At 45.5% G+C, this 71,345-nt stretch overlaps 3 protein-coding genes across 4 annotated transcripts in view; all 3 read right to left on the reverse strand.

Annotated features, from left to right (window-relative positions):
* The window catches only part of UBE2I (ubiquitin conjugating enzyme E2 I), a 10,869-nt gene extending 10,592 nt beyond the window's left edge, over positions 1–277 (reverse strand). The window contains exon 1 of the mRNA XM_061599170.1: positions 73–277. The gene's annotated coding sequence lies outside the window, so the exon portion shown is untranslated. The remainder of the gene's footprint in view (positions 1–72) is intronic.
* Positions 278–4,293: 4,016 nt separating this feature from the next.
* Positions 4,294–23,844, reverse strand: KCTD5 (potassium channel tetramerization domain containing 5). The gene is made up of 6 exons (XM_061599169.1): positions 23,230–23,844; positions 18,429–18,537; positions 17,747–17,838; positions 17,281–17,376; positions 12,095–12,220; positions 4,294–6,691 (listed from the first exon to the last, which is right to left on the reverse strand). The coding sequence occupies exons 1-6, from the start codon at positions 23,557–23,559 to the stop codon at positions 6,662–6,664; spliced, it is 783 nt and encodes a 260-aa protein (XP_061455153.1). The 5' UTR covers positions 23,560–23,844; the 3' UTR covers positions 4,294–6,661.
* A 5,152-nt stretch (positions 23,845–28,996) lies between these two features.
* PDPK1 (3-phosphoinositide dependent protein kinase 1) lies at positions 28,997–56,569 on the reverse strand. Of its 2 annotated transcripts, none has more exons than XM_061599165.1 (14): positions 56,270–56,569; positions 50,813–51,067; positions 47,414–47,456; positions 47,073–47,210; positions 46,283–46,427; positions 44,678–44,775; positions 44,126–44,201; positions 43,255–43,323; positions 42,633–42,729; positions 35,917–36,090; positions 33,768–33,991; positions 32,176–32,233; positions 30,761–30,913; positions 28,997–30,291 (listed from the first exon to the last, which is right to left on the reverse strand). In XM_061599165.1, the coding sequence occupies exons 1-14, from the start codon at positions 56,291–56,293 to the stop codon at positions 30,184–30,186; spliced, it is 1,662 nt and encodes a 553-aa protein (XP_061455149.1). In that variant the 5' UTR covers positions 56,294–56,569; the 3' UTR covers positions 28,997–30,183. The 2 variants fall into 2 exon arrangements, with proteins under 2 accessions (XP_061455149.1, XP_061455150.1); XM_061599166.1 differs by lacking the exon at positions 56,270–56,569 and adding an exon at positions 55,575–55,683.
* Between the last annotated feature and the right edge of the window lie 14,776 nt (positions 56,570–71,345).

A 71,345-nucleotide genomic window follows, 5' to 3' on the forward strand; every position in this document is an offset into this window, starting at 1 on the left:
TGTGGGGGGATCTTACCAGCGCCCCCTCCCCCTCCCCCTCGGCTCCCGCCAGAGGCCCCCCTCCCCCCTCACCGAGTAGCGGCCGCAGCAGCAGCTCCCGCGCGTGTCCCGGATTCAGGCGGCGGCGGCTAATGACCCGGATGTTCCCCGCTCGCCTCCCCCCCCTTTGTCTCAAGCCAGGCCTTTCCCTCGCAGGAAGCGGAGCGCATCGGCACGGAGCGTCCCTCGGCGCTACCCGTCCGCGTAACAGCGCCTGCGCACTGCGTGCGTTCTTCAGCGCCACTGCCCGCCCCGAGATGCAGGCTCCGCCCATGGGTGGAGCGAATTCGCAGCCAATCCGCAGGGCTGGGCGGTCACGAGGCCTGGTTGCCATAACGACCGGAGCCGCTCTGGGATCCAGGATGTAGCCCAGCGGCCCCTCGTATGGAAACCCCGCCCCTCCCAGCCGGCCGCCGCCACACGTGGAGCAGAAAAGGCACGCTCTGCACCTGTTCAGAGGTACTGCCAACTGTCTTCGAGGCAGCCGCAGGGGGAAGGGGAGGGGGAAGCGCGGCGGGTCCAGGGGGCAGGACCCGAGGGGGAGGGGAAAGACTGGGCGAAACCAGCGGATTCCGCGTAAACAGAGCGCACGCCGTCCTCGAAAGGAAGACCCCGACAGCGCCTTCATTTGAATGGAAGCGTTTATTTCGTGCAATTTACAAGAAGCTAGGGTCACGAAACGTTTAAAAAAAATCCACACATTTTAGTAATATATTTGTTCCAAAACTGACGGATACGCACATCCCTCTGAAAAGAAAATAGAGAACCCTACAAAGGAATTCTCCAGGAAACCTTTTCCATTTTGTTCTGTTCACAGCCATAGCAGAGGTACACCGGGCATGTCAGATTCCAAACTGCTGTAATGAGAACACTTCAAAGATAATGAACTGGCACAAAAAAAACTATTATTGCTAATCCAATTTCTGGGAAATGAGACTGCAAGCCCTCTTGGACACATCACATAACAAGTATTGATGCAATTTCCCCCCAGGAAAGTAAACTAGGGGGGGGCAGGGAGAGCCTAGTTTCAAATTAGTCTCAAGTTATCAACATCTTTACTCTCCCAGTGCATGCCTGCCTGCCTGGGGAAAATGCTCACACGCTGAGCCTATTTCAGCATAGGGAAAAGCCTGCTGGATCAGACCAAAAGCCAACCAGATGCCCTCCCCTGGGGAGTCCATAGGCAGGGCATGAGGGCAACAGCCTTACATTCTAAGGCTTAGTGTATGTGAGCGTGGATCAGTCATCCCAACTAGTACCAATGATTCCAGGTTTGTATTTGAAAAGTTTAAAAAACAAACAAGCCATGCATTAGATGTTCAGATTTGCCTGTTCTTCAGGTGGATGGAAATTCTAGTCCTTGGTAAGCACAGTGAAAACTCCACCTTTAATAAACTTAGCCCAAAAGCAATGATGAATTATCTATTTGGAAAGATAGATAACACCCATTTATACAAATATGCCAGTTAGTCTTTAAATCCTGGCATGTTCAGACATGCATTTTGGGCTACATCTGCTACTGTAGCTTTTTCCTTGTCACTAGGCCTCACTGAAATGGAAGCAATTTTTCATTAACTTGCATTGAAGCTCTGGGGAAAGGCTAGCCCTTCATATTTCTACTGTGCCACAAGTAAATCCAGGTAGCCCTTTCTCATACTTAGAGCAAGTTGTCACATAAACCAAGGCACCCATGTTTCCCTACATAAATGCACAGAGATGGAATCTGTCTTACCACCACCTTAAACCTGCCCTAAAGCAGAATCCAGAGATGCTCAAGATAGTGGGATAGCGGAGTAGAACTGAAAAAAGGACCACTTCAGGGCTTGTTTCAAATCCATTTTCTGTTTGCAGCAGGAGAAGTAGCCCAGATGAAAATTTTCAGGCTCCAGCCCTCTTCACCATCACATATACAGCTGTGAAAAATATGTTTAGTTAAGCAACAGTTCTAAAACCAGAATTCAAATGAATGAAGACTAAATTGGGATCCAAAGTATTCCAGGTTAAGTCTCCTTTGTGTGTTCAGACTGATCCTGTCCCAGAAGGCAGGGCCCGTAAAATATTCTGGATCTGCCCTCTACCAGCAGGATTAGCCCATCTTCCTGGAGCCATGGTAGCAATCTGCTTTTCTCTGTTGCGCTGAGAAAAGACAAGTAGAGAAGCACAGAACAGGAAACAAAACAGGAAACTGGGATGTTCATTGCTCTGCACTCACTTCATCCAAGGCCTCAGGGAAAGATAATCTGTACAGGGCTTCACCAGACACAGAAGCGCTTCACATCTGTAGCCACCCAGCACCAGCAGCCCACAACTCTGGGGCTGTAACAGCCACCTTGCTGCATCATAAAAAGCTTCTTCCTGGGAGAAGGTGCACAAATTAGGCTTCCTCAGGTAGTATCCAAGATGAGCTGGCCTGAGAGCAGGGAGCAGGGCAATTCCCTTGGCCCAGAATCTGTGCAGTGATTGTGGATCTCATAGGCAGGAGGCCTGCTAACCATACGCACTTAGTCCAGCAGCCACATAACCACCTCTCAGGGGAGTTCTGGTTCCTGATTCCTGCATGTGTTAAGCTACAACAGCCAAACCTTTGAGGCAGAGCACAGCTCTGCTTGCTCAGCCACAAATGGAGAACCTCTTCCCCTCTAGATGCTGTTGATCTCCATCCAACTCCCATCAGCCCTCTCTAGTATGATGGAATCTGTGATCAGGGTCCCCCTCCCAGGTTCCCCAGCCCTGACAAAGGTGATGGTGGGATGTCACTCACCAGGGATTCACCACTCCACACTTAAAGCCATCTATTCCAGGCAATACCATTGCCATTGAACTCAGTTTCTGCTCCAGTTCAAATAACACAGGCCCAGTTTAAGAGTTACTCACATGCTAATCACTCATGGTTTCAAGCAAGAGTGAGCTCTCACCTATTGCCCTGATGCCACATCAGCTCTCCCCCCTGAAGGGAGTTGAGTGTGGCCCCTACACACGAGTAGTAATTGGGCACGGTTCTCATCTTGTGGAACACTATGCCTGAGCATAGTTTGATTCTAGCCCTATCAATGTATGAGTTCAATCGCTTCAGAGACCAGCACGCTAACAGAAAGAAACCTGCAAGGAAGGGAACAGAGGCAGCTGCCACTCCTGGGGTATGAGAATGCATGGTAGACAACACTCACTATTTGTAGATGACAACTCCAAAAGTGAGAACAGAGGTCTCTTTCTTTTACAAGGAGACTGCAGTAATCAGCTGGATCCCTCCCTCTCATAACTAAAGCAATTTCCCCCATTCATTCTACCCACCTTTTAGTAAAATATGCTAGACTCCAAGGAATTAGTGGCATCATCTGGGTGTCAGGAGAGCAGTCCAGGAGTTCCACAGACAATAACTATATATGTGCCTCCAAGTCTGAGATAGGGCACGTCTCCTCCAGAGGGAATGGAACAGCTCATTCCAGTGGGGGTGGGTGGGGGTGGAGGAAGACAGAGAGAGATAGGGAGGACCTCCATGTATCCTCCTTGGACATTTGCAAGGCAATCACCTGAAGCATCCCTTTCCTTTGCTGTCAGGTAGAGCCCCTGTGCCTTAAAAGCCCATGCTCTCTCCAGGTGGTAAGTGGTTCAGTACAGCCCAGGCACTGAGGATCTTCAAGACCCTTCTTTACAAAAGAAACACTTGCCTTTTTTAAAAGAAAAAAAAGGCGTAATCACACTTCATTGCAAAAACTGAGTAAAATGAAGACAGAACACAGGCCAAATTACAGCTGAAAAGTGCAATAGGTTGCAGGTGTCCATTTTTGTATTTCAGAGTCCAGAGAAAGTACTGAGGTTTCCAGGGCAATATCAACATTTACTTTTTTAAGTTCCTGAAATATATCCAGTTCTCCAAGAAAAAACATGTAATTTGCATCAGCACATAGACCACCAACACAATAAAGTGAGGGAACGAGGGCAGGGCTGGGAAGTGGCAATTAGCTGAAAGGCACACATCCTTATGGAATGCAAGCAAAGAAGTTCAAGGCATCTGGCTAAACCTCTGCTTACCTTCCTCTACATGTGGAGCTATAGATTTGTTCATTTTTCTGTACAACCCATATTTTATATCAATTAAACCTACATTTTGCAGTGCAAATTTATATACTTTCCCTAACTGAAACAACTTACTTTGCTTCTAGGTTTCAGAAACATTTCATCAAATGCTGCCTACGTTGCTCATCTTGAGGGCAAGAAACTGGCTTTTTTTAAAACCAATAATGGAAGCTGAAGTTCTCAACATGCTAAGCTTTATGCCAGAGATGACAATTCTCAATTGTGAAGAATACAAAAAGATTCCACATTTACCAGGATAAATCCTAGACTATATTTTAAATTTCATGATATAAATTCAAAGAGTGACACTGCATCACTATTTAACACGCTAAAACTTTTTTTAAGTTCAGTAAGAAGCCAAACCAAAATCAATGCAGAGATAAAATCTTGCCTGCAGCTAAAATCCTCGCTCTGACTTGTGCAGACTGCAGCCCCTTCCAGCATGTCTCCTGACACTTCGTGTCTTTCCAGTCAGGGGCGAAAAGGGGCCAGTTTGAAAATTCCCCTCCGCCAAAAAGACATGCTATAGAAAGGGGACAATGGCAACGAGGTGGGTATTCCCACCCCCAAGGCTGCAAACACATTAACTTGCAGCTTGATGGACTGAGTGGCTGCTTCCAGACTCCATCTCCTCACTCACCACATTTTGCTGCTCCCTCCTCCCTAGCTTGCAATTTGTGAGAATTTAATGTTTTGCTACTTACAGCAAAATATTCAAAGGTATCGGCATCACTTTTTAGTAAAGGGTGTTATGGGATGGAAGCCTGTCAAGTCAAACATTCAAATTGCCTTGGCAGAATGCTTCACATTAAAAGCAGGACCTGAAGGAGACAAGGGCCCGCTTAGCCAATTCAACAGCAATCTTTGCAAAAATTGTGTGTGTGTACGTGTGTGTAAAAAAACACACACACAGAGAGAGAGAGAGAGAGAGAGAGATTTCTCTCTACATAAACAAAATGCTATTTCTTAGGGAATACACTGGCATTAACTTTAAGGTAATCAAACACAGATGCCTAAAAAAGTATAAAAGTAGAAAGAATTCACCCTTCAGAAGAATTACATTTTAGTAAATTCATTTCAAATCTAACATCTTAAAAAAGACAAACATATTACTCAATGTTAAAGAGGGCCTTGCAACTTTCTGTGCAGACCGGTCTAACTGGCAAACTACAAAACAAGGGATGGTAAAGGCAGTTCCCCACTTACTGATCTATTGGGCAAAAAAGATTTGTCAAAAACAAGATCAATAATGCAGGCAGACAAGATATGCTCAGGATTGTGAGGACTCCACACATCTGAATGGAAAAGAAAGTGGTATATACAGATAACTTCTGTGAGTTGCTTAATGAAACAGGTTATAATATAGGTAGAGTGTTAAAGAACCTCAGACAAACCTGAGCTCCTCTCTGTGCTCTATGAAGCAGAGCGATTTGAAGTATATACCAACTTCAACCTATTTTCAAAAGACATGCTAATGGTTTCATTTAAACAAAGTGCACTAAAAAGCTCCAGTTGTGTTTCTTCACATATACCACAAGCCTCTCTTAATGAAACCACAAGTGTTTTTGACAGTGCTTGCCAAACATCAGAAAGAACTGCATAGATAAGAGAATGTAGAAATGACTGTAAACATCTGTTAAAGAATCACAAGAATTCCTACTTTCAACTGCGCACACTCTTGATGCTTTTGAGCACAGAAACTCTCATTCCCAACCATCAAGATCAAGCAGCCATTAAGACTCAACCCCCAGGTCTCCCTTCAGCACTCTTCATGTCCACGAGGGGTAAGGGCAGCAATACTTGCAGGCATTTCTAATAACAAAAAAATGCAACTTTGGTGTGTGTTTTTCTGTTTGTGTTTGAATGTGAGAGCACGCAGGGCAAGATATTTGCCATTTTTAAAAAACTGGGTCTTCAGTCCTAAAGTGTAGCTAAAACTGGAGGTTAACATTTGCAGAAGCAAGTTATCCAGAGGGGAAGGCATAGGCAGAAAGACTTCTTCCCAAGAAGAGAATACCCTTTGAGGACTGAACCAAGCAGGGGGAGGAGAGGGAAGAGATGCACGTCCCCTCTTAGCTCTTGCATTAGAGCCCCAAGGAATGCAGAACAGCAGTCAACCAAAGCTGCTTGAGGATGGCTGCCCACGTATGGGCTGTAATTTATACATAGCACCAAGTATGTTGACTTTCAACTGCCTACAATGATTAAACCCCAAATCATTTCTTGACAATCAGCAAAGCATCATCTAGACAGCACTGAAAAGAGTGCTACATTTCTTTGGCAGGAAAGCACAGAGTGATGTTGAATCTTCTTTCCATGGAATTAAGAACAGCACAACCAGGCACCAGAGCCAGTACAATCCATCTCCCTCCCTGCAGGACACAACAGGCATCTGCAAGCAGCCTGCTCCAGCAGCTGCACCACCTTAAGGGTTCAAAATCCAGAACAGAAATTATCTGAACAAGCAACATCCTCTTATTGGTGCCAAGACTCTTCATGTGGTAATTCAAAGGAAAACTCTTCAGCATTCAATACTGGGGCACAGTTACATCCTTGAACCTCGCTCCTGCAGGATCTGAAAGCAAACAAAAAATTGTGAGGAAGTATGCACGCCAAAATTCTCCAGCAAGGCTTGCATCACCCAGGACTTTCTTGGAAGCAAAACCTTAATGCAGGAAAACAAATTGGTTCTGTTCATCTGATACCAGAAGCCTTCTCTGGCATTTAATGGTGAACTAGCCAGAGTCAGTTGCTACTAAAACATAGGAAGTTAGTAAGGGAACTTGCCACAGAGATACTAGTTTGGCGCAGAGACTCACTAGACAGACCTGACCCACCCATTGCTACAAAGCTAGCTGGGCTTGCAAGCCAGGCCATGGGGGTCCAGCTCCCAGAGGCAAACTTATCAGCACACACAGAGTTAGCAGAGAACAGAAAGGGATTCAATGCCGGTTTCTGTGACCAATAGCTTGTTTTGATGAACATTTTCTCATAGCATTTACTAGTATGACGTTTGTAATCTGAAAGTAGAGATACACATTCCTGGCAGCTACTGGAAATCTCCCCCCCCCCCCCCGGTGCAAAAAAAGAATTCATTCAAGCGTACAACACCTGCTTTGCTCCAGTTTTGACACTTCTTTTAATGCTTATTTTATTGTTGTATGTTTTGTCCTTTGTAAATAACCTGATTATTTCACAGAAAGGACTAGGGAAGAAATGCTAAAAAGACACAACAGGCAGCCTGTTCCATCACTGGCTCTGAGGGGCTAGCTTCTATTAAGAGACAGACTTTGATAGAAATCAGAGCGTGCTGTGCTGTGCATGCCAAATTCCAGACTTGTATATTTTGGGGCCCATTTCAAGGGGAGATGTATAAGTGTCCTGTTTCCAAACTACTAGCAATCAGGAGGTCTTGAGCTGTGAACGTGCTAATTTTCATATTCTAGCTGAAGTGCACCTTGTCCATCTTTTCAAGAGAAATACATATATACATCCCATATTCAGCCGTCTCATCAGAGTGTCTTAGTTTGTTTATATGCCAAATTTCAGAGCTGATTTACAGCACTGTGTAACATAATGGGCAAAAATGTATAAAACATTTTCAGACAATCAAAAGGAGGTCTGTCTACCAAGTTTTCAGCTATTGGATTCTAGCTAGTGAAAGTATCCTGGCTTTAGATTTTTCTAGTAATTGAGTGTCTTGGCCTAGAGGGCCAGCAAATTTATTATGGCATAAATTTTCATGTACTTTAGTTCACTTCATCAGACGCAAGAGCTGTATTTTTTAATAAACATTTGTCAAGTCAACAAACAAACTGCTACATGAGCAAGCTGTTTCATCTCAGCCACCTGAAATTGATTGTAATTTCCAGCCCAGGAAAGCAAAGTTAATGAACTTAAGAGTGGTCAGATATGCCACTAGCAGAATTGAGTCAATGAGGAATGAGAAGACAAGGCTCTCACAGGGGAGCTACACAGGCATTTCTTCAGCACCGCTTCTTCCTCAGGTGCATGCTCCTCCTTCTCCCTGCTCCAGGGGGCCTTTCCTCCTGCTCCAAAGAACTCTCAAGCCTCAGGTTCACTCTTGCCCCTCAACAGGTGTCGTGGCTTGGAAAGCCATTAAGCCGAGAAGGGCAAAGAGACCAGGGCGAAACCGTCCTCCCTCTGGTGCCTTCTTTCAGCCACTGCTCTGCAAGAGGAGCTTTCTCGGAGAACTGCCTCCTCTTCCTCCAATGATCTATCATAGCAACACTTGCAGACATTTTGTCCACAGCATGCTCCACAGTTCAACAACGTCTGGAGGACTACAGGTTGCCCACACCTGTTCTAGGAAAACACAGCATCACATCCCATTCTCATGCTCTTGTTGCCTTTGCTGCTGGTCCTCCTGGTGCCACAATTTCACCATCAGCCACCTTCTCCCACTACTTGGCAAAACGCAGGGCATAAATCTAACCCCCAAACTCTTTCTGTCAGTGGTGTGTTATGATTGTGGAAAATCGTGGTGCACTCAAATGCTGAGCAAGTGGCCAAGGCTTTGCATCTCTACAGAAAGCACACAAGAGTTGAGTTAATAATGAACTGTACTCTTAGCTCTCTCTAATAGGCACATGTGCAGTGCTAACTCAAATGTTCCATCCCAGAAATACAATTCAGAACTCTCTGCCTATAACAGCCAGATTTGCCAAATCATCTGAGGCATACTGAGGCTTAATTCATTGTTCTTCAACTGATGGACAGAGCTTGGAAAAGTTACTTTTTTGAACTACAACTCCCATCAGCCCCAGCCAGTAACTTCCAAGCTCTGTGTGATGGGTCATGCCTAGATCTCAAGTGGGTCAGAGAAATAGCACCACCAATTTACTCTTTTTTCTTTAGGATTTTTAGGACAAGAAGCAAAACAGATGTGGGAGAGGGAGGTGAGAGAGGTTGTGCATACAGCTAGGGTCCCCAGTGTGGGATCCCTGAGTATCATGGTGCCCTAGGCACACCCTTTGTACCTGCCAAATGATGTGTTTGGAGTAAAACAAACCACAGTCCTCAGTATGAACAAAAAGCTAAGCCAGGGGTTGTATTTGCTTCTCCCTAGCGCAAGCAGGGAGGAGCAAAGTGAGTAAAACCATCTCACGGACGGTAAGCCACAGCTTATGCTTTACCATGATGTACAAATGTAGGCACAGGCTTCTGGTTGTGAAGAACCTTTTATACTGTTGTGATTAATCTGGCAGGGTGATACATGACTGGCTCCACCTTCCACGTGTCTGAGCTTCCTTCCCCTTAGGTTTGCAGCGCCACGTCAGGTGATCCTGCTTTATCTGTAGGTGCCTTGTGCAGAAAGTCACCAGGTGCCACGGAAGCCTCTGGGAAACCCCTCCACGTTAGGCAGGATGGCAGCCAACAGAAGCACGAATAGTGGATAGCAGAAACAATAGCCAGTGGAAGCATGTGCCCAAAAATTAGAGAGGCATGGCAATAATTTAATGTCTCTTGGCTATGGAAATATTTACCCCTGTCCAAGTGTTGTGTGAATGATGCTTTATTGTACGGGATATGACAACTGACTACAGTAGGGCTTTTCTTCTTTTCCAACTCCTAAGGTTGTTAGCAAATTATAGAAATCTCATCTGATTAATCTTAAGAGTTTTAATTGATTAGCTAGGTTAGATTTGCATAGCCCCTCTGGAGACAGACAGGAGGGGAAAAACATATTTTGTTTGCCAATTTTAGACCAGGTTGGTGGTGGGTGGGAGCCTGTGGCTTTCTGTATGATGCTGGACTCCAGCCCTATCAGCTTCAGCCAGTATGGCCAATGCTTAGGGATGCCAAGAGTTGGTAGTCCATCAACATCTGGAAGGTTGCAGGATCTCTGTCCCTGCTTTAGGTGATGCACCCATGTGCTTCACATTGCATTTTGGTGTGAGAGAAAAAGCCTCTTCTAAGTAACACAGACTTTGGCAAGCAGGCAATAAAGAATACTAAAAAAAGAAATTGAGGAGCACATTGCTAAAAGCATAAAGACCAACAACAACAATACATTTAAATACATTAGTAGCAGGAGACCAGCTAGGGAGGCGGGTAGACTCTTGGATTATAAGGGAATCAAAGATATGCTAGAGGAGGATAAGGAGATTGCAGAGAAGCTGAATGAATTCTTTGCATCTCCCCAGTGGAATATATAGGGCAGATCCCAGTGTGTGAACTAACTTTCATAGGAAGAGACCCTAAGGAACTGAGGCAAATAGTGGTGACAAGAGATGGTGAGTGATCAGGAATGAGACTTTGGGGCCATAGAATCATAGAATAGTACAGTTGGGCCTATAAGGCCCTTGAGTGCAACCCCCTGCTCAATGCAGTAATATTTAGAAAACTTAAGAACATGCATAAGTGTAATCTCTCTTTAAAATGTCTTCAATTTATATCCCATAATTTATATATGGGAGAACTTTTGGATTTACTCTCTGGACACATTGGCATCTCATGACCTGAACCTGGAGGACAGTACCACCACTACTTAGCTTCTGCAAATGAAGCCCCTCTGAGCATTCCATCCTCAAAGCTCTATAACTGCCACCTTGGTAACAGCATTTGTATGTTAGCAGCTGATGAAGGCGGAAGCTGAAACGTTTTGTTAATACAATAAAAACCTCTGTTTTGTTAATCACAATTACATATATACACACGTAATTGTTTATATATATATAATTATACACACCCCAAACTCCACAGAGATATGTCTCCCGTCCACTCACCCCTGCTGGCCCACTTACCAACTGCCTCCTTCCTCCCATGTGTTAAACTGTGTCTTGGTTTGCTAGTGGCTGTTCTGCAGGGTGTGTTTCAAAAACCATCCATGCCTGCAAGGACCTTTGCATTCCACTTTGCCAGAGGTCTGGCCGAACTATGTCTGGGCATGAGTACAAACACAACAGCCTGGCCTTCCTCCTGTCCACTGGCGTTTGCCCTGCATCTGTACTAATTCACCAAACTCCAACACAGCATCCTCCTCAACGAGCACAAACCCCAGCCTTGTCACTTCTCTCCAGAATGAAAATGCCACACAATTCAAGAGTGCCACATGCACACAACCACACCGTGGCTTCTAACAGCACCCCCTGCAAGTCTGCCAGAATGCTATGGAGGTTTTCATTAAATCAACATGCATCTTGAAACTAAGATCTTTCTGAGCATTGTTGAAACCTCAGGCATACACCCTTTGCTCTTTCAGAAGGGACAGCAGAAGGCAGAGAGTGAGGTATGAGGTTACACAGAAACTGCATGTTTGCTTTCGGGCTGCCTGACACACTGTTCACCAGCTTCTTAGACAACAGCAGATCTTGAGACACTGACAAATGTCACCACCAGCTTCATGAAGAAATGTGCAAAGCACGTTGGTATCTAACTTCTGCCCGTGGCTTGATTCAATGCCATCTCCAGCCCACTCTGGCTGATTGTTAAATGCCTGCCATTTTGTTAATTAATAGATTAGCGATTACTTCAGGGGGGATCTTCATACAGTTCACCACCAATTAAAGGGATAGTAACCTAGAAGCCTAAAAGGGCTTATGATGTCAACGGTGTTTTACTGTCCACCTACAGCAGATGTGATGCGACAGCCACTCAATGAGTCACCAAGACCAGGCCAGGCATGGCTTCGTTCACACACACACACACACACACACACACACACACACACACACACCTGCCACTTTCTTAGGGCACAACAGGATTTACTTCCAAAAACTAATTTCCAAGCCCAAAATAGCCAGAAAGCCTGTGATGGGCTTAGAGGCACTCCGTCAGAACTACTTATGTAGAGAAAATGTCAGGGGATGATGGACTCTTCCACAACTGATCAAGCTGTGCACCGGGGGGGGGGGGGGCGGGGGCCGACGTTTGTCTGCAGACACCCATAGCAGGGTCAGCAAAGGATCAACAAGCAAGAAAGCTGCTTTCTTAGCAGCAGCTGAAGATGACTCACCTTGGCCTTCTCGCTGGGCTCACTGGCTGTGCCATAAGGGGTGTTGTGCAGCTCCTTGGAAACAACACACAAAAATTCAGCCTGGTCTTCATTCCCATAGTTATAGGAAGATCCAATGCTAACGAGCTGGAAGGAGGAGAGAGGAGAGATGTAATATTTCTGGAAATTTTGAAGCCATGAAAAAAACAGGTTTTTTTCTGTTTTTTTCAGAAATAAATTGAATTTTCAGAAAAAATGAAAAATGGAATATTAGCACTTTTTACAGACTGAAAGTCACTTTGTTACTTCAGGAACATCAAATGTAATTATGTACAAGTTGGTTTGGCATAAAATCACCACATTTATTATATTAAAAGTACATTTTATTCAAACAATTATTACAAATTTATTTTTTTTTAATTTTACTTTTTTTGTAACAAATGGATCTACAAGATCCTGAATTGTAAGGAACCTCTTTCGTTTTGCCAGTTTATGAGAGGCAAAAAACAATTTAAAAAAAACCAGAAGAAATCATCAACATTAATAACAAAGAAAATTATTTATGTCTCCGCTAGTCCTCCACAGTGTCAAGCAGACATAAAGCATCCATCCCCATAAAAAGAACTGAGAAGAAGGGGGGGACTAAGATTCAATGAAACATTTTATTCATCTTGCTAAAGTAAAACATTCCATAATCCATTTTTTCTTCGTTTTCTTCATTTTTTAAAAAGTTTTGTGATTTTTCAGAGGGGAAAAACAAAAAAGGCTTTGGGAAAAAACAGAAAACCTCAATTTTTTCTGAATTTTCCCAGTTTTTTTCTGGACCTTCATATCTTTAGGAGACAGGAGATGGTGACTGTTCTCCTTGGGCTATGAGGGGCCTCAAAGCCTCTGTAGAGCCAAAGCTCTAATGGCCAACATCCTGGTCAAAGTAGAGTTCTTCCTGTTCCCACAAGGTGCATCTGTAACATAGGGAAAGATAAGAGCTTCCATTGCTACTACCTCCAATTCAAACTCAGGCCAGAAGGTGGCGCTGAACTTCTGTGCACATAGGAGGCTTCAGCATTCCACATAAGAGCTCCGGTGTGAAAAGTGCCATTACGCCCTGATGGCATAAACGTGCGGGTGCAAAACTCCTAGAACTCTGCAAATCTGCTAGTAACGCTGCACAGGAGGAAGGCAGGGTGTCTGCTGCCATAAATACTGGATGCACAATAGACGGCCTGTGGGAAAGGTTGTGGGAAATCCACACACTCTCCTTTGCTCCTGTTGCAAGGACAGTTCTGATATTTGCTTAGATTCAGACCCAGAGATTGTGCTCAGTTCCTTTTTCTGATAAATACCTGCCACATCTCCATCACATGAGATTCTGCCCCCACAGCCAACTACGGTGTTTGCCTATACTTATGGCAGGATTTGCCTGCTGTTAGAGTGTGTTGAAGAAGCTGAGAGCAATGCCGTCAGGAGTCTAGACCAAGAGGCTAGACTCCTAGCAGGGGCACCCAAGGCGGAATGGTCAAAGCTGAAACACCAGACTAAGATGCATCCAAACTCAGAGGAAGGCAATGGAAAACCACCTCTGAATATCTCTTACCACGAAAACCCTATGAACAGAATATCCAAAATGCAACACGAGATAGTGCTGGAAGATGAGACCCCCAGGTCAGAAGGCACTCACCGAGCTACTGGGGAAGAACAAAGGACAAGTACGAGTAGCACTGTGACTAATGACGCAGCTGGGTCAAAGCCGAAAGGAAGCCCAGAGACTGATGCGCACAGATGCGAAAGGAGAGTCCGGAGTTGTACGACACACACAATAGGAACATGGAATGTGAGAAGCATGAACCAGGGAAAGTTAGAAATTGTCAAGCAAGAAATGGAACGCATCAACATCACAATACTTGGTGTGAGCGAACTAAAATGGACGGGAATGGGACATTTCCAATCAGGCAACTACAAAATATTTTATGCAGGAAATGAGAAATTAAGAAGAAATGGGGTTGCTTTAATAGTGAGAAGCGATGTAGCAAGAGCAATTAGGAGCTACAACGCAAGGTCTGAGCGAGTGATATCAATGAGATTAAATGGGAAACCTATCAACATAACCATCATCCATGTCTATGCTCCAATGGCAAATGCAGAAGAAGAGGAATTGGAGAGATTTTATGCAGAAGTACAGGAAGAAATTGATCACACACCAAAACAAGATGTGCTGATAATCATGGGGGATTGGAATGCAAAAGTAGGGAACAGAGAAGAAAGGAATTGTGGGGAAATGGGGCCTAGGAGACAGAAACGAAGCAGGAGAAAGACTTATTGAATTCTGTGAAGCCACTAATTTGTTTCTTGCGAACACATTTTTTGAACAACCGAAAAGACGACTATACACGTGGACATCACCAAATGGTCAATATAGGAATCAAATTGATTATATAATTGGTAGCAGAAGATGGAGAAGTTCCATACTTTCTGCAAAAACAAGACCAGGAGCAGACTGTGGTACAGATAATGAACTGGTCGTATCGAAAATCAGAGTAAAGCTAAAGAAGACCAATAAAGCAATCATAACGCCAAAATACAATTTAAATAAAATCCCAGAAGCATATAAAGATCAAATAAGGAACCAGTTTGAGGCTTTAAATTTAGCTGACAGAGAACCAGAAGAACTATGGAGTGAAGCAAGAGACGTGATCAGAGAAGAATGCAAAAAGACAATACCTCTAGTTAAAAAGAGAGAAAGACCCCAATGGATGACTGAAGAAACTCTTCAAATGGTTAAAGAAGAAGAAAAGCAAAAGGAGATAGAAACACTGTCAGAACCCTAAATGCAACAATACAGCAACTAGTATGTAGGGACAAAGAGAACTATTACAATAGTTACTGTATAGAAATAGAAGAGGACAACAAAAAGGGAAGAACAAGAGCCCTATTTCAAAAGATTAGAGAAACGAAAGGGAAATTTAAACCACGAGTAGGGATGTTGAATAATCAACAGGGGAACACACTGACTGACCGAGATGAAATAAAAGGAAGATGGAAGGAATACACTGAAGACCTCTATAAAAAAGATGCAAGGATGACAGATTCATTCACAGAGGAATCATATGATGAAGAACCAGAAATTTTAGAATGTGAGGTGAAAGCTGCTCTTAAAATACTTGGAAGAAACAAATCACCAGGAACAGATGGCATACCAATAGAGTTGGTACAAGCTACTGAGACTGAATCAGTCCAAATTTTGACTAAAATCTGTCAAGAAATATGGAAAACTAAACAATGGCCCACAGACTGGAAGCGTTCCATATACATCCCAATTCCAAAGAAAGGGGATCCTAGGGAATGCAGTAATTATCAAACTATTGCCTTAATATCCCATGCAAGTAAAGTAATGCTCAAGATTCTACAACAAAGGCTCTTGCCATATATGGAGCGAGAAATGCCAGACGTCCAAGCTGGATTTAGAAAGGGAAGAGGTACCAGAGATCATATCGCAAACATATGTTGGATAATGGAACGGACTACGGAATTTCATAAGAAAATCACCCTGTGCTTTATAGATTACAGCAAAGCCTTTGACTGTGTAGATCAGGAAAAACTATGGAATGCTTTAAAAGAAATGGGGGTGCCACAGCATCTGACTGTCCTGATGCGCAACCTATACTCTGCACAAGAGGCTACTGTAAGGACAGAATATTGAGAAACCAATTTGTTCCCCGTCGGAAAGGGTGTGAGACAGGGGTGTATTTTATCACCCTATTTATTTAATCTATACGCAGAACATATCATACGGAAAGCAGGATTGGACCAAGAAGAAGGTGATGTGAAAATTGGAGGGAGAAATATCAATAATTTAAGATATGCAGACGATACCATACTAGTAGCAGAAACCAGTAATGATTTGAAACGAATGCTGATGAAAGTTAAAGAGGAAAGCACAAAAGCAGGACTACAGCTGAACGTCAAAAAGACTAAAGTAATGACAACAGAAGATTTATGCAACTTTAAAGTTGACAATGAGGACATTGAACTTGTCAAGGATTATCAATATCTTGGCACAATCATTAACCAAAATGGAGACAATAGTCAAGAAATCAGAAGAAGGCTAGGACTGGGGAGAGCAGCTGTGAGAGAACTAGAAAAGGTCCTCAAATGTAAAGATGTATCATTGAACACTAAAGTCAGGATCATTCAGACCATGGTATTCCCGATCTCTATGTATGGATGTGAAAGTTGGACAGTGAAAAAAGCTGGTAAGAGAAAAATCAACGCATTTGAAATGTGGTGTTGGAGAAGAGCTTTGCAGATACCATGGACTGCAAAAAAGACAAATAATTGGGTGTTAGAACAAATGAAACCAGAACTATCACTAGAAGCTAAAATGATGAAACTGAGGTTATCATACTTTGGACACATAATGAGAAGACATGATTCATTAGAAAAGACAATAATGCTTGGAAAAACAGAAGGAAGTAGAAAAAGAGGAAGGCCAAAGAAGAGATGGATTAATTCCATAAAGGAAGCCACAGACCTGAACTTACAAGATCTGAACAGGGTGGTTCATGACAGATGCTCTTGGAGGTCACTGATTCATAGGGTCGCCATAAGTCGTAGTCGACTTGGAGGCACATAACAACAGAGCATTTTGATGGACATAATCACTGCAGCTTAAAGCCTCGTTATGGGAACTGCTAATTTTCTGTCTGGACCAGCACCCAAACAGCTAACAGTGTTCTTATCGCACCCTGAGCAATCCCAGATGACTGTGCTGCAATTTGCCCAAGAACTCTCAACACAGGAAGTGGAACATAGGGATCTTTGCCTAGGAAGGGCTGTGTGAAATGAAGCACTAGACACCTGCTGCATGATATTCCACAGGAATGCCCAGAAGAAGCCAGGAGCTGGCCTAACACAAAGGTCTGGAAGACCCTGGCTCAAGTGTCACCTCAGGCACAAACTCAGTGGCTTCCCTAAGACCATCCAGTATTTGGGCCTCAGCAGCCTCAATTAAATTGGTCTTCCTTATAGAGTCACCGTAAGGACCATCCAAATTTCACACATGAGACACCTTGAACAATTAAGAAAACTGCTACAGAAGTACTAGTTAATCATAGGATTTCCTGAGTGCCCTAACCACTCCAGGGCCCGGGCCCACAACACCCACAAAGATAGCTGTGCCTCAGCCGGAGCAGTGCACTCTACTCTCTTACCTGCTCAAATTTCCAGCCATCAGACATGGTGGAGACCATTTGGGTCAACTCCTCTTCCTGGCACTGCAGCACCCTATAAACGTGCTTGACTGGCACCTTGGGTGGAAAACAGAGACAGGTCACCAACACCGCTGGCTTTGGCCATCATGCCTTCCCCTGGCCCACAGAGCCTCAAGACACAAAAAAGGCTCCTTCCCTCAGCCACGGAGGCCTGGCCTGCCATCAGCAACATCCTGCTGCGGCCCGCACCTTGACCAAAGTGACAATCACATGCAGAAACATTTCTCTCACAGAAAGAAATAACGCTTCTAAAACTGGAAGGGGAAGGCACGCCGCTCTCCTCCACCAGTAGCCACTTCATAATTTCCCCAGTTTGAGCACCAAACACAGCCACACATTCTGAAATAAAGCCAAGGCAAAATGCTCACCTCAAAAGCAAATCACAAATTTAAGAAGTAGGCCCTACCTGTGAGATCTTGCTGTCTCTTTCTCTTATCTTGTCCTTTACCAGTTTTATTAAGGATGTGATGTTGTAGAATTCAGCTTCTTCAAGCACACCTGACAAGAGGGGAAAACAAGGTCGCAAGAGGAGGACTCTCAAAACTCCAGCCATTTGTGAGAAACTCTGTGTCACCAGCAATGACCCACCCACCCACCCCCATGAGGTGCTGCCCAGAGTACTTGTGCTTTGTCTCTTGCTCTCCCCACTGAAGAACTGCCCTGGAACTAGTCCAGTTGGCAAGGAGGCCAGACAAGGTCTTTGCTCCAGGCCCAAAGTTGGAAAAGAAGGGGAGGGCAGAGGGCTCCTTGTGCCAATGGGGATAGAGTGCTTAGGATGAGATGTACCAGCCAACTATGACCACTGTGCAAGACTACCAAAGACAGTGACTTCACATCAGCCATTCACAGCCAGGACCTGGTTTCTAAAGAATCATTCTCAAGGCTCAAGATCTGAAGGCTATCGCAAGTTACAGAACTATGCCAACAACTAGCCTAGCTCCAACAGACTGCCTCTACTTCTGAAGCAATGGAAGATATGAAAAACCAATTCAAAATGTCTACCCAAACCAATTTCTCACAGCAATTATTATATTGAGCCCAGAGCTGCAAGTAAACATTAGAACAGTTTTCTGAAACAGCAAACATACCTTCCTCTGCGAGGTCTTTATTGATAACCAGCTTCCCATGTCGGAGATAGTTCAACACTGGTCCAAAGTAGGTTGGATCTCGGTCTATCAAGTAGGCACCTGTTTCATCCTAATTAAAAATATGTTATTCAGTCATTTTAGCATGTGTTTTTAAATTGTTTTAAATGTTTAAATTGTTTTAAATTGTTTTTAAAATATGTGTTTTAAATTTGTATGTGTGTTTTTAGGTACTGTAAACCGCCGAGAGCGCTTCGGCTATGGGGCGGTATAGAAATACAATAAATAAATAAATTGTACTGCCACAGGTTCCCAGAGGAATTGGTGCAATGTCTCTTGGAGAGAGCCCTCTCCTAACCCTGACAGTTCAAAAGTGGGCAGCTTTATTTCTGCCTTCATCCATACAATGTCAGAACCAGCTACCACCATCTCTTCAGTGAGCAACAGCAATGTGGGATGGAATATTTTCCAAAGTGGAAAATTTTCCAATGCTTTATTTTTCTGTGCGTAGCCTGATCTGCATAGGAGCATTTCTAAATTCAATTTTTTCCGGAAAACGCAGATCATTGGTGAGTAATCAAAGCTTCATACTAACAGAGTTCCTTCAGTTCAAAGATCTTCTTTGAAACAGTGAGACTGCTCGGCCAGTTTCTAATCAACTCTCCCAAAGGATTTTGAAAATTAATAATCTGGCTAAAAGGACAAATATTAATGGTGGTAAGAAAAACCGAATAACATTCCTCTAAATGAGATCTATCAGTTTTATTTCACCAGTTTTATTTCTACCCAGGAGGAGGGAGAAGACCCAGTAGCAAGCCATCACTTCTTATCAGAAAACAAGCTCGAACAGGCTCTATCTAAGCTTGTACTACTCAGCTTCCTCAAAGACTGTCATGCTTGTGGCTAGATATAGCCAAGCAATGGAAAGACTCGGGAGAGATCGCTCTATAACTTTGGTACCAAAAATTGTGGAATGTAGTTTTATAACATATCAGTGTCAATTATTTAAAGAACAAATCAAGCCAGACAAATTGTTTTCCGCTTGGCAGTACTTATATCAACAGCAGCAACTCAACAGTGAGACTCCCCCACAATTGACTCATGAGGAAATATGGCAAGACACTGGGGAGATAAATGATTGCTTTGGAATATCCTGAATTAATCTCTATTTCAACTATGTTCCAGACTATGATCTGAAGGCACATAAGGCCAGCGCCCTGTTGAAGCTAAGCAGGGTCAATGCCTGGATGGGAGACCGCCTGGGAACCATATGAAAGCCGCCTTGGGTTTCATGAAAAGAAAGGCGGGGTATAAATGTAATAAATAAATAATAATAAGCAAGCTGATTTATTTTAGGGTATGACTACCATTTATGAAAGTAGCAACAGTAGTTCTGTTTTATTTATTCCAATAAATGTTACAAAAGATAAGAAAGAACCAGCACCAGCACACAACATGATCAGGCAGGTTCAGACTTGTCCTCTGAAGCAATACACGAGGAAGAAAAGGGCAGGGAGGGGCAGCTCAACTGAGCTGGAAGGAGCAGGCATTAGCTACGGGCCAACCAAAAGGAGCAGTTTCACCACTGCCACTACACACTTGACAATTAACTAAGTGGCTTGCAACACCTTAGAGAGAGTATGTTTTCAAGGAGTAGCATCTACCTCACTAGATGTATTACATTACTTCCACATGAGTGTAGGGAAATGCATGTGTAAATAGTGAGGTCATATGGAAATGAAAAAAATTGTCACACATTACATTAAAGCTTAAATTCAAGTTTCACACTGAAATCTCCCTTTGATGTTTACTCAGAGGGGGCCACTTTCAGGTCAGCCACAGAGTCCAAACAGACTGAAATGTTTTCCAACTGATTTCTGAATGTTGCCCTTTCCAAAATCAGATCTGTGTCTAATTTATCATTTGGAAAGAAACTGTTAGCTGGCATTGCTGGAAGATAGTAGCATATCTCACCCTAGAATGTTGTGACTGAAATTATTAGAACTTCTAACAGTATTGCCTGAGGAGATATGAGAACATATGGGGAGATATGGCTTTGTTGGAGAGTTTTGTCTCTCTGCTTACATGTCTGCTGGGTGGCTGAATAACCTTCACAATTCTGTACCTTTACAATAACCTTTACAATTCTGTTGCCACTGGCTTGAATCAAGATAATAGTTTTCCTGCTAGTGCTAACTTGGCAATACCAGGAAGTTTGTATTATCAATTGCTGCTGTTGTGAATGGTCATTAGGCTTATTTTGCATATATTTAAGCAGTTAACATAGTGGTCAGAGATTGTATGCTTTCCATGTCATTTCCATCTGAACTCACTACTTCATTACACCCATGTGGACCTTCAGTCCAGAATAACACTTATCACATCTGATGAAGTGGACTCAAGTACATGAAAGTTTATGCCATAATTAATTTTTTTAATTTTAAGTTGCCACATGACCCTTTATTGTCTTTGTCGGAATTCTCTATTGAGATGCGTAGCAGAGTTGCGTAGCGCTGCAGAACTGAGAGTATTGAGCGAGCTTAGTGTGTGCGTGCGTGTGTGTGTGTGTGAATCTTTGCTAAGATTCTACCTTCCCTGCAAATTAGTCAGACAGAGACTTTAAGCTTTAAAATAAGAAACAACTACTTTATTCTGGAAGCACATGCTTGATAGGAAAGAGTTCTATATCTAGCTAACTAGCTATGCTGGAGCAACGAGCACTGGTTCCAGTACTCGCCCTCATCCTGGTTGAGAGGAGAGACAAAGAGAAGATGTCTGCTCCCCTCTCGAGAGAAAGAGAACACAGAGAAAGGCGGGAAGGAACTGGGATCAAACATCCTGTTGCTTATCAGTCTAGAAGCAAGGGAAGGGACGGCAGGATCAAAGGGATAGGTATAGCCTCAACCAGCAAGAGTCGAACCTCATACATTCCAACAGTTTTTGCTGCAAGGGACTGACATAGCTACTCCACTAGAAAATCTAAACAGTATTGTTAAACTCAGAGTATAATCCCGCTCATACAAAGTTTCAAAGCTTCATAAAGCAGTTTTCAAATACAAAGCCAGCAATAACATTTACTGAATGCAGTAGATTTTTAACTCTGGGTGACAATAAGTGGACAGCACAAGCGAGAAGTCATGTTAGGTAATGGTGTGTGAACCACCTCTTATCCACAAGTAATTAACAAACTCTTTGACTCTAAATATTTCTGCTAATGTGATACCTGGAAATAGAAATAGTTCTACACACAGCACCAAAATTACTTTTCATATCACAGGAAGTTTGCCTTTTTAGAATGGTTGAAAGAGTCATTGTAGTTTTAACTTCTATTTCAACAATATACTTTCTGATGTATCTGCCAAACTACCAGGCCTTTTTCTAATTGTGGACTCGTTAACAGATACAGGTGTGTGCACATCCTTCCCAATAGTTTACAGCTATTTTTTTTCCCTGTGCAAGCACAGACAACAACTTGTTTGCTTTGAGCAATCCTGGAATTAGGCACCTTAGGAGCAAGGCACAGCACCCTCCAGGCAGGAAAGCATGGCAGGGAGATACACCTACTCCCTCATGCATTGAGAGAAAAAGAAATGATGAGTGGCAGCAGCCACAACCCCGGCTATATTTCTTGGAAATAATACCTTCTGGCTTCTGGTAGCTGGCTTTTGGCTTCTGGTACCTGAGCTCCCTCTTAGCTACAAGGTACCACATCTTTAAAAGAGAAGGGATCAATGTCTTCTTAATCATTACTTCCAAAGGCTGAGTGGCTTTAAGGAATGCTTTTCAATTTTACCAGAAAATAGAGCTCAACAGGCATTCCCTGAGAAAATCTATTGCTCAGATGTGCTGGGGAAGCAGGAAACATGCTACAAGACTCTAGCAGTCATCTCAAGTAGCTAATCCAAGGATAGCCAATGCGGTGTCAGATGTTGGACTACAACTCCCATCTCCCCTGATTATTGGCTATGCTAGCTGAGGCGGATGGGAGTTAAGAGTCTGGCAACATCTCGAGAGCACAAAGTTAGCTACCTGGAGCTAGTCTATTGGGAGCAGTTTTCATCTACCAATCCAGCCAGAAGGGAAAAAATAGCTTTCCCCCAGAAAAAAGGTACCTGTCTGCTGTGAGGAACCATTTTAATAGCTCCACAGATATTGAAGAGGGGAGTAGTCAGAGCCTGGGGATGACCAGAGCCCAAATATGCCAAGAGTCTAGAGCAGCTTTTGCCAACCTGATGCCCTCCAGATGTTGCTGGGCTCCAACTCCCATCAGCCTCAACTGGCATAACAACCCAGACAGAACAGAGCAGGCTTTTATAACAAATGGGGGGAGAAGGGTTGCCTCAGGTGCCCCCACTTCAGGCAGCCAGATGCCTAGGGCTGGCCCCAATGTCTCCTTTCAAACTCCTCGATGCCCCCTGCACAAGCGAGTGTAGATCCCCCCCATGAACTTTCGACGCAATCCTCCACACACTTACTCGAAAGAAAGTCCCAATACGTTTAGTAAATACAAAGTATCCGTGCTTTAAAAAGCTGCAGCTTTTGTTTTCAAGTAGCCATCTATTTTGGTGCGGAACAAAGACACACACCGATAAAAACCAGCCCTTGGCGTCAGAGACTTGGCGCGGCAACCTGCAGATGTTCGAGGTGGGGGTCAGCCTGGGGCCGTCTCCCCTTTCCTCCACCCCACCGGCTCCAGGAAGCCCAGAGGAAGGCCGCTCTTTAGCTGCCGCCCGAGGGGCTCGGCGTTCGGGGCGGAACCGGGACGGGAGAGGGCAGGGCCGGGCGGCGTCTCCGCCCCACTCACCTTGTCGGAGTCGAGGTCCGGGTCGGCCTGGCAGAGGCGAAAGAGAAAGCTTTTGGGGTCCCTGCAGAGCGTCTGCCGGGTGGTGAGGAAGCAGGTGCCGCCCACGTTCAGCCGGACCCATTTCCCGGGGACGCCGCCACCGCCCGCGGAGGGAGGGGCCGGGGGAACGAGGGAGCCCCCGCAGGACGACGAGGACGACGGCGAGGAGAAGGAGGACGAGGAGGAGGAACTTGAGTTGCTGCAGCGGCGGCAGGAGGCGGAGGGAGCCCCAACCGGGCCGACCCCGCCCGCCGGCGCCACCGGTAGCTCACAGGAGCTCTCCGCCGCCATCCTGGCTGCGCGCCGGAAGGTCCGTCCCAAAAAGCATCCCTTCCGGCCCACGAACGCAGCTCTCGCAGCCAGGGGGCATGTGCAGCTGCTCAGCCCCGCCCCCTGGAAGTGAGGGCGAGAGAGGGGAGAAGAAGAGTGGTCTTATCTGCGTGCTTCCGCTTCGTGCTGAGTCCTCCTCGCGGCGGGAGCACCCGCTCGGGGCTGGGCGGGGCCGCCGAGTTCTCTCGGGAAAAGCTCCGGAGAAAGCGGGGGCCCCCGCTCATCACGAGGCGCCGACCTGCCCCGTGCGGCAGGCCCGGAGGGACAAGGAGGCGCGTGCAAACGCCTCTCAGATCGGCAGTTGCGCCATTCACGTACAGCACCAATCACCACTCGAGCGGTGCGGGGGAGGGGCTGCGGCCGGTGTGTGCCCCAGCCGTCGTGGTCAGCTATATGTCAGCGATGCGGGATGGTGGCAGCTGTAGCCCAGCAACGTCGGGAGGGCCAGAGCCGTGCAGCCCACCCTGCCCCTTCCTGCGGTCTCCCAGCCAGGGCGGAGGACTTCCCTTGGTGGCTGAGGGCAAAGTGCCTGCGTGGAGGGGAATTACCACTGGTTCCATTGTTATGAACGCAAGAGAGAGTCATCTAATTATATTGGCCGTTCAGGGTACTTGAAATCTCCACAGGATGGTAGACCTAATTCAAGTGCTTTCACAGATCGAATGACGATCCAGAAGACTTTCTGAAGTTTGGAGGGCGGGGCAGTATCCTTAGCTAATGGTCCTGTTGAAACCTGGCACAGAAAGATGACTTGGGCCTTAGACATGATCACTCCCTAAGCATCCTCAACCAAATCATACACTGCAAAGGCAGTGAAGTGAAGAAATCCTACTATGCCATCATGAATGCAATTGGGAAGGACCATAGCTCAGCAATAGGGCATCAGCTTTACATGTTAGGTTGTTAGACTGCAGTTCTAGGGGTGGTTTTAATTTTTCTGCTTATGTTTTTTATGGAATGTATTTGTATTTTATTGTACGCCCAGAGTGGCAGGATAACCCCTGCCAGATAGGCGTCTAACAAATTTAATAAATAAATAAACACAGAAGAGCCCAGGTTCAGTCCCCAAGGACATCTCCATGCAGGGCTAGGAATATTCCCATTCTAAAACTCGTAAGTTCCATTTGCCAATCAGAGTGGACAATACTGAGCAAAGGTCTGACTTGACATAAGACAACTTTATGTTCTTTCTAAAAGCTGTGTCAACAGCAATCCAGTGGATTAGGTGATGGAACCCTCAAAAGCTCACTAACCAGTTGCAATGCATTTTGTGGCTGAAATTGCTCTTATTCATGCAAAGTTGGATGCTATAGTTACAAAAGGGTCAGAGATGGAGACAGCAAAACACCCTGCTTGTCAAGCTGTAATGGACAGCTTTGCAGCTTGTGCAGCCTGAAGACTTTAGAAAAACTACTTGGAAGTTTGTGGCCCAACACCTATTCTTTTTCTCCTTTTCTGTCATGGTTAAAAGCAGGGGGGTAGGTGAGGACTGACTTCCGAGGTGCCTCCTAGGGGATGTGGTTCACGCTGGCCTTTAAGAAGCAGTAGTGTGACCCTTGCTAAGAAAATCAGTATTTGCTGTCCACTTTTCTGGTTTTGTCTATTACAGAAATAAATGTTCCGCAGTGAAGACCCTGCCCTAATGCAGCACTGTAGCCTGTGTGCCATCCCATTCAGTAGCCAGCCAATTCTGTAGCAACAACTTATGGTAAAACATGGCCCTTATCAAGAAATATGCACTTGTAACTGGAGACAGTACTCCTTCCTCTGCCAGTTCCTGAGAAAGGAATGAGTGATGCATGTGGGAAGGGGGGAGGTAGGGAGAGACAGAAGAGGTATACTCCATTCCAAAACATACAGAATATGGAGGGTCCATCAGTATCTTGCCTTTAGTAATGATGAACAACATTTGTCAACTCCAAATCTCTCCAGCAGCAGTTTCCAAAATATTTCTATAGGACATCTTAGCAATACTTTTAATACATGGGATGCAGATCAGAAGTTTTGAACCACAGAATGTAAAACATTTGCTCATCAAATCTATACTCACTTTATTATAAAAAAATACAAAATGCATGAACATTTTATTTAAACATGCTATGTAAATGCTTTCATGGAACTGTAAGCTGCTGTAAAGTTAGACAACTCACTCTTGGGTTTTGCCGGTTGGAAAGAAATGAAGAAATAAAAAGTTGAAACTTGAAATGATCAGCATAATAAACAGGAGGATTTTATTATCTGGAATTAGGAACAGTGCGCAGGCATAAGCATCATCATGCAGAAACAGACAGAACTCAATTTTTAGAGGAAAAAGCTCAGAAATAAATATCCCTATAATGTAACTAAGGAGTAGTAGCAATAAATTTGGATATTCAATTACAACTTCTACTATTCCAATTTAATCACCACATAAATGTATGTGCAGTCCTATGCACACTTACCTGGGAGCAGTCCCACAGAACTCAGTAGGATTCACTTCTAAGTACCATGCATACCATAAGGCTGCAATTGCATATAATAAATGTAGACAAGAATTTGCTATTCCAAGCTAATTTATCTCACTACCCCAGTAAATAATTCATCCTTGAATATATTAATTAGGTCACATTTATGTCTGTAAATATAATCAGTGGCTAAAAACCCCATCACTTCCAATTCTGAACTTTCATTTTAAGATTCATGGGCTTCAGAAACAAATTTGCATTAACTGAAACAAACTTCTCAACATGTTAGTTTGATCCTTAATTGGTGGGAAGTTTTCAAATGTTTGTATTTCTTTCATGATGCAGAAGTTGGGTGAGTCATCGAGGCTGCATTTGTGGCCCAAGGGCTTTGCCACCACGATACTTAGCAGACCCAGACTGCCTTCCTACACCAAAGACCTGAAGATGTTCTCTGTGCTGTAACTTGGATAGAACTTTTTGTTAGTGCTGGTTCCGGTTCTGGTGAAGGGTGAGCAGTTCTTTCTTATCTAAGCCCTCTCCTGTTTATGTAACAAACTCAATTAAAACCCATCTATAAAAACAACGCAGGAATATTAGATGGAATAAATACTGTTCCTGTGGGGGGTCAACAAAAAGCCAAAAGAGAACAGATAGTAATGAGCAGCAACAGGCAGGAAGAGGTTTAAGACCTTGCTGTTATCAATGTTTCGTCTGAAATAACAGAACAGAACAGAACAAACAAAATACCGCTCTGAAAAGAAAAGAGATCTGCCCCAGATAGAACTTTTCCAAAACACCAAGTATCAAGTATATTGCACCTGTCCTGAAAGTGGCTGAAGAGATTTACTTAAGAGCAAAAGAGTGTAGAGTGCCATTCACCAGCTACATCAATTCTATGCCAAACTTAAATGACATTGTCAGCTTCTAGAAGATGTCCCCCCTCCACCCTCACCAGTATTTCCACCTTCTTGCCTTTGGAAGTTTCAGACCTGTTCTGCAAGTGAAATGACTGGACCTGTATTTCCTCCCTTGTCTACTACCTCTGACACACACACCCTTGCTCCAAACTGGCCCTTCCCCTCTTAGTCCTTTTGAGTTTTTATGGTCTCCTGCTGTCTCTTCTCGAGGCTGTGCAATCCCTGTGTAATCTCAGGGATTGCTCAACAGGAGGAGATGGGACATGGTTGTTAATGGGGAAGAGATGCTTCCAAAGATAATCCAAAGATAAGCACAATGCAATCAGATTTAGGCAAGCCAAGCAGAAAAAAGTGTACTCTGGCACATTCTCGGAGCAGTTTTGCCCACAGGATAGCGCCCCAGTACATTCTTGGCTACAAAGACTTCTTGGGTCATTAGAGATTAATTGTGCAGAACAATAATCATCCATTGGGGGAAGGGGAAGTCAAATTTGAGTCTCATCCTTTTCCAGAGAGCTGCCCAGTGGGTGGGCTTATGTTGCCCCTTGGTCTGATTGCATCCTGGGGGGGGGGGGAGAGAGGTAGAACCAGCATAACTGACAGCTGAAATGGAAGAGGATTCACCCACTGTCAGCACTTTCACAAAGCTCCATCACTTTTGGTAGCTTGTTAGTCAGGGAAGCACACCCCAGTATTATTTATTTATTTATTTATTTTATTACATTTCTAGACCGCCCTATAGCAGAAAGCTCTCAGGGCGGTGTACAACAAATAAAATCACAATTAAAATATGAGCAAGTGTGAAAAATATAACATGATAAAAATCCGAAATAGAATTGCCATGAGTTTATAAATTAAAATCCATATTAGGTTTAAAATTAAATTTAAAATGTTTAAAAAGCCTGGGCGAAAAGGTAGGTTTTTACCTGGCGCCGAAAAGCTAACAAAGAAGGCGCCAGGCGTATCTCGTCTGGGAGGGCATTCCATAGTTCGGGGGCCACCACCGAGAAGGCCCTAGATCTAGTTGTTGATCTCCGGGCCTCTTTATGAGTTGGGACCCGGAGAAGGGCCTTCGACGTCGAGCGTAGTGAACGGGTAGGTACATAGCGAGAGAGGCGTTCCACCAGGTATTGCGGTCCGATGCCGTTTAGGGCTTTATAGGTAAGAACCAACACTTTGAATCTGGCCCGGAAACATATCGGTAGCCAGTGCAGCTGCGCCAGGACAGGTGTTATATGGTCAAATTTCTTTGTCCCAGTGAGAACTCTGGCCGCAGCATTTTGCACTAGCTGAAGTTTCCGAACCGTCTTCACAGGTAGCCCCACGTAGAGTGCATTACAGTAGTCCAATCTAGAGGTTACCATAGCATGGATAACTGAGGCGAGATTCTCCCTGTCCAGATAGGGTCGTAGTTGGGCTACCAGCCGAAGCTGGTAGAATGCATTCCGTGCCACCGAGGCTACCTGAGCCTCAAGTGACAGGAGCGGATCTAATAAGACCCCCAAAATTCTGTTCTCCAAAGGTGCATCCACATGGCCAACTGCAGTGGTAGAATGCATCCGTGTTGCATGTGATGGATATTTCTGGCAGTGTGCATGCATGTACAGAGAGAGAGAGAGGTGTCAAAGCTTTACAGGCAAAAGGGTTCAACTTGTAGACAGAACTAGAGATATCCGCAAATCAGCCTCATCTGTTCCAGGAGAGCTTCTATTAGTCTTCCATTGTTTTGTAAAGAGCTGAATCTCTTTTTCCCAGATCATAACAGTTGCTATTCTTCCAAGTCTATTTCTGATTTAAGGGCAATGGAAACCCGAACCTTCAAAATGGAACCTAAAACTGAGATCTCTCACTCGGGATTAGTACACCAAGCATTATTCTCTCTTGTGGTACAAATGAGAAGTGAATAGAATACCAATGCTTTCGAGGGATGATGGTAAGAACTGGTGTCTGACAAGAACCTGCCCCCAAAGAGCTTAGGCTACCCAAATATAAGAACACACAATAGATTAGGGATGCTTGCAGTGAGAAAGCAGGATCTTTGCTATGTTATAAGAAATGTTTGACCATAACAGTTTAATAGGAAAAGGACAAAAGAACGATATGAAACATTTGATAGATATGACTCAAGTACCATACACTTTCCCCTCCTTTGTATCAACATTTTTACATGAACACAATTAGTCCGATTAGTGGAGGGGCTTAAATATATTTAAATCATGTAAAATATTTTCAAAGTTGCTAAAAGGTCTGACACTTGGCCAATGAACAAGACAGGAATATATTTGTACACCTCATTATACAAAGAGACAACAAATCAAGTCATCAGTTGTACAACAGCATTTCCCTCACTCGTCCTTCGCTCACCACGCACAACAGGCCAGCCCCCTGCAATGCTTCACCCATGTCACACCCTGGAAGGAACCAGCTTGCTCCCCGCCCACTCTTCTGAAAAGATGAAGAGTCTATTTACTACATCAATACAGTTTCATACTAACTAGTTAACCTCTTAGTTAGTATTAGTTAAAAGCATGCTGGTAACTTTAATGCTCCTGGGTTAAACATGTAAATGCATCGAATTAAAATTCCATGTTTAAAATTTTCTGAAATTAGAATTACAGGATTTCAAGTGTCACTTTCAAATTTGCCTTCTTATCACCTGTGCCGGAGTGTATCTGCGATTCAAAGTACCATCTGTGGAGAATCCTGCAACTGGACATGGCCTGGAGAGGTTTGCAAGGGCATTATATGCTCGCAGCAACTACAGGGGCTGCATACCAACAGACCCACTAGAAGGAAGGAAGGAAGTGGCAGCGGCAACAATGGCGGCCTCCCACATGGAGACATTTCAAAGCTCCCTGATGAAACACAGTTGCATGATAAATCAGAAAGTCACAGTAATAATCCCGCCCTGCATGATCTGGGCTGTACGCATGGACTGGGTTGGATTGGCTTTGCTTAACTGATCTACACGGAAGTCAACAGTCTGCAGCAAAAGCCAAGGTAGTCACTCACGGCAGCAAAGAGTGCACAGGTGTGTTTGGAAGCCTCAACAGAAGTACGAAAGCAAGCAAAGCGACCCTGAATTCCACTGGTTGGGCTTTTCCTTAGGAAAGGAACTAGTTTTGGCCCTGGAGATGGACGTAGGCTGGGCTAGGAAGAGTCCTCTGGCTGGGAGCACGTGGCGCTCGAGCAGCAGGGAGGGAGGGAGGACACGAGGGGCAGCCTCATTTCGCAGGGTTCTGGTGGTATCTGTGTCGCCAAACCTCATGTATCTTTTTGCACCATTTATGAGCATTCCCACTTGGGTCCATTAGGTAGTATGTCCTGTTAGGCTACAAGTAAAGAACGTTTTAGTGCCGATTCATTCCAGCAGCCAGTCAACATGCTGCTCGCAAGAACATTATGATGCTAACTAGGGCCAGCAGACAATGCTAAGCTTGGGGTCCCTCCCCTGAGAATCAAGACAGTACGTAGATGCTACTTTGCACGTCAGAAGTATCCCAAGGTAAACTCACCATTCAGCTCACGCTGGAGGTATTAAAATAAGCCAATACAGGTGCATGAGCCACCTCCGCCCAGAGACAGCACACCAGCCCTCAGTGGGAGGTGATCACCAGACAGCTGCTACTTTGGTAGGCTTCTGGACCCATTTTTGAGAAGGGAGGATCCACATCCATAGCTAACTGAAAGCACCCAGATTCTCAAGGAGTGCCGGCAGTTGGATGGGCCCCACTAATACCACATCTTCAAGAGCACCAAGCCAGAAACTGCACTTAAGATGGCTTGAGGGGGGTCACTTACTGTGTGAACAAAAAAGGTCTTGAAGTTCTTGGCTTCTGGCCGGAGTTCCAGTGACCAAGGAATCTCTCCTTTCAAAACCTTGTTGACGGGGTCCACGTAGTACAAATGGGGCCCTTCGGTGAGCAGCAACTGACGCCGGCGAGCAAAAAGCCCCTGCAGAGAGAAAAGAAAGTAACAGCCAGAGCTGAGGAAGGTCTTTGAATAAAAGCAGGGGTGTCTGGCAGCCTCCCAGGACATCACTTGGGGCTCAACATTCCAGTTACAAAACACAAAAGAATAGGTTTAAAAAACTCCACTCTTCCGAGCAGCTTCTACTTCCTCTGCTTCTAGGCCTTCATACCCAATGTACGTGTTCAATTCACAGGTAGAGGGAAGTGAAGAACTTCATCATTAACAAGTGCCAGTGGGTTTATCAACTCTTTTTTGGTCTTGCCTAGGAATGGTCTCCCAAGCTTAATTTTGGACAGCTGATTAAAGGAAAGAAATATCTTCTTGGCTTCAAGACCTTTCAAAATACTGATTTTCGGTTTAATAAATCTGAGAAAGTAGGCTGTGGTCTACAAAAGCTAAAACTGCTAGACTACTGTGCATTCTCTGCAAAGTGAACCACAATCCCAAAATGTCTGGCTTGGTGTGGCTCTGCTGAACTGGCTACCTGCAGAACTGTGGAATGAATTTAGGAAAGAAATGCTAGGATTACTAAATATATTGTTGCAGAAGCTTTTGTGGCTACAGCTTCATCAGACACACGCAGCAGTCGCTTGACAGGGCAGGTATATGCACCCCAGCAGGAGAGAAAGGGGGAAATGTAGAAGAGAACACATGTGAATTCAAGGACTGGCTGATTGCCCGGATGAAGGAGAACTGGAGAAGGTTCTACCTGCATTCAAGACTGCCAGGCAGCCACCCCTCGAGCCTCTGAGGGCAGTGGAACTACCAGGGCCCCCATCTTAACACTCAAGAGGGTCTGTAGAGAAGGAGACGGTCTTTCAAACATTTAAGACCCACAGCATAGCTCCCGCAGTGTCAAACAATCCCCCCCCTTACAACTACTTTTTGGAAACCACCCTGGAGGGAAGAGTGGAACCGTGAACCACAGTGCCCCCAACCCCACTTCCTTCTGCCACTCCAGAAGGGTATCACAGTCAATGGTATGAAAAGCTGCCGAGTGGTCAGGGAGAACAAGCAGGGTCCCACTCCCGCAATCCTCTACGTTTAGATGATCTACTTTTTGTTTCTCTTAGTGTATGTTTCTCTTTCCCCTCCACTTTCTCTCTTAAAAAAGGGGGGAAAAGCATAGTTCTGTCCTGTTATTTTATATACCCAAGCACCAAGTTCATACTGTGGGAAAACCAAGAGATAAGGGAGTCTGCAGCCCCACAAGTAAGAAGGCGGCACAGGATACAATTACTTACCTTCCGCTTGTCTACTGGACCCATTTTCAGTATTAAGTTATTTTCTACAAACGGGTGCCTGAGAAGAAAACACCACCTTGTATTATTTCCATCAACCCATTGTCACTGCCAAGCTGCCCATTTGCAGGACAGTCAGTAAGAGGAGCGGCTCATGTCCCACTCAGCACAGAGCCCACCCGCAATCATACAGAAAACGCCATTCGAACCAACAAAGCAGGAAAAAGTCAGATGAAGCCAGAAACACATTTCTTGCATCACCTACACAGAACTGCCAATTGTGGGTCAGATCAGACCCCATGGGAGAAACTGACTGGATTTCTAAACTTTGGTAACTTGCCCTGGTTTCTTTTAAGAAGCCCTAGACACCCTCCCCCCACCCTTAGCAGTTCATGTGTTGAGTGCAAGAAAGATGTTTCATTTCCATTGTACAACAGCATGTCATTCAATGGCAAAAGCCTCAAATCTACACACGCATGCCACTTCACTCTGATATCTAAATCACGCCAACACGGCTTGGGCGTCCTCCTTGTCAGACTTCAGGGGTGTTGTCTTTCCTTAGCCAACTGACGGTTCAACACCCCAAGGCCACTCTGTTCAGTTCTTTCTGCATGAGAAGCAGAGGCCTGCCTATTGAGCCCTTTCAACCAATCCCAGCTGGACATTCTTTCAAGAAGGAGGGAGAGAAAGGCCCACCACACTGAAGACAGCTTCCTGGAGCCAACCTGCACTTGAGCTGGAAGCAGGCAGCTCTTTTCCCCAGTGCCTCCTACAAACTTTGATGTAACATCCAAGCCATGTGACAGAGAGAGGGTTTTTTGCCTACAGAATCTCATCTTTTTCTATTTTGCTACATTTAGAGGGTTTTCTTCCTTTTAAGCTGAAATGCCAAATATAGTAAAATGGAAAGAAATCAGAGTTAAATTACAATTATTTGCCCTGGGTTTTTCAAGTCATGCCTATCTCTGTCCCCACTCAGGCTTGTATGTCCCAGACTAATCCACAGGTAACATTGGGGTTCTTTTCAGCCACCCAGTTATGGTGGCAGTCTTACCCAGGTTATTAATGCTGCCCTGGACTCCTACAGGGAGGAAGGGCAGGATAGAAATCTAATAAAGAAATAAAATTAAATAATAAAATTTGGCCCTTGAGGGGTCAAATTGACAAACAGGTTGCAGGGCTAAAGGTTAGAAAGCTACTCCACAGGGCCTCCACCCATCGCATGTCTGAGACCCATTCAGTCCAAGAAAACTGAGGCAGAAATCCAAGTGAGGAAGCGCGTAAGCAAGCAGGCTTACGGCTCTTGATTAAAAAGTGACTTTTCAACAGCTTTGATTCTCCATTAAATTGCCTAATGCTACCTATACTGTGGATATTGCATCATCCCTGCAAGCTTAGTTCCCTGCTGTAGGAGGAAACCACCCTCTGCTTGGGGCAAACTTAGTGCCATTCTACTTTGTTTTTAAACACTCCTGCCCCTCAGGGCCCAAACCTCTAGTCCTCTCCCAGGCACGAGAGAAGGACAGAGAGCACACACAACTGCTTTAAGGCTTAAGCCGTTCTACAGAAAGAATTACCAACCCACAACTGCTTACCAGGGGTTTCCACCAGCCTGTTTTGCCAACAGCAACCTTTTCTCTTCTTCAGAGAACTGGAGATCCAGCTCAAAGGAATTGTTGTCGAGGTCATGAATATATTGCTCTATGTTGTTGCTGTCCAAGGTCTGTGGGGCACATGTCTCTGCCAAGGAAGGCAACGACTGAGAAGAGGCTGAGCCGGAAACTTGCAGGCAGCCAAACTGACTCAGGAGATTGTCATACTACCAAAAAAAACCAAAAAACATTCATTTTGTTTATACTGAAAACTATTCAGCATCATGCCCTTTTCTCCCAGTATGTGTATTTAAAAAAGAATTACTAAATTAATTATCTTATACAAAATGTACAGAAGACCCAAGATAAATTATATAACCAAAAATTTAAAACTTGATCGAAGACTAAATAGTTTGAATTGTCTCCAACTACCTTTTACTCAGAGTAGGCTCACTGAAATTAATGGACCTAAATTAATAATGTCCATTAATTTCAGTGGGTCTACTCTGGCTAACATTGGCTAAAACCTGTTATAAAGCAATCTAAATCTGATATTTAAATGCTACTTGCACTACAATAATAATAATAATAATAATTTAATTTGTGGGTCGCCTATCTGGCCAATGGCCACTCTAGGCGACGTACAATTTAACAACAATACATTACATCATAATAAAATACATCATAAAATACAATATAACAATAAAACAATTCCAGTACAGAGTAGTAGGCTATTGGTCGTAAAAATTTAACCCTCCCCGTAAGTCCCAAAGGCCTGTCTGAAGAGCCAGGTCTTCAAAGCTTGGCGGAATACATTCAGGGAATGCATTGATATAATACATTATAGTACTAGTAGCATTTAAATATTGCATAAACGCTGTGAGCCCACACACTGGGAAAGCAATGTATTTCTTCTGCAATACTGAAAACAAATAGTTTCTAACATACCATAAAACAAACTGGTTGACTTTTTTCTTTTACTCGCAGATACTATTGTCAGTTTTGCCATCAAGGTTAAAACCCACATTTTTTAGCAATCCCCCCCCCCAGTTTATGTTATTCTCAATTCCTCTGCACACAAGATTTTTGCTGCAATTAACATATATGCTCCTCGTTTTTCCTAATGCCTCAGAGCAATCCTAACCCTGCCTGGGCAGCAGTGATGAGGGGTGTAGTGGAGCGGCACAGCCACTGCCACATCTCTTGCCCCATGGCTCACACCAGCCAGAGAAGTGAGGGGACAAGCAACGCCCCGCTCTGCACCAAAGCAACCTTGCCCTGCTGACAGCAGTGGGGCCAGCTCAGTCCCTCCTTGTCTCTGGAATACCTCACTTGGGGCCATCACATGGCTATCACCCATGGGAATTCCACCTGCCTGCCCTTTCAGCAGAAGGGGAAGCTCTGTGGCAGAGGAGTGACCTTTCGCTGGCATAGGTGGTTTGGGACAGAGCCCCACCCCAAAATGACAAACAGGGGGTTGGATTGCAGCGGTTCATTTCATGACTCATCTTATGTTAAAATACTCAAGCCATGGGGTGAGGAGTTGATTTAAATCTCTCCTGGTTTCTTTATAATCAATGTATTAAATCTATGTATAGGAAAAATTCTCTTTCCTCCAGATTTTAAAGCCTCTATCAGTATCTATTTCTAAGCCATCTAATACCAATTTCCATAGTGAAATATTTGGGCTTCACCTTTTTGCAATTACCCCATTTTTTTAACCAGTCGGAAGTTAGAAAATTTCCTTTTACTCGCTTTGTTCTAGTTCTTTAACGTCTTGTCTTGTAACCCTCCACTTGCAGGCAGAGATTTTGAGGGGGGATTTATAAGGCCACTCAGGAGAGCTGTTTTCATGTGAGAATCCCAGTGTTCCCTCCTATCACATAAACAGAGAAAGGGAGCCTTTGCTTGTGGAGGCAGCAACCAGAGCAAGGACCACAGGTCTATTTCCTCTTGGAGGATGAAAGGGTACTGAAGTAGGATGGATCGAGATTAGCTCTCCTACGGAGGCCAAGGAGCAGCCTGCTTAGTTGGAAGGCTGACCAGCACAGCTGCTAAAGACACTAACAACCGAGGAACATAGCCCTTCAGGAGCCCCTAGTCTCCTCTGAACTTGAGGCTTAACATCTGTTTCATCCAAACTGGCACTTACATTTCCATAGCAATCCTCATCGTCTTCCGACATGGCAGGCAGATATGCGGTAAGCTTGGGTGGCGTCTGATGATGCAGATTCTCCCAGGTAATAGAATCGAAGAAGGGGTGGGCCTTTAGGGGTCCACACCCTCCCATTTCTTCACAGCCTAACCGCTTGGCAGCATCCAGGACCTGTTTGAGTGAGACACAGTTACCTTTTCCCCCACAACATGTTTTTCACCCTTTTTAAAAAAATGTTTTTAACGTTTTGTTTTAATGTATTTTAAGATCTGTTTTTATGATGTTTTAAAGTTTTTAGCATTTCTGTTTGCCGCCCTGGGCTCCTGCTGAGAGGAAGGGCAGGATATAAATCAAATAATAAATAAATAAAAATAACCATTGAGAAATCACGTCAAAGCAGCCTTCAAAGGAGGGGAGGGGGGAAGGCGAGGCCTGCCACCTTCAGTTCGTCATCGTCCAGATGTCAGACACATCTGCAAAATTGAGTAGGAGACTAAATCTCTCACATGCTCTGGGGCTACCACCATGGCTTACTGAGCCCTGATCAAACTATACAGCACAATGTAGGTCTGGTTATCCACATCTCCCCTCAGATATCATCCAAAGGGTCTCCCTCCTTCCCTCAAGCCTTGTATGACTGCGCAGTAGAGCAGGATGCTTCTAGGGGATGGGACATGGCAAGGCTGCACTTTGAGGCCTCTGGGAGGCTCCAACATTTGGACCCCAGCAAAGCCCCACAAGCAAGACCTGCTATGTCCTGTCTCAAATGGCAAATCTAGAGCCATCAAATGTAGCACTATAATTAGTTTGACTGACTGCTCAAAATGCTTAACTAAATTGTGCCCAAGTTACTGAGCAGATTTTTGAAGGAGAACTTGAAGATGGCAAGACCTGTCTTATAGGGTGGATGGGCCCTCCTTCTCCCTCCCCCTCCAAGAAATGTGACACAGGTATTACCAGTGCCCTCATGACACCGCCCCCACTTGCCCTCTCCCAATTCTTTGAATTGATGTTTTTTGGCTGGGGAGGGATTGCATGAGGGTTGCTTATGTTTTGGGAGGGACTGCTCCCCTTTTCGGTCTGTTTCATTTGTTTTTGGAGGGGGTGAATGCTTTGCCTCTTGGGGGTTCTTAGCATCACCAATTTTTCTTATGTGAAGTGCACATTCTGTGATGCCCACAACAGCTTTAAATTTCCAAATATGCCCCCAGGGGTAAAAAAAAAAAAAAAAAGGACTGGGCACCCTGAACAAATTGGCAAGATGGGTGGCAGTTCCCTCCAGGTGGTCCCCTGCCTCCATTCCGTGGCAGGAGGCCCTCAAACAACAACTCCTCCTCCGGGAATCCTGTAGGTGCCCACCAGTTTGCTTTATTCATAGGCCTAGGGACAAGGCTCAGGGACAAGAGCCCCCTGCCAAACAGGAAACACGCTCGCTCTTTTTCTCTCTACTTCACTCAAGGTCACTGAAAAGGGCAAGACAGGGACATGACAGAGTCCACAGGAGCTGGCTCCACTCCAAAAGCGTCTCTTCCCTACTCCCTACCCCTCCCTCCCTCACACACACACACACCCTGCACAGAGGGAGGGAGGGTCTAAAATGATGCCTTGCTACAAGAAGCACAATTCAGCTAAAAAGAAAATATGCCTTCTTCTCCAAAACTATCATTTAACTCATATTGGTTTATGCAAATTTAATTGACTAAACAAACTAAGAAGTTGCACACATTCATGGATGGGGGATATAATATCTTGCATTGTATTTGCAACAGTGAAGTCTTGCGTCAAATAGCAAATGCATCGGGAAGGAGTGAGGAGAAAGGTAAGAATCAGAAATGAAAAGTGAGATCTACAGTTATAAAACCTGGCTCCTACTTTGCAGCTCTAAACCAGGACTAAGCAGAATGCCCGGTCCCTTCAGTGGAAGGGGGCTCCCCAGAGTTAAAAACAGACTTAAGCGTCCAGTAATAGCCCGAAGGGGCTGGGAATCCAAGAAGGGAGAGGGCTGGCAACTCTCTCCCTGGAACTAATTATTCACAGACACCCTCACCCTGTCCAATTCTTCAACAGCAAGATAGGATACCCTCCAGTCACAAAAAATTAACTTATCAGAGCAAATCTAACATTCCTTTCTTCTCCCGGGGGGGGGGATATTCCTGAGCAGGATATCAGACAGCAGCGTCCATCAGTAGTGTCCATCTTCTGAGCACTATTTTAGGTGCAAATAATCAGTTGCAACTCCTGCCTCCAAAGGACCATTTTGCCTATAAAATCCCCTGAGTGGGGAATATAAGCAGCATAACAGAAGAGGTGAAGCTGATCAACACAAACAATAAGTTTGGCCAAAGCATTTTAACACTTTGTTAAGATTTCATGATGGGAATTTATGGCTAAACAGAGATGCTGCCTTTAAATACAGCTTTGGCCGGGGAGGGGGGGGGGGAAAGAACTGTGAAGTAGACTCTCCTTCCTCGGACCTGTACAAATGGCAGCCACTTTCCTCCTGAACAGGTTACATAAGCCAGGACGATCTTGTTACCTGCAAAGCTGAACCCATCTGCCTTTCTGGTGAAAGCCTTTCAAGTAGCCTCACAGGAAGGGTTTGTAGGGTTCCATCTAGAGGCCAAGATGGGGCTACCATGAGCTTATTGTTGTCTTGAAACTTTAAGATCTGATGCTCAGCTCTGAGGCACAGCCATGCTTACCAAGATAAGGCTTTGACTTCAGAGAGATCTACTGTTATGAGCAAGCCAGAGATTTCAGGGCTAGTTTTATGAGGTCTGAAAACCAAGTCCTTCTTAGCTGGGGCAGGGGGAGGGACGGGGAGAGAGGTTCACACACAATGATACGTCTGTTCCCACTGCCAGCTTCATATTACAGAGTGGAGGGAACTTTACACCAGAGCCTGGTAAAAAAATCTGCTCACCTTGTTGACGTGATGTACACGCAAGCCACTGATGGCAACCCAGGCCTGTTGACAATGGCCTGGAAGTTCAAGGGTCTCAGGCTCCGTTCCCTCTTAATTCAGATCTTGGTGGCTTAGCCTTCTATCTCTGTGCTGTGGACAACCTGCACACATCCTGCCAATATGGGCCTATGATGTACCTCTGCCCAGCAGAGCAGAAGCACAAATCCTGGAAGAAAATCTGAGACTTCTCCAAGCACCCCTTCAAGGCAGCTCACAAGGGTTCTTCTTTGCAGCACATGGAGAGGTTTAACTGGAATCCCAGGGACCGGATACTATGTCTCAGTTCTCACTAGAACAGTTTGCCTCAAGTGACAAGGCCCTCACAGTGGGCTCACCACTCCATCAAGTTCTCAAATCCAACTGGCCTCCATGACTGAATCGTTAATCGCCATGACTGATTGGGGCGCCTGGATGGGGATTGTTAACAGGAGATACTACAGAAGGAAATCTCGGCCCAAGAATCTGAGTCAATGCATGAGATCACCACCTCTTGTTTGTAGGCAAAGACCAAGAAATCAGACACAAGAGGCTATTGCCAATCTGACAATGGCCTTGATTATTCTTCTCTTCAGCAGAAGCTTGCCTTGCAGTGTGTCCAGGCTTGTTCCCAAGTACTGAAGACACTATGTTTGCAGGGAACGTGTGTATCCCAAAGACCAAATAAAAAGGTCGTCAAGATAAGGGGAAATGTGGATTCCCTGGATCCTCAATGTCAGCAGAACCATCAACATCTATTTTGGTAACACCGCCCTGAGAGCTTTCTGCTATAGGGCGGTCTAGAAATGTAATTAAATAAATAAATAAATAAATAAATAAATAAATAACACTCTTGGGGCTGACAAAGGCCCACATGGGAAGTGCTTACATCTTTTTACACAAAATACAAGAACCTGTAATGCTTGGGGTTGGCAGAATTTAGAGAACTTATTTGGATAAGGCCCACAGGATGTCAGGAAGACCCCAGAGAGATTTTGCAATGGTCTTCAGAGTTTCCATATTAAATGTATCCCTGTTAGTGATATTATATAGAAACCTGCAGTCAAGAATGACCTTCCAATCCCTGTTTTCTTTGACAAAAAGGAGGCAATATGCCATTTACTCTCTTGTAATGGTTCCTGTTCTAGAGTCTGAATTTTCAGGAAGTGATCAATGGCAAAGAGAATCCAAAAGTGATCCTTCCGATTCTTGCACTTTGGAGACAGAATATACTTCTTGGACCTTGTAGATACTTCAGAAACACAACAGAACTTCTAAACAAAAAACTAGCTTGAAATAACTCAACAAACTGCAGACGGGGAACAGCTACAATCTCCCCCATTTCAGAGGGGCCTGGGAGTCCTGTGGTTTTCTGTCTTATTGCATCTGGGTTTGATAGTCTACCTGATCCCATCCCTGTGCTGTGGCCTTGATAACTATTCTAAGAAGCTCTGTAACTCCACCAGTCCTGTGTTTGCAGGGACAAAAGGTGGTGGTGAGGAACAGCAAAGCGCCCCCCCCCCAAAAAAGACCTACACAAGACTGGGTTTGGGCTTTGCATCTGCACTCACACTCCTAAACCACAAATCCAGCCTAATAGCTACCTTGCAGCCACACCCCAAATGGAAAACAGGACAGTATATGCTGGCATCGGCCACAAAGGCCAGCCACTCTGGTTAGCTGAAGGTAGGGAGTTACAACCACAGGATTTGCACAGACAGGTCACATTTCTTTCCACAGATTGTTCAAGAAATCCCCATGCATTGGCCTCAGATACAAGGGCAGCTACAGAAGAATGTGGTCTGTTTTTTTTATTTGATGTGAGCCATGCTAAGCAGTGCAAACTGCATTAGAAGGACAGAATATCAGTTTTCTAATATATAAACTACGCATGAACATTTTATCAGGGATAGCGAACCTCTGGCCCAGGAGCCTAATACAGCCTTTCCAGGCCTCTCTCTCTCTATCCTGGCTGGAATGTGTCCTTGAACTGTGAGAGAGAGAGAGAAAGAGAGAGAGAGAGAGAGGAGTACAAATGTGTACTTCTGCACAGCTGGAATGCAGATGACTGGACAGTCCCATCTGTTACTCTGCCCCCACCCACAACTGGCATACGGACCCTGAAAGGTTCCCCCTCCCTGATTTATGCAGTCCATAAACTCATCTGGAAGGGCCCAGAATTGCTGTGCCAGATCAAGGAGGACTCTGCCAAGAACCAGGTGGATCACCGCCACCCTCACAACCTCAAATGATTCAGGGGAGAATGGAGCTTCGCAGACTTGGCCCAAGGGAATGTTTCCTTTGCACCTCCTCCTCCCGCCCATGTCTGCTGGGCAGATGGGGAGAGTCCCTGGATTGCCCCCTCCCCAGCGATGGGCATGCTTCACTTCTGTCTGCTGCACAAAGCAGTTTCATGTTGTTCTGGCAAACTGTGACCAAACCACGAGAGAAGAAGCACACTCTTCTTCTAAAACAACTGGGTGTGGCGTGGCAGTCTGTGCTTCTTCGTAGCAGGCAACGTGGCCCCAGAGGGGAGCCTGGAGAGAGGAGCCGGGAAGATTCCCGCCTGTGCTGATGTTTCTTTCAACTTCCTCGAGGCCCGTATCAATATCCTGTGCCAACACCTTCCTGCTTGCCTGCTGCTTTAGATGGAAAGCCAGCCAGATATTGAGGAAGTCTGGCTTGCCAGCTGTGCCTGCCTCCTTCAGTTTGTTCCTCTCTGCTACCACTAAACTAAAATGGCCTACATGCACAGCAGATCTTTGCACTGCCGCACAAAACTCTCCCAGGCCGTCAGCCTTGCAGATGGACAGAGGCAAGACCAGCCTCTCCTCCCCTTTTACATGCAAGCCCTAGGGCACTTGGGGGTTGTAAATCTCATTAGGATGGTCAGGGCCTGTCCTTATCCAAGGAACTGCTAGGGGTGACTTGGTGTGTGCCCCTGCCTAATGAACAGGCAAGGTGAGGACTGTATGACAGATATCTGCCACCAGAAGATAAAGAAATTAAAGCACAGCTGACCATCGTCTTCATCCCTGCTGCTCTGCCTAATCCAAGAGGGAGATAAAGGAAGATCAGTCTTGCACCCCATAAGGGCAGGAGCTCCAAGAGAGCCCTTTTCTTGCCTGGTACAAAGCAACGGAACAGAGGTCCTCCTTTCACAAAAAGAGGCTAGTTGTGAAGTCTGTTGTCTTAGCTCTGCCTCCAGGAACAAGTGGGAGAGTGACACCCTCAAGGATTTCCTCTTCTTTTGAAGGAGAAATCTAGGAGAAGGGAAATGAAGAAAGCCACAAGGAAGGAGAGGGAGGTAGATGAGTTGACCACTGGCCTCCACTGTATGGTGCGCTTGTGGTGGCAAAACCTTTAACACCAATCGGCTGGCAAAAATTCCAACTGCTCTGGGAGCAAAGCACACAGTCTAGTTTTATGAAGGGAAGGAAGTTGGTCAACTTGGCTGGAAATCACTAACACCTCTACCCAGACTGGAGTCGGGTTGGGAACCTCAAGGGCAGGAAGCCCAGTTGGAAGGGGGCTGCAAGGTTAGGGCGAGGGGGCAACAGATGGAGAATCAGGGACCTGAAGACTTTCTGTAGGAAAGCATGAAGAGAAAACAAAAACAGGCAAGGAGCCACGAGCTGGAAAGGGGGCTCAGAAGCATTAGAAGGGAGTGGGGGATGGATGGGAGGTAGAACTAATTTTCACATATTGCACAGGTTATCTGCCTAGAGGCTTCTTGCATTCATTTAAGACTTTTGACAAAAAAAACATTTACCAAAAGCTTTTCTACAAGATCTTTTGCCTTGGGAAAGAACTTCTCTGGGAATTCATACTCCAATTTGATTATCTTTTGAAATATAAGATATTCGTTTCTGCAAAAAGGGAAAAAGAAAGTATGGTCACATCTATGGAAACATTTCCTGTAAGTCTACCTTGAGGTTAAAGCTAGATAATCACAAGGCATCAAAGAAACGGGAATAGGACCAGAGAGAGCCCTCACCATCCTTTGTATCACGCAGGAAGGATGCCAGAAGGACAGAGGCTATAGACTGCCATGGCCACTCTTCAGTCCACTGACCTATTAATTGCTCAAGTTGGGCAGGGAGTGTGGATACCCTGGGAAACTCTACACAAAAACTGAGAACTAACCTGGGAACAAGCCGTAGCTCAGTGGCAGAGCAACTGGTTTGCATGCAGAAGGTCCCAAGTTCAATCCCCAATGGTGGCATCTCCAGATAGGGCTGGAAGAGACCCCCCCACCTGAAATCCTGGAGAAGCTGCCAGTCAGTGTATATGTTACTGATGCTAGACTACTAGATGGACTAGTAGTCTGACTCAGTATAAGGCAGCTTCCCGTGTTCCTAAATTTAGGACACTGGTGTGCTCCAAAGTCTTACCCGGCTCTGAATGGTGGCAATCCTGCTACGAGTTGATATATGATGCAGCCAAGAGCCCACAGATCAGAACTTCATTGTCAAGACAGGCAAAAGGACAAGGAGGAGGAGGAGACAAAGCAGAAGAGTTAGCACTGTAGGTATATCCAGCTTTAACCTCTCCGAGCTCAGGCACCAGCAACGAAAGCAGAGAACATTCCCTTCCAGCAAAGCTGCAAAGTTTCCTGGAGTGTCACACTAATTGACTTGGAATGCCTGGCAAAAAAGCCTTGAGGAAAAGCTGACTCTCGCTGTGCATTGCCCGAGGAACTGATGTAGACGCTGCTGCCATGCACATCCTGAACCATCTTTCAAGGCTTCCAAAGGAAAAATGGAAACGGCAGAAAAGTGACTTCAGCAAGACCCCAATAAAGCCTTTCACAGAAGATCCCAAGATACTTCGGGGATCTTAAAGTAAGGAACACCTGGGCAGCAGAAGTGTATGCTGTTTTAAAAAAAATGTCTGCAAAGAGCTTTCCAATTCTCTCACTGTCTGTTCTGCCTAATATACAGACGAACTAAACTAGCAGCAGATTGAAGCAAGAAAAAAAGATAGCAAGGCTTATAATCTCTTGCCTTGTGTTTTGCTGTTATGTTATATTTAAGGAGTAAAAATCCAAGGGCTTTTCAGAAAATTCTAATGGAGAAAACCAATCCCAAGCACCATTTTCACATGTGAAATCAATTTTGGTCAGTGTAAAATATTCAGGAGATAATGAAAAGAGCTTTGAAAATGAGTTACTCCATAGCAGAAACATGTCTTATCCATTTGCCTTAAAGAACTCTCACATGGCCATAAAAAAACCCTCTAACAAGATTAACACACACAACTCACCTTTTGCAGGCAGACTTCTCCGTTAACAGCTCTGGAGACACATACTGTGCTGTCCCAACAAAGGAGTTTGCCCGTGCTAAAGAACCAAGACAAAAGCAAGCCTTTCAATAATTAAAAATATCCTTTCAAGTGCCTCATGCAGACTTGCATGTTTGATTGGAAATGGTACATAGGGTTTTTTTGTGCAATACAAACTCAGTCAGCCTTTATTAACTGTTTTTGCAGACATCAAATGCTATATACCGATTGTTTTGCAAGTACCACCTTCAACATCAAGCACTTCTCCATTTGACCCCCTCTATGCTCCCCACAGCTCCCCCTGCCTGGTTTCAGCTGCCCCATTTTAGTAAACCCCACAGCTTCCTATTTGATGTCATCACCAGCAGCTAAGTACAGCAGTTTTGCCTTTACTCGGCAAAGATTTAGAAAACAATCACAAATCCTATTGAGACGCAAAAATCAGATAGCAATGAGTTGTCAGTCATTTGAAATGTCAGAAAGCCAGTGGGCTGCTTTAGTCATTCACAGGATGAGATATGAAATGGTACCCACCTTGTTTGCTGTCTGCAGACAAGACTTTTGCTGTCCCAAAGTCTGTAATCTGAATGTGCATGTCTCCATTTAGCAAGATATTCTCTGGCTTAAGGTCCCTGTAAAAGGCACAGTTGAAATAAGCCAGGTTTGTACAACATGAGGCCCTCACTGACCATCTGTGCCCCGAGGAAATTTGAAGTAGTCAGTTGTAATGCCCTAACCCCCCTTTATAAGGTTGTGGGAGAATCTAAGGAAGAGCAGCATTCCAGGCAATTAAGACTGTCTCTGCCTCTTCCAGTAAGTGGGGAAGGGCAAAGCCCTCTGGCTGTGGAGGAGCTACAAGGATTTGCCCTTTCAAGAAACTGGGGCAATGCTTCTGTCTGTGCTCTTCCCAATGAGCTTAGGGCTCTCATGCTGTCTAGGTGGTGTAGAAACAGGCTCTGCTGCACTGCTTCCCACACAGCCTTGGGCATAAGGAGCAGGGGAGAGGGGCTCAGAGAACCCCAGCATCACTCTTCCTCTCCCTCGACTCAGAGGGATGTGGTGAAGCTGGCACCAGCTTCCCAGAAACAGGACGTGCCTGAGATTCCCTCACTGTGTGAATTGCTCGAAGAGTGAAAGCCTTGTTGGAGTTTGGGGGAAGAGAAGAGATCCATAAGATTTATTTGTTTGTTGTTTGTTTGTATCCCGCCCTTCCTCCCAGCAGGGCAAACAAAACGCTAAAAACACTTTAAAACATCATAAAAACAGATCTTAAAATACATTAAAACAAAACAGCGTTAAAAACATTTAAAAAAACAACTTTAAAAAAGGGTTAAAAACATTATTAAAAAACATAGAGCAAAAGAGAGCAAAAGAAAGGAAGGACACAGATGGATGAGGAGAGAAAGAGGGAGGAGTGCTCTATGAAGGAGGGAGAGCTGCAGCACTCTAGAATGAACCAAAACATGAAAGCTAGCCTCAAAGCAATTTGAGTTATCTGCCCCTATTTAAACATGCCCTCCACAAATTATAATCTAACATAGCTCAAGCCAGAGTACTACAAGGGGACAAAGAAATGTAAAGCAAATTCATGTTTTTCAGCTGCCTCTCATGTGCTCCAAAACACCAAGGGGGGGCGGGGGGCTTGAAAGTCAGATCTTGCTGGGGCTTTCTCCTCTTCTGTCTTCTGCTGTAGGCAGACACGGGGGTGGGGGGGAGAAAGAGGAGCTACACTCCCTCTGCTGGTGGACCTGGCAGAATGAGGCCTCCTACTGGCTGTTGCTACAAAAAACATGGGCACAAATGGCAGAGACAGAGAGAGTCAGAGAGAGAGATCTCTACTATTTTAGCTTCACTCTGCCCCAAATTTCACACCCAGGGCTGGGTGCATTCGTACTCCAAGGAAGCAGCCGATGATGTTGTGTAACTGAATCTGACTAGCGCAGCAGCCCATGTCCAAGCAAAGGGAGGCCAGGAGGCTCAGAGTCACTGGAAGAAAAGTCTCAACAAGGGCACCATTCACTCTCTATGGAACCTTTTGAGTTTTGAGCCACGAGGAGAAACCTATCAGTTGGGCCACAGACGGTAGCTACGACGACAGCAATACAAACCAGGAATAGATATTTAAATTCATTATATTACCTATGAATAATTCCCTTTCCATGCAGGTACTCCAATGCAGACACGATTTCAGCAGTATAAAACCTAGTACATGTCTCATCAAATGAGCCAATCTTCCGGATGTATTTTAGAAGCTCTCCGTTTTTAGCATAACTAAGGCCAAAATCTGAATACCAAGTTAAGAATTATTTCTACTGGGAATCTCTAGACCCCAAAACACAAGGTGGACATTTCAGGCAAAAGTGATGGATCGCTACATGATTGGAAAGATACCATTTTCTGGCAAGAATCTACATGAAGCAAATGACTTATAATGGTTAGCTTAGACCAGGGTCCTCAATCTTTTGGGACCAAGGTGCACACATTTGGAAATCTAAAACTGTTACATGTACCCCAAAGATACACATTTCACAGAAAAAAAAACTAGCCCCCCACAAACACACCAGGCAAAACACTATCACACACCTCAACACAAATGAAACACAATAAAAAAGCATGCAACCTCCTGCCTCCCCCCCAAAAAAATAACAGGCAACCTCCTTGAACAAAAAAGCCAAAATATCAATTAAAAATGAAAAAATGGGACTCTTGGAAGGGCCAGCACAATGCCCCTGGGTGCCACACTGGAGACTCCAGGCTTAAATCCCTTCTGGGTTTACAAGACGTAGCATTTTCCACACTTGTACTATTGCTAAGAATTTTGGTACAACAATTTCAACAATTATGAAGACATCACTGGATTAGCAAACCAAGGAACATGCTGGTTCATTTTTCCCTACGTTATCCCAACAAACGTCATCCAGAAGGATACAGAGCTTTTCATCGTCCTGAAACGTGAAGTAGAGTTTGACAAAGAACGGGTGATCCAGACGAGACATTATATCTCTCTCCCTCGTCACATAGGGGACCTTGTTCTCTTTTATAATGTGACGCTTCTCCAGAATTTTAACTTTTAAAAAGACAAATAAGTTACAACATACTAGGAATATACACAATAAAGATGCAAACTCATCTGCTCTGCTTGGCTAAGAAGCTGCCTAGAGATCAGCTTCCCAGAGGAGGAGCAGGTCTAACCTAGACTTCCTTTGGCTCCATCATGAGGACAGGATATCAGTGTAAAATCCACATCCTAATAAAGAAAGCATTACTCACTGGCATATTCTCTGGACGTAGTCAATTCTCTGGCCAAGACAACCTGTTTAATGGGAAAGAAGAAATCAAAATCAAATCAAAATATTTATTGCGGTCAACGACCCGTCAAAACTTTACAGTAAAATTTTTCCTAAACAGATACACATAACATCTAGACAGTTTTACAATGAGACTGGTAAAATCGAATGTTAGGAACAAAAGGATAAACGCTTACACTGACTTATATATAAAAACTTGGCCACAGGTAACAGGTGTGAATTATTATTGCCCGACAGCAGTCTGTACATCCAGTGCTCTGTGGAACCGTTGTAATACTTTTCGATGTGGGGTGAGATATATAAATTCCTTTCCAAGGAGTATAACGGGCAAACGAAAAGTACATGTGGAAGCGTTTCTATGTGGCCTTCCCTGCACGGACAGAGGCGCTGGTCTAAAGGAATACCCCGATATCTACCCTCCAAAAGAGCCGAGTCTAAACAGTTAAAACAAGCCTTAGAAAAGGCTAAACGATATTTGGGATTGGTTAAAACCTCCACGTAGGGAGCATACTTTGCGTAGTTAATGCTCAGGTTAAAATGTAGGGGCGAGCAGACTTTATCTGCTGCTTGTATTGAAGATTGCCTATCAATGTCCTGAAGCCGAGAGCTAATAATCTGCATGGCCTTGCTAAGATCTAGGGTAGAAAGAAACTCTAAAGAAAGGCCTAAGTAGGGAAGCTTAGCTATAAAAGATTTCTTCCAGGTTGAAAGGAACGTTTCTTCCACAAGGAGCGACATATAGCCCAACGAACAGACATAGTGAATTTTGGCCCAAAATTTGAAGGCGAAAGTCCATGCTTGGCATTCAGCCGAGCATAGGCCAGCTTCCAATCTTAAAGCCGCATTCGGAACGCATTTTGGCACTCCAAAGATTCAGCGTAGGAAGATAGACAAAACTGCTTCAATTGAGGCATTAAAGGCATATATCCATAGGGGGACACCATATAGTAGTTGTGTTAGAACTTTGGCTCTGAAGACCTGTAGGGCTGCTGGTATAAATTGCCCTCCATTATTATAGTAATAACGTGTGATGCCCTTCAACGTTGTTCGAACCGAGTCTACTGCTGCACGGATATGAAGCACCCAAGAAAGTGAGGATTGGAAAGTAATGCCCAAGTATTTGTAAGCTCTAACTTGTTCAATAAAATGGCCATTGATTTTCCATATGTAGTTCGGGCAGGATTTTTTAAACACTAATATTTTAGTTTTAGTAAAATTAATTATTAGTAAGTTTTCAGAACAATAAGTCATAAAAGCTCGGATCAGGCGGATAAGGCCTACTTTAGAAAAGGAGAGCAAGGCCGCATCGTCGGCATAGAGCAAAAGGGGGCATCTACTATCTTTAATTTTGGGAGAGTGGAATTCAGGCACCCTACAAGTGGGAGCCAAGTCATTCAAAAAGAGATTAAAAAGGAGGGGAGCACACAGCCTTGTCTGACTCCTTTTGACGTGTTGATTGAATTGGAGAGCTCCCCATTGCGTCCACAGCGGACACGAAGCGAGGTGTTCAAATGAAGATTGTGTATAAGGAACAGCAGCCTTTTATCAATATTGGTTTTAGCCAGTTTGGCCCAGAGTATGTCCCTCGGGATTGAGTCAAAGGCAGACTTCAGGTCGATGAAGGCTACATATAGGCCACTCCCCACCAAATTCCTATATTTTTCCGCTAGGTGTTGTAAGGTGAGACAATGATCCATGACGGATCTGCCTCTCCTGAAGCCTGCCTGTTCCCATCCCAGTATGTTCTCCTCCTCCATCCAATTGGCCAATTTCCTCTTTAGGTAGTTGGCATACAGCTTTCCCAGCACCGATAGCAAACTAATTGGTGTGTAACTGGAGGGCTCATCCCTGGGACCTTTTTTATAAATGGGCACGACAATGGCTTCCTTCCAAGACCGAGGGAAATGTCTGGTGTTGTTGGACAGTGTAAATAAGTTGGCCAGAATAGGGGCCCACCAGGCTGAGTGCTTTTTCAATAGCTCCGGGGGAAGATTATCTCCACCCGGGGCTTTGGCCGTCCTTAGATTGTTAATTAAGTCAGTTATTTCTGCCTGCGTGACCGGGGACCAGATAGGGAGATTTTCGTGAGCAACAAAAAAAGGAGGCTCTATAGGAGTATGGTTCGAGTCCTTTTGGAGTTCCGCAAAATATAGTTCCCATACACCTGGGAGGATGTTACAGGGGGCAAGATTATATGGTCTAATAGAGCCATTAACTAATGACCAGAAACTTTTGGAGTTTTTATCTAAGGCTGCCTGTCTCAGAGTCATCCATCCCTTTTGAACAGCTTGCCATTTCTTGGTGACTATAAGAGCCTTATACTTCCTTTTAGTACTGTAGTAGGCATCCGGCAGGGTGCTGGCGTTTTGCCGACGAAAGCATAGATATATATTTTTTAATTGTCTCTTCAACTTAAGACATTCTGAATCATACCATTTATATGGTCCTGGTTTAAAGCTAGTTTGAATGGACGCAGATTTTGGGGCTAGCAGTGGATGTAAAGACTCAATTAGAGATTCATACGCACTTAATGACTCAGGGAGATTGATGGAATTTCCAATAAGCTCTTGTGTAATCTTAGCCGATGGGGATGACAGAAATTCAGCTATTTTGGAAGCAACTGTCTCAGTCCACACAGGTCGTTTGTGGGGGAAAGAAGAACTCCCTTATATTTTGAGCACAAGACAGCCACTAAGATCCAAAACAGGGCTCCATCCTACTCAGAAAGTGATGGGATGGACAAGGGCAGTCCAGCCCCATTGGAGCCCTGGGCCCAAAGATACCACTGCGCCAATCTCAAGGCTTAAACCCCTTCTGCATTCCCAGCATCCAAAAAGACATAATATAGGAAAGTTTGCTCTAAATGTGGTTCCCTTCAGAAGATAAGAGGCAAACCAAAATCTTGTAAGGAGTCCTAAAAGCTAAGGAACTTAAGGTACCCAAGAAATTGTGTGGAGGGAGACCTGTGGGGAAAGCAGCTACAGGAAGTAAGAGGGCATCAGTGTAAAAAGAAAGCCAAAACCTGCCAAAGGAACATGTACAGAAGAGCAGAAGGCCAAAAGGAACATGTGCCAAAAAAGGGAGTGGCAGCGGCAGCAACCTTTTCACAATAGAAACTTGGCTTGAGACTGCAGAGGCCACAAAAGGTTGGAAAGAACCACACAAAGCGCACAATTCATTTGGCCTCCCTGCAGAGAGCAAAGAGGAAGCTTCACTCCCTCTGGGCAAGTTGGCAGGCAATGCTCTTCACTTAAAACAGACTGTTAAGTGGGCAGTGGGGTGGGAAGCTGCATTACTGACATGCATTGGCCACACTGATGGCTTCTCCCAGAATCTAGACACAGTTGCAGCAGATACTCACTGTGGAGAAAGACCCTTCACCCAGAATCTTTCCAAACTTAAAGTCCTCCGGGCGCTTCTTTCGGGGCTGTAGAGGCTGCTGCAAGGACTTTGCACTCGCCCTTGGCTCAGCTGCGGTACTCTCCATGGTTACACCCTGCCTGCTGCCACAGGGAGCAGCAACAGGTGGAGGGCTGGAGTCCGCCTGGCTCCTCACCATGGATGGAGATGGGCAGGAGCATAAAACCACACTGGACTGGATGGGAACAGCATCGTACTGTAGGAAAGAAGGAAGATGCACATGAGGGTGGGGATTCCAGCCACTATAAGCCACACACACACACACACCTGCTTGCAATATAGAAATAAGCCAAATCACAGGAGCCCCCATGAAAGCCAGAGCCGCCAAAAAGTGAACAATAGCACCTGTTGCTCCACTGCAGGCACACATTGTGGTTCTATTGATCAAGCACATGCAAAACGCACACCAATGGCTGACTTGTGACTTGAATGTAAAGGGTTAGGGCTACCCTCAACGCGTCACAACTCATTGCAGAACTTAAATAAGTGGGACCTGCAACAAAATGTTGCAGAGTATCCTCCTTCCTAACAGGGGTGTTCCTGTTCAGGGTTCCAGATAGTCATTCCCTCCAAGCAGGGCACTCCATCACCACCCCAGTTTTCCTTTTTTCTTTTCAACAGACACTCAACATTCTCTGAGCATGCATAGTCCTCAATGGGCTGTTCTGGCCCTCTTCCCCCTCCAATTTTTCTGAAAACCTCTGGGTTCCTTCTCTTAAACATACTGATTATCTCCCTCTTGTTTCTCAGGGGTGGGAGGGGCACACATTTCGCTTTTAGCTCCAATCCTGTCAGCACTTATCATCCACTAATCAAAGGAGTGATAGGCCCAATAACACTAATTTATTCATTATTTTATTTATTAGTGGGATTTATATCCCACCCTTCCCCCTAAGGTCACAAAGCGGATTCCATCAATAGCAAAACAAAAACAAAACAAAACAAAACCCCAAATTATACACAGAACAGAAAATAACGGCATCCTCAGAAGTTGTATTCAGGGTTCAGTAGCTGATTATAACATGGCCTGATGCTGTATATAAACAAATGTAAAGTGCTTTGTGTGATCTGCCTGAAAAGCAACATATAAATGCCTTAAATAAACAATAAATAAATGCAGGCATGCAGGCTTCCAAGGCACTGAGCTGGAGAAAAAGACAAGGCCACCACAGGCATGGCCCCAGACCTAGCGAGAAGAGCCTGTGGAGCAGCAGCTGCAGCGATAGAAGACAGTACCAAACCCATCCCATAAGCCCTTTGGCTACTTCCAGGTCTGATCCTGTTATCAACACATGACCTACTTGAGCCCTAACAAGGCATCACAATTCAATGGGTTGTCAGAGGTTATAGTGACTACTGTGAAACCACCTCTGTAGTCTGGTGCACATTCTTTTGCTTGTTTATGTTGTTTTATTGGATTTTAATATTGTATAATTATATGGTTCTAACCAGCCCTGGGACCTTGTAGTAAAAGGCAAGCCAGTTCTTTTAAATAAATTAAATTAAGTAAGTGTGCCACCAGGAAGCAAAGCAGGGCCTCCTTGCAGGAACACTGTTCCTCCTTTGCCAGGAACTCAATGTGTAGCCTGGTAGTTTAGATCAGATTGTCCTACCTCTAGGAAGCAGGCCATCTAAATGGGAAAGGGATAACAATTCCAAAAGATGACAGGGCACTCACACAGTAGAAACTGACAGCCAATATAAAAATCAGCTGCAAACCCATAATGTGTAAGTAAGGAGAGGGAAAAGAAGAGAGCCAAGGAGTATACGAGAGGCAAGACTCCCTTTTGAAACAGTGAAAGTCTTGCAGAAATGAAAATTTAAGAAGTGCACGGACCTCAAACCAAGTTTAAGCTTACAATAGGCAAATGAGGAAGGCACCTGAGTAGGCAGCAGATGGGTGAGTGAGTGGGCGCTGCCCTGCCTTATGCGCTCCTGACATTTTGCAGCTTGGGGCTCAGGGAGGGTGACTTTCTGGTTGCCCCCATGCCTGCTGCCTTTCAGTCTTCTAGGGATCAGCAGGAGCCACTCTAGGCTCAGGTGGTACATCGGCCCCTGGAGGAAAAGGAGGGGCCTTCCAGGATTCCTCTTCTGTCACAACAGTAGCTATCAGTTCCCTTGTTCCAGAAAAGGACTTTCAAAGATTCCTCTTCAGAAATGCACTGAAGCAGTTTGTTAATGGACCGACCCCAGGGAGTTCAGCAGGAAGAGGGTTCTAGCCATGTTAAGTCTGTTGCTGCAAAACTAATGAGAGTGTCTTGAGGCACTCACTCTTGACTGTTGGCTTCTATAGTCACGTTGCCTCCAACCATCACCACAGCACCCAAAATGCAAATTGCACCAAGCAGCAGTGCTCAACACACACACACTCAACACCTCCTCCCAGGAGAGTTTCTCAAAGCAAAATCCTTTAATCTATGGAAGTCAAAGCCTTATAGATCATTGCAGGTCTTCAGGGATCTTACAGCTAAAGTAATCTAACCCATGAAGTTGGGAAGCTGCCTGAAGATGATCCATGTGATCTCTTCCTAAGTAAGTCTAACACAGACATCCAATTAGCTGGAGAGCAACTGAAACAGTGAAACTACTTCGTCTTCCAACATTTGACAGCCAAACCTGTGGAAAGAGCATCTTAACCAAACTAAGAATAATTCTGCAACTGATTCATGGCTTCGAAAATATCCTTTTATAACTAGAGACACCGGGGACTGTAACTGGGATTTTCTGCAAGCAAAGCAGGTGCTCTACCTGCCGAATTACAATTTCTCCATTATTTTATTATGATCTGCACCTAGGACCTCTAGCCATCCCATATCCTAAGCCTCTAAATTACATTCCTGTAGGAATTATGAAAAACAGTAAATATTCTCGACTAGGAGCTTAACATATTGAGGAGTGTTATGATGAGTGTATGAACTTGTCTTAGGAAACTACCTTATACCAAGTCAGACCAATTGGTCCATTGAGTTCAGTAGTAGTAGTAATAGTATTACTAGAATTTATTGTCTGCCCTTCAACCAGAGGTCCCAGAGCAGGTTACAACAATTTTTATACATAATTAAAAACAGTTAAAAACAACCTTGTCTACACTGATGTCTGAAATTCACCTAACTCAGTCAACTTCTTCATTTGTATCAGGAAGTATTTCAGTATCAACAAACTGAACTCCAAGACTTTCAGTTAACACTCTAAACTTTATTCAGCAGTCTACAAGGAAATTAAAGGTTTCCCTTCAGTTTGTGACATGTCAGACTAGTAAATATTTAGCCTTATCGGAGAATACAAGTTTCCGAATCAGTCTGGCTGAAACATTCCTACCATTTGACATTTACATTCCTGTTTCCTCTGAACAGAGTATAAAGATCTCCTATTTAGGACTGAATCTCATTTCTACTTGCAAGACTGATATATTTTTAAAAACCTGCCAATATTATATAAATCTATGGAGTGACCACAAAGGTTGCAGCATTTGGGACTTTTTAGCTTAGAGAAAAGGCGGGTCAGAGGAGACATGATAGAAGTGTATAAAATTATGTACAGCATAGAGAAATTGGACAGAGAAAAGTTTTTCTCCCTCTCTCATAACACTAGAACTTGTGGACATCCGAGGAAGATGAATGTTGGAAGATTCAGAGCAAACAAAAAAAAGGTACTTCTTTGCATAGTGCACAGTTAAACTATGGCTTTCGCTCCCGCAAGAGACAGAGATAGCCAACAACTTGATTAGACAAACATATGGAGCATAAAGCTGCTAGAAACCGCAGGAAGGGCACATGCTCTTGTGCTCAGTTCCTGCTTGCAGGCTTCCCATGGGCAACTGGTTGGCCACTGTGAGAAAGGGTGCTGAATTAGATGGGCCATCGGCCTGATCCAGCAGGCTCTTCTTATGTCCTTATACAATCCATGCCCTGGTGATGTACGGTGGGGCTTCTGCTTCATACCGGTGTCAATAGGGCCTACAATTTTCAAGGCAAAGCCAAAAGACCCACCATGTGGGATGTTAAAAATAAAAAAATCTTGGACAGCCTTCCCCAACCAGTGCTCTCCATATGTTTTGGACTACAATTCCAGCACAGCCATTCTGGCTAGGTAATGCGAACTGTAATTCAAAACACTGGAAGAGCACCACATTGGATAAGGCTAATCTAGGCTGATGTTACAAAATCAGCCCCACCTGCACATATCTGGGGAACACAGAACAAACAGGTATGCATTCATTGCACATAGCACATGAGACAAGCCAGATGTACAGACAGCAGCATAGAATAAAACCGCACAAGAGATCTAGAATAATTTTCACATTTAACACATCATACAGTGCTAAGCAGTCAGGCATGGAGGCTGATGAATACAAAAGGGATTCTTATACTGATTACATGCTTACAGGTTTGATGCTGGCCCTTACAAGTTCTGACATGGTGCAAAAGGGGCTACAGCTGTGATAGAACTCTATCCCACTCGGACTGCAAGGACGTCACCTATGAAAGCTGGGAATACCCATCCCTGCCCAAAACCCTACACACCCGTCATTGGCCAGGTTACAGAACCATGAACTGAATGAACTATCGGTCTGATTCAATACAAAGCAGAGTCTCGTACACGCAAAAGCAAACTGAGGTACTTTGTTGTACAACAGCATTTCCCATAATATGCCAAGTAAGAGCATTGGTGGCGAGCTGACAAGAGCCCTACTCAAATCTCACCTCAGCTGTGAACAGTCCGTCCATCCTTAAGACAGCCCCCGCCCCACCAAGACACGCACACTTCGCCGGACGCCTGCCCCGCCCGAGGTTTCTCCGCTCGCGTGGAGGAAGCTCCTTTTGGTGGGAGGGAGGAGGGCTTTTAAGTCCCCCCCAGAGCCCCTCCCCCTCCAAAGCGGCAGGTGGGCAGGGGCCACTACAGCGAAGGAGTCTGGCCCGTGGCAGACAGCGGCACCCGTCCGCGCAGAGCTCCGCCAATCGAGCGACCCTGCCGCTTGCGGGGAGGGGAAGGCGAAGGTGCCACGCAGCGACACGCGCGTCCTCCACCTGGGCCTGATCGCGGGCAGAGCTCGAGGGGCCCCGAGACGGACGGACGCAGGGCGCTCCCACGCAAGACTCCTGGGAACCTCTGAACCGCGGAGAAAGGGAGATCCTGGAGCCCGCTCAACTCCGGCGAGAGTGCGAGGCTGACCCGGAGGCCCACATGGGGCAGCAGCCTCCTTCCTTCCCCTTCCCTCTCCTCGGTCCAAAGGGAGCGGATCGCGCCCCGCATCCTTCCCACCGCCGGAGGTCCCGCTGGCGCCGCGGCCCGGCCTCCCGGAAGGCGCAGGCCCAGCCAACCCAAGCGGCCGCTCCCGCCGCCTGCCCGCCCGCCTGTCCTCCTCGCTACTCCCTCCTTCATCGCCGGGGGCGCCTACCAAGGGGCTGCCAGTGCTGGCCATGGGCCCGGGCTGCCCGTCTGCCTTCCCGGCCGCGCTCCGACCAAAGAGCCCGACCCAATGGGACGCCCGCGTCCTCCGTGAATGACGTCGGCCGCAACAATGCCCTCTTCCGCCCAGGGAGGGCGGGACTTCCTCCACCCTCGCTTCAACACTGGCTGGGCTACGAGGCACTCAGTCACGTCTCTTCTCTCTGGCTCACGCGAGACTACACTGCGACTGCGCCAAAGAAGCCGGGGCAGGGAAGAGTACAAGCGGGGAATAGGTCAGCTGGGCAGCCGGCTCCGAGGAGGGGAGTGTGAAGCTGTGCGCCTGCGCCGCGGTTCTGGGGAAACGAAAGAGCCACGCCCACCCTTCTTACCCGCAATGTTTCTGCTCTTCCTCCGACCGCCGGTTCGCGTCACGCGTTCCAGTGCCCCGCCCCCCAACGGTGGCTGCGAAGGCCAATCCCAGCGGGCGGGCGAGGGCATGAAGGCTGCTCCCCACCCCGGAAGTGGAAGAAAGGGGCCTTCTCAGCCGCCAGGAGGCCGCTGGGCTGGTTTCCCGGGAGGGGATGCAGGCAGGCGAGGAATGATGGACCGACGCTCCTCACCCCACCCCCGCCTGGGCCGGCCAGGAGTCATAATAAAGATTAGGGCCTGTGCGGGCTGGGGAGAGGCCGGCAACGCCCGGGACTTGTCCCGTCAGGGCCCCCCTCCTGTAGCAGGCGAGGTATGAGGGGGGGATGGGGGGAATCCCCAGCTGCTAACTGCCCTTAACAACGTACTAAGAAAGTGAGAGTTTTCATGGGGCAGCCCCAGTGCTGGATGGAGCGAGACCTGAACGCAAGACCGGGTTGTCAACGTCCCTGCCCTCGCAAGGCTCCTCTGCCCTTGGACGTTGTGCATTGGTCTATATCCCAATGCTGGGATTCCTCCTCCTACGCAAGCATCCATCAAGCAGAGTGTATTTGAGCAAGGGTGCCAGGCCCTCAGCTGGGTGGATGTTGGCCATAATTATTATTGTTATTAAATTTATTTATACCCTGCCTTTTGGCCAAAGGCCCTCAAGGCGTCTTACAAAGAAAAATAAACACAAGTATAAAAATACATCAATAAAAGCAATACAATTTACAAAAATTAAACTAAATAACAGATAACATTATTAATAATTTGCTGGTTTTGTACCAAAATAAACAAATATATATATTATTAAGAAAAACAAATGCCCAAGAAAAATTTTGAACAAGTGAATTTAAAATGGATCACTCTCTGTCTTTGCCAGCACACAATATTCCATGCTTAGAGTCTCTCTCAGACACAGTTTACTCTTTTCCAGTCCCAGCAGACTGGGGATTGGACCCCATTTTTTTAGACTTCCGTTTCTAAGCAAAGTTCAATCATCAGATGCAAACCGAAAAGAGGCAGCTACCTGGGGATGGTGATGCACTTGGTGTGATGCTCTGCATGGTGATGGTGTTCTCCAGTCGTCCAGCTGCCCGGTCTTCTTGAGCTTCTTCACCAGACTCTTGACCGCCTTCTCGCACCACTTCTCCCTGTGATCTGTCTAACACAGGAATTTGGGGATATCCTTGTCTGTATGCTTGTTTAGGGGAAGAGGGAAAGACTTAAGAAGAGCCTGGCTGCTGAATCGAGCCAGTGGCCCCTCTAGCCCAGCCTCCTGTTCTCACAGTGGCCAGCCATATGCCCCAATGGGAAGCACAAAAGCAAGCAGGACCAGAGGGCAAGAGTAACAATTCTCACCCGTGGTTTCCAGCAACTGGCATTCAGAACTAGTGCCTCAGACCGTGGACGCGGGGCAATTGTGAGGAATGTGAATTAAGTGCAGCAACTTGTAGTCAGCAAATGAGCAGTGGAAGCTTGGGTTTCAGGCCTCTCCCACTGGAAGATAGGATGCTGCTTTATACAGAATATATTGACTGCTTCATCTAGCACAGAATTGTCAGCACTGACTGGCAGTGGTTTTGAGACACGGATCTTTCCCTATTCTTGATGTGTTGTGATTGGCAGTCAGGTTAGTCAAAATCCTAGGCTCCATTGTGGCTGTGTGAGTGGGGTAGCAACGGGGGGGGTCTGTTTTCTGTCTCTTAACGGAGCTTAATGGGTCTTTATATTTTCATATTTGTTCTGCCACGCTTCAGTATATCAATATTCTCAGAGCAACTTGCACAATTAAAAGCAACAAATATAACAAAATATTTCATCACCCTATATCACAAAGATTCCAAGGTGACTCACATCAGTACATTAGAGGAAGGTAATGGTAAATCACCTCTGAATGCCACTTACCATGAAAACCCTATTCATAGGGTTCCCATAAGTCGGAATCGACTTGAAGACAATCCATTTTCCATTTACATCAGTACAGCAAAATTATACAGAATATATGCCAACTGAAGGTGATCATATTAAATATCCAAAACTTAAAATGTTTACACAACATAACAGTATTAAAACAAACCAGGACACCCCACAGCAACATCTGAGAAAAACCCCAACAGTCAAATGCCTGGGAGTAAAAAAGGCCTTGAAAGGCACTGGAAATAAAACTGCTGATATAATGCTATTATACAAATCTATGGTGCAATTGCATTTGGAATACTGTGTTCAGTTTTGGTCACCTCACCTCAAAAAGGATATGGTATAGGTGGAAAGGGTTCAAAAAAGGGCAGCCAAGATTATCAAGGGGCTGGAGAAAAGTTTGCAGCATTTCAGGCTGTTTGGTTTTAAAGAGACATGATGAAAGTTTTTAAAACTATGCATGGCATGAAGAAAGTAGATAGAGGAACATTTTTCTCCCTCTCTCATTGCACTAGAACTCATGCACTCCAGTGAAGCTGAATGCTGGAATATTCAGGACAGATAAAGTACTTCACCAGCGCATAGATAAACTATGGAATATGGTCCCACAAGAGGCAGTGATGGGCACCAACTTGGTAGGCTTTAAAAGTGGATTTATTAGATTTATATCCCACCCTTCCTCCCAGTAGGTGCTCAAATTCTTGGAGGATAAGAGTATAAAAGGGTACTAACTACATTGGGTATGCTCCCTCCACAGTTGGAGGTGGGATACTTCCGAATACCTGTTGCTGGAAACTGCAGAAGGGGAGAGTGCTCTTGCACTCAAGTCCTGCTTGTGGGCTTCTATGGGCATCTGGTTGGCCACTGTGAGAACAGGATATTGAACAGGATCCAGCAGGCTCTTCGTATGTTTTCATGTTTGCTGCCCAAAAGATTCTGTGGCAGTGCCAAGTCGGTCTTCCTGGGGGGAACATCCATAATTGGGGGGGCACTGCTGAAAATGCCCTCTCTCCTGTGCTGCCCTCGTGCTGGAGGGGTCACTTTGAGAACATCAGAAGAGCCTGGCTGCCAGATCAGGCCGGGGGGGGGGCACCTAGTCCAGCATCTTGTTCTTGCAGTGGCTAATCAGAAGCACCAGAGGGAAGCCCACAAGCAGGAGACTATATATGATTCCAGCAACTGATATTCCTCTGAGATATGTCCCCTCCTGGTTACCCTAGGAGTGACTGGATGGGGGGGCACCTGGAAGAACTGTGATGTGGCTGGGAGTAAGCAGCACACCTCAGCCGCTTCTCCTGTCTCTTCAGCTTCCTCAGCTGCCTTATCTGCTCACCAGCAGCAACAGACCACAATATAGGGATATGGAGCCAGAAACCAGCCCATGTGGCGGACTCGGATGACAATTCTGTCCTCATGCCAAACAGCCATTGTAACAGAGTCACTTCCTTGTATCTTCTACTTTCGAGGCCCTACTACCAGCAGATGTCGCCTTTTTGTGTGAGCTGCTTACAGGATCGAATAATCACCCCACATTCAAAAAAGGTTTACTAAGCCCCTTTCAGAGGGGTGTCAAAGAGGCACAAGGTCTTTAACTGATTTCTAAGTGGATGTTGTTAAAGCCACAATCACAGTTCCTGTGCCAGACCCGAAGCTAAAAAAGGAGGTCTAGAAAGCATTCCATCTCTTACACACTAGTAACTGGAGGGAAGGTGGTACAGAGAGGCGACTCCTTCCCCAGGAAATAAAGGTCAGCGCCGGAGCAGCGACTGGCCAAGATCATTGCCCATGGATGTCAATGACAGGCTCTCTCTTGTCTTTCCCCTCCCCCATCGAATTAGGCCACCCCCAGCCCTGTAGTTTTCTAGATGAGTCCATGTAGCGAAAGAGCATCCAGGGAATGCTGTCATGCAATGGCTGAGGAAATGGGAGTGTCATGGTATGGCACAGAGGCAAGGTTGTGGTCATATGGCACAATGGCCAAGGATAGAGCAATACAGCGTAGGCACCGAGGGCATGAATCTGAAAGTCACTGGTTCACATCCCATCTCTGCTGTCCACTAATCAGTGGCCCTAGGAAGGAAACTCTACTTTTGGTCAACCTATTTTATAGCAGAGCAATTATCAAATTTGTGATCTACCTCTCAGGGCTTTTGTAACAATCACTGAAATATTGTATATGAACACTTGAAATGTAAATATAAATAATTTATTGTGTGTATTTAAAAATCAACCTTTCCTCTAGAGAACTCTGGATAGCATTAATGGGTCTCTCCCCTCAGTTCTGTCATTGTAACAACTCTGAGGTAGGCTAGGCCAAAAAAAGCACAAGTGATGCCAAGATCTATCAAGCTGCAACCCAATATCCATTTGCCTAGGAGTAAGTTCCGTTGAACTCGATAGGAGAGGAAACAACTGTGGCCTTCCAGATGCTGTTGGAATGCCAGCATCAGCATGGCATCAGTGACTATGATAGGAGCTGTACCCCCGGAACATCTGGAGGGCCAAGGATGTCCGCCCGCCCCCCCGGAACAGGACATTCTTCTGATTAAACGTGTAAGCTTGTGCCACTTGTGATCCCTGCAGCTAGGTAGGGGCTTTACACTGGATGGAAGGGAGGAGAGGGGGGAACCCAGGCAGCTCCTGAAGAGGTTGCCAATGGCCAAAGAGAACTCCAATGGTGAGTTCTTTTGTTATAGTATTTTAGATTGTAAACCACCTTGGCAGAAACAGATTATCTGCATCCATTTCAGTCCAGCTTCAGACACAGTCATAGCACTGAGATGCCTTGACCACCCTGGCTGGTGGCATTTGTTGGGCGAGAGATGAGGGATCACAGCCATGCTCATCCTCCCTGACCTCTTAGCAGACCAACATAACCCTCTGGAGCGATTCAGGGAGGTGGGGGTTGGGGGCACTGCAGAGGCTCCATTCCTACCTCTGGGGCACTTATGTTAGGTGCCATGGGAGTTGCCCTATAGCATCTTGCAGGGCCCTATCTTGGCCCCTGTGTTATCTAATATCAATCTGAAACTGCAGGAAACTCTCATCAGGAGATTTTGAGTGAGGCATCATCAGTATATGGATAGCACCCAGCTATGTATCCCTGATCTATCTGTATCAGGAGAGGTCGTTCAGGCGCTAGACCGGTGCTTGGAAGTGGTGATGGTCTGGAATATGGGCCAATAAATGGAAGCAGGAGTTATGTGTTCCACATTCTTGAATATGGCATTTGGGGAGATGGCCTGTTCTGGATGGGGTTGCACTCCCCTGGAAGGAGCAGGTCTGTAGCTTGTAGAGTACTCTTAGATTCAGCACTGTCACTGGAGGATCTAATGACCTCAGTGGCTAGGAGTGCCTGTTTCCAGCTCTGACTGGTTCAACAGATACAGCCCCTCTTGGACAGATGATTTTGTCATTGTATTCCCTGCTTTGGTAACCTCGAGGTTGGACTGTTGCATTGCACTCAACATGGGGCTGCACTTGAAAACAATTCAGTTGCTTCAGCTGGTCTAAAATGCAGTGACCGTATTACTGATCAGGATTCATATAGCCTCTGTTTTAGAACAGCTGCACTTGTTGCCAATTTGTTTCTGAACCCAATTCAAGGTGCAATTCAAGTTAACAACTCAGGCCCCAAATGTCTGAGAGACCCTCTTCTTCCCTACACACCCTCTCAGGTACTAAGCTGGGCAGTGGGGGCCCTCTTGGTAGTTTGGCAACCCTCAGAAATGCAGGGAAAGGTGGTCCAAGAGAGGAATTTCTCTGTGGCAGCCCCTAAATTGTGGAACTCCTTCCTGATGAGGTGCCTCTAGCATTTCTTTGTTGTACAGCTTCGTGTGCTGAAGACATGCCTCTTTGCAATGACCTTTGACAGTCAAGATATTTTTGTGAGATCCTTCTCTTCAGTTTTGTTTAAGCTACACTGTACTGTTCACTTGGAATTATTTTACTTGTTTTTATAACTATAAACTGCTTTATTTGCTTCTGTTATTGTACTGTTGTAGCCCATCCTGGGAGCTTAAGGCAAAGAGTAGGCATGAAATCTTATAAATCAGAAAGTAAGTAGATCATGCTGCCTCAGATACTGCTTCTGAGAGTAATTAGCTACATTTTAGCCATTACAGTAAATACCCTGTTGTTAATTACAATCTGTTTCTGCAGCTGCAATGCAGCTTTACAAAAATACAACTAGACATCTGTATGTTCAAAGATTTCTGTCACAATTTGCTAGGGGAGGAAGCATTCTTCCTTCATCTGCAGGGAAGGATGAGATGTGTTAGCCAGTGCTAGTGTGAAAGCATTCCATCAACCTAACAAGCCAGCCTCAGTTCATTCTGTGTGCACTTACTAGCTGCTCTTTTATGGATCTGGTTTCTTCCCTTCACAAAAAATATTGCTATTAATACAAATAAGTTTAAAGAAAATATCAATAAATGAAAGGAAATGTTAATAAAATTATTGTTCTTAATAATAATAAAAAAGAAAGTAGATGAATAAAACCCAGATCTCCTCAATCTCCTCTCTTTTAAAGTGTATGCCCAACACTACTATGCAAATGCCTGCTCAAAGTGACTTCAAACCACACCAGATTTATAGTCTTGCTCTTCACATTTATAGTCTTGCTCCATTCAGACTGCAGTAAATGTTGCTTAAAATAAAATTTTATTACCAAACCTTGTTGAACATGAGCCATTCAGGGAGGCTGTGCACAGGCTGCGGGCATTGCTCGTGGGAGGACCTCCAGCACTAGCAGCGGCTTCACTTTCGGGAGTGCGGGGGGGGGTGCAGACCTCCGATGCGCGCCCTCCCAGGGGCATGGACGAGGTGGCTGGACTTGCGTGTGCACGCGTCCATGCCCCTGGGAGGGCGCATGCCAGAGGGGCTCCCAGCCGGAGAAGGCCTGGGAACGCCGGCGCGCCTCCCTCACCCCGCCGACGCTGCTCCTGGTCTCGCCCACCTGCCCGCCAGCCTCCGAGGAGTTGGAGCAGCCTTGCCAGGCAATGGCGCGGGGCGGGCCGGCTCTGGGTGTCACCCCCCTCATGGTGACACCCTGGTTTGGGCCGCACCCTCCGCACCCCGGTAGTGACGCCCCTGAGCACTAGAGCCTGGGGGGTGCTACTTTGTGCTCCTGCCGCAGAAAAGAAGTGCCAGCTCCAGTGGGTGTGGCCCCGATCAGCCAAGCCAAACAGATGGGAGTCTGGCTTTTAGAATACTGACAGTTGGTTCTTACTGAGCATGCCTGAAGTTATAATAGACTTCAATGCTAAATTTCTTAAATTAATTAAAAATCAGCCATGCATTTTTAAAATACTTTTAAACTGCAGAAGATGAAGGTCAGAGTATGGGGCAAGGTCAGCAATAGGATTACAGGTACTCTGTGAACATGGCTGATCTTTAATTAATTTCAACAAATTATGAGACCACTGACAGAAAAAAAGTCTAACGGGTCAGGGGTTTTTTTTTCTCGTTTTACACTTTGAACTCTCGATTCTCTCTGAGTGTTTTGTGTATCACCATGAAAACTTAGATGGTTGTTAAGCATGCGTTTCTGAGTTCAGGACTAAGTTTTTTTAGGTTTTGTTTTGAAATGTGCTTATGGGAAGCAGCAGAATGGCATGGGAGGTATTTTCAATTTAACATTGTGGAATGCAAAAAAAATCCATGCTGGCTACAGTATACAGCCACTCTCATGGCTGTATATATGGACTGGGAAAATGTAAACAAGGGTTGTGAAACAGGATCAATGGGTGGCAGCGAAGTTACCTCAGAGTTACAGTAACAGGTTAGTGAAACAAGCCCATCATTGGAATCTTAAGAAAGGATACCAAGAGATACAGGGGGGTGAGGCTTGCCTCTAAACGTGGCGGACACAGCAAGGGCTGAGGAACTAAAGCAACATTGCTATATAAAACTGTATTTGTGGGAGAATAACATGTCCATCATCTACTACAGACAAAGTGACAGTGGGTGAGGGGAGGCACGACAGAGACCTGATACACTCTGGCCTTCTTGGCCACACTCTGACCCCAGCTGCTGATAGTAAAGGAGTTCCAGGGATTGTTTATGCATGAGCAGACCCCTTACATGCCACATAACCACTCTGGGCCCATAGACCTATACTCAGTCATTGTCCTTTGGTCTGGGCCTTTCGGCATCTGCATTATCAAGGACTGAGGGGTGGCTCCTGTTGGAAGTGGGGAAAGAGCAACTCCTGCTTTGTTCTTGTCTATGTTCCAGAAGGGAGATAGAGTGAGGGTCCTCCAGATGGATAGGCTTGTCTACCTTTACCTGTGATGCTCTGACTGATTTCCTTCTGTCGTTAGACTGTTACGCCTTCAGGGAAGCTTACCTGCCCCTCCACCTTCCACCCTTTCCACTTCTTTTTCTTCTCCGACTGTCTGGGAGAGAGGAGACACCTTTTGTCTCTGCTCTCTCTCTCCTAGCCATGAGGTCAACTCCCACAACTGGGTGTTGCGCCTCCAACTTAGTTAGCTAGTTAGAACTAGGTATGCCTATCTATCTACTGTGTATTTCTATAAATAAAGTCGCTTTTCTTATTTTACTAAGTCTTAAGTCTCAGTGATCTCAATGCAAGGTAAAAGCTTGCTTTCTTAGGTAAACGCACACACTGGCACTCACGCATCTCAGACTGAGTTAGTCTGATAACATTTATACAAATTTACACAACAACAGCTCCGCCACCTCTTCTGATGGCTCCAGGGATTCCTCCCAGAGGGCCCCTCCAGGGGATCCTCAGCTCTGCTTCTAGGAGACCCCGTGTGGTCCTCAGAGTTCTCAGCCTGTGGAGTCAGAGCTGGGCATGATAACAGGAAACATTTTCAGCCTGAGGGCCGAATTCCCCTCTGGGGGCCACATGTCAGTGGTGAGAGGTGTCAGAGGCAAAGGGGGTGGAGCAAAGTAGGTATGTTTTACCGTTGCATACTAAGCTAGTTTACACACACACTCCTTTAAGCGAGAGGCATTATCAGAGCTCAGGGATGCATTCCTGCCAGACAAGAACAAGGAAGGTGCAAATCAGGGCCAGGGCGGGTGGCCTAGGGAGAGACCCTGAGGTTCCCCACCTCTGCCCTACCCATTGCAGGCCTTCTTGCATTTCTCTGTTTTTCTGGCCCCATAGATTTAGGCATAGGCGCAAACTTGGGGGGGCTTTGGGGCTCAAGCCCCTCCAGATTCTTCTGGGAGGAGGCTCATCCCACACCAAGGCAGCCAATGCCAGGCAGTATTGACAGGCTACAGGATGCACTCGGTTACAACAGCCAGGCCTGGCGCAAGACAGAGGGCCCCTCAGGCACCAACATCCCCCGCATGGCCACCCTGCATCCCATTTCTGCCATCAGCACATGCTGACATAACAACGCTGAAGCCTGTGCAGGCCGCGGGGGGAGGAATTCTCGTGGGGTGGAGCACCCACTCCACAATCACCGTAGGGTTGTGGGGTGTGATTTGCAACTGCAAATTATGCTCTGTGACTCAATGCCATTGTGGATCACAGAGTAACACCCTCCCAGCCCCAACCTGGAGATCTAGGCAGGGCCCCCTCAGGAGCAGCAAGGGTCCTCAGCCTGTGCCCCACCAGGCCTGACAACAGCAGCAGCAACTTGGGACTGACCCATCTCTCTGTTGTGTCATGCTATGATTTCCATGATTCTTTGGATTCACCATGGATAGATTTGTTAATTAGAAAGTAGAAAGCTCATTCTGAGGTTGATGCTTCCACTGGTGAAAATACACCTGCAACATCATGCAGCGGAGACCTGCATGCAGGGCCAGGAGGAATTCCCACTACCTCTTCCTTGGCAGGAAACTTAGCTAAGTGGGATGGAGAGTCTTCAGAGGTGAGAGCTCATAATGTAAGGGAAAGCCAGGACAACAGTGCCAAACCAAGCTAGTTGGAATAGAACCTATGAGTGGCTCTCTTATGATATGGTAACAGACAAAGCATATTGTGACATCTGTTGCTCAGCAGCAAATGACATGACTGTTCTTCCAAATACATCAAGAGACAAGGGGGTGGTGGAATGGGATTGTTTAATTTTGTTTTAACACTTCAAAAATAATTAATTGAAAAGATTGTTTGCATTCTTAATTAAAAGTGAAAGGTTGTATTTCAGCTGTCTGAAGATCTTTTGTTAAAACCAAACGTGTTTTACAAGTTCAACCAATGCAGCAGAAATAAGCACCGCTGAGTTTGATAATGCTTACTGCTAGGTAACTAAGCACAGGATTGCACTCATACCCCATAAACTGATTTATGATATTTTATTAGTAGGATTTGAATGTCTGTGTTTTTAAGGTGGAGTTCTTAAGCAGTGTATTAGAAAAGCAATATATCTCAGTGCCATTACTCTGAATTTTTCTTGGGGGCGTGGCTATGGGGTCTGTCAGGATGCAATTCACAATTGTTAGGAATTTATGGGCTACTTGGTTAAGAGTCTGAATTGAAAAGAAGAAGATTGCCACTACTTTGAACTCTGTGCATTGCTCAGAAACTGAGTTAGTGCACAGCAGCTATTTTGAACTCTGCACTGGCTCATAGACTACAACCATGCCCTTGTGATGATGATGATTTATGATTTATTAAATTTATATCCCACCCTTCCTCCCAGAAGGAGCTCAGGATGGCAAACAAAAACACTAAAAACACTTTAAAACATCTTAAACACAAAAGAGTTTATTACATACCATGATGCTATAATTTTGTCAATTTCATGTTGCTAAATCACTCTTCTGAATGAAAGAGAAACAAGACTCCTGCAACTGAATAGCCAGGGAGATTAAAATGTTCCCCTACACCCTCAGGCTTTTCTGTGTTGCATTGCTTAATGTCAAATCTGTGTCCATTTAGTCTCTATGTACATGCATGTACATTTGCAGATCTTAAAGTGACCATCCTAAAAGTCTATTTCACAGGGGGAGACCACTCTGATACCACTATAACCACTGGCCTGCACCCACCTTTTCCAGTGTTTGGTGCACCACCACCCACCCACCCTGGAATTGAAAAGTCTATGGCCCTGGATTTACGGGCTGCAGCAGGCCATGGATGTCTGCACTGATAACATTCTGGGCTGTACTTTCACAACAGATAAGCAGCTTAGATCTCTGCATGTGACTTGAACATCTCTCTCTTGGAAATGCTGACTAGATCAGATCTGAACTTCCAAGCACATGACTGGAACTGATTAACATCTGCAACTGCGTCACATAATCTGTGACAGGGATGGGGCTGAGTAAGCAAAGCACAAGCCCAAGGCTGCTAAACCTTGGGCTAAGGCGAGAAGAAGGTGTTGGGCATTCATTGGGCTTGAAATGTCTGAGTATTCTAACTGCATTTTATGTATTTTTTAATATGTTTTAATTTTTGTGGGTGTTTTATTGTGTACGATTTTGTGAGCTGCCCTGAGTACCCTATTTTAGGGTAGAAGGGCAGGATAGGAATATTTTAAATAAATAAAATATCTCCTACTCCTCTCCTCCTCACTTTACCCCAAATTTGGGAAGATGTAGCAGGAGAAGGGAAACACAGTTACCCAAAGGCTCTCAGGGCCTCCCCAACCCCACTCCCACCACCCCCTGCCAAAGGCTTGCATGATGCTGCCTGCCTTGGCCTGAGGCCGGGTGATGTTTCTGCACCTCAGTGGCGCATTCAGTGCTGATCTACTGATAGCTGTCCACTTTCACAGTGATGGTGAAGATGTGCACTGCAGCTGCTGTGGTTGCACACAGATAAGACATCCTTCCTGCTGACTGTAATGGAGGATACGCAGCGCAGATCATCTTGATCCTGTAGTTAGCCACACTCACGCTGGAGGCAGTGAACAATCTATTTTTGAAAAAATAACTTATTTTAACTGACTGCTCCCACAGGTCCTCCACTGTGATGCCAAAGGGTTTTTGTGCCCCTTCATTTGTCAAGTTTTTTTATGTGCTGACCATTCCCACGGGGCCCTTGCTGTATTAAATGGCTTTTGTGACCTCCCACAACTGGTTCTTTAATTAAAAAAAAAAATGATTTTGATAAAGAATAATAAATTATTTAAGATATTACAGCTGGTGGAAAAGTCTTTTGGAAGGCAGCCTTTAAAACTGCCATCTTTGCCAAGCCCACTTTTACACTTTGGCCATTTCCACTTGGATGTACACGGAGGGTTGACTATGGGTCTGTGCAGCCCTCAGCCACGGCCCACCTCACCCCTGGCAACAAAAGTTAGCTACCCCTGCTCTAAGACCTTCTTGCAATGGCACTTTGCCACAGTAGAGCATTTTTTGTGTCCACGTGCAGTGGTGGCAGAGCACTGTTGGGCCCCCAAGAATCAGGTTCATTTTTTGGAGGTGGTCTTGAGTTCAGCATTGCCTCTTGAGGCACGGGTGGCTCAGAGGGCTTCTTCTCTGTTTTGGTTGATATACCTGCGATGTCCATATTGGGAAAGAGATGGCCTGTCTACAGTCACCCTCACGCTGCTAATCTCTCATTTGAATCGCTACAGTGCATTGTATGTGGAGCTGTCTTTTGAAACATCTGGTTGGCCACTGTCAGAACAGGATGCTGGGCTAAATGGACCACTGGCCTGATCCACTAGGCTCTTGTTAACAGAGATGCCAGGGCTTTGCCATCTGCACTGACTTCCAATCTGTTTTGCGCCCAATTCAAAGTGCTGATTGTAACCTTCAAAGCCCTAAACAGTTTGACACCAGGTTACCTGAAGGATCACCTCCCACCTGGACCCTCACATCATCTTCAGGAACCCTTCTTTGGGGATCTCTGCCAAAAGCGGACAGGTAGGGGGCTCTGAAGGAGGTGTCATTTTCAGTGGTGGTGGTGCCCCACACTGAAGCCCCCTTCCCTGCCCCACCCCCATGAGAGACTCTTCTGGTGCATATGCTGTGGCCTTTTCAGAGCCAGGTGAAGACCTTATTTCCCCAGGCTTTTAAGAACATAAGAAGAGCCTGCTGGATCAGGCCAGTGGCCCATCTAGTCCAGCATCCTGATCTCACAGTGGCCAACCAGGTGCCTGGGGGAAGCCCGCAAGCAGGACCCGAGTGCAAGAACACTCTCCCCTCCTGAGGCTTCCGGCAACTGGTCTTCAGAAGCATGCTGCCTCTGACTAGGGTGGCAGAGCACAGCCATCATGGCTAGTAGCCATTGATAGCCCTGTCCTCCATGAATTTGTCTAATCTTCTTTTAAAGCCATCCAAGCTGGTGGCCATTACTGCGTCTTGTGGGAGCAAATTCCCTAGCTTAACTATGCGCTGAGTAAAGAAGTACTTCCTTTTGCCTGTCCTGAATCTTCCAACATTCAGCTTCTTTGAATGTCCACGAGTTCTAGTATTATAAGAGAGGGAGAAAAACTTTTCTCTATCCACTTTCTCAATGCTATGCATAATTTTATACACTTCTATCATGTCTCCTCTGACCCGCCTTTCCTCTAAACTAAAAAGCCCCAAATGCTGCAACCTTTCCTCATAAGGGAGTTGCTCCATCGCTTCTTTTGTTTTAAAAAAAGATTTAGTGTTGAGGTTTTACTCCAGTGCTGTTTTAACTGTTTTGGTTTTTATGTTCATTGTTGTATTTTTTATAGTTTATGGTTTTACATGTTTGTTGCATACTGTAGACTGCCTAGATACCTGATTGTTAATGGGAGAACCTTCTGCATGCAAAACATGTGCTTTGCCATTGAACTATGGTCCTTTCTTGAAGATCCTTCCTTGAGTCATTGACAAATTCAGGGCTTAAGAGGGGTGGGTGTGGGAAATAGTGCAAGAGAGAGAGAGAGAGAGAGAGAGAGAGAGAGAGAGAGAGACCACAGGAGATGTAAATGGCTAACTGCCCAAATTTACTCTCCACCTGAGAGGTGTGGCTCACCTTGAGCATGGCCCAGGACTCCTCCCGGGGCCCTTCTGCAGCAGCATGAGGCTGCTGGCTTTTCCTCTTTCAGCAACCTGGTCTCATGTGCCTCTGAGCCAGGAAAACAATGTTTGAGGGGGAGGGAGGGAGGCCTTGCTTTGGCTGTCCTGATGGATTATCACAACCTGTGGTGTTGTGTTGTCTCACAACATTAAGAGGTAAGCTTTGTAGTGTGCCCAGCAGCATTTCCCCCGAAATCTGTGGCTGTTTGGTGATCAAGGGGCACCGCTCCCCCTGAACTCTAAGAAGGGTGACTGCTTGACCTCTCTTTCAGAGTTGGGGTGGGTGGGTCATTGCAGCCCTTACAACCCCACAGAAAGTGAAACTGCACCTAAAACAATTTCAGGAAGAAAAGAGGATCCAGCTCAACCATATTTGGGGCTTGTTCTTTCTTTTTTATTATTATAATTGTGGCTTTTCATTGTGGAGAGTCACAAGGGGTGAGAGCCCCCCACTACAGGAAAGGTGTAACTGAGACACTTCCTCCCCCCCACTTCCCCAGGAGGTGAGAAGACCAAGGGCGGCAGCCCTGCAGGCATCAGCCCGCCGCCCAACACGGGCCCCACCTTCCACCAACTAGCAGCTCTGAGTCTCCCAATTCAAAGCGCAAGGAGCCTTCCAAATGTTTCTCTGCCCACTTCCCCTTAGCTCTAGGGGCGTCCCTTTCCAAGGCAGGGCAGGAGAGCTCCCCAGCCATCAAGGCACATCGACAGTCATTTGTCCAGACGGCGGAGGCAACACCCTCCTCAGGGCCACATTATGACTTTCATGGGCCCTAGGCACTTTTGCCTTTGTGGGCCCCTTCCTCCTTAAAAAAATATTAAAAATT

The sequence above is a fragment of the Rhineura floridana genome, chromosome 17 (assembly GCF_030035675.1).
Source record: "Rhineura floridana isolate rRhiFlo1 chromosome 17, rRhiFlo1.hap2, whole genome shotgun sequence".
Classification (NCBI taxonomy): domain Eukaryota; kingdom Metazoa; phylum Chordata; class Lepidosauria; order Squamata; family Rhineuridae; genus Rhineura; species Rhineura floridana.

Bases quoted from the DNA above. Each gene is read 5' to 3' on its own strand.
- KCTD5 (XM_061599169.1), bottom strand. From the start codon at position 23,559: ATGGCGGCGGAGAGCTCCTGTGAGCTACCGGTGGCGCCGGCGGGCGGG. The intron at 17,839-18,428 runs GTATGTTTGCTG...CCCTCTTGTCAG, and splicing joins TAAAGACCTCGCAGAGGAAG to GTGTGCTTGAAGAAGCTGAA. The intron at 12,221-17,280 runs GTAAGAGAGTAG...TCCTCCTTCCAG, and splicing joins ATGGCTGGAAATTTGAGCAG to CTCGTTAGCATTGGATCTTC.
- PDPK1 (XM_061599165.1), bottom strand. From the start codon at position 56,293: ATGGCCAGCACTGGCAGCCCCTTG. The intron at 46,428-47,072 runs GTATCCTTCTGG...CTTGGTATTCAG, and splicing joins TCAGGACGATGAAAAGCTCT to ATTTTGGCCTTAGTTATGCT. The intron at 42,730-43,254 runs GTAAGACTTTGG...CCCTTTTTGCAG, and splicing joins TTGCCACCATTCAGAGCCGG to AAACGAATATCTTATATTTC.